Source organism: Lissotriton helveticus, chromosome 5_1, assembly GCF_964261635.1.
Source record: "Lissotriton helveticus chromosome 5_1, aLisHel1.1, whole genome shotgun sequence".
In the NCBI taxonomy this organism is placed as follows: domain Eukaryota; kingdom Metazoa; phylum Chordata; class Amphibia; order Caudata; family Salamandridae; genus Lissotriton; species Lissotriton helveticus.
This window is the reverse complement of record NC_136065.1, coordinates 1909524748-1909596836: the sequence shown is the minus strand read 5'-3', so window position 1 is coordinate 1909596836 and position 72089 is coordinate 1909524748. Positions and strand designations below refer to the sequence as shown.

The 72089-nt window shown below is 45.1% G+C and overlaps 1 protein-coding gene across 1 annotated transcript; it reads right to left on the bottom strand.

The window, feature by feature from the left end:
• Window positions 1-29027: 29027 nt before the first annotated feature.
• LOC144755985 (keratin, type I cytoskeletal 19-like) lies at window positions 29028-60834 on the bottom strand. Its single transcript, XM_078645455.1, has 8 exons — window positions 60288-60834; window positions 57390-57472; window positions 54257-54413; window positions 53349-53510; window positions 53090-53215; window positions 49417-49637; window positions 32704-32729; window positions 29028-29622 (listed from the first exon to the last, which is right to left on the bottom strand). Exons 1-8 carry the CDS (start codon window positions 60756-60758, stop codon window positions 29525-29527), a joined length of 1344 nt encoding a protein of 447 aa, XP_078501581.1. The 5' UTR covers window positions 60759-60834; the 3' UTR covers window positions 29028-29524.
• Window positions 60835-72089: the final 11255 nt, after the last annotated feature.

Genomic DNA, 72089 nt, shown 5'->3' with positions numbered 1-72089 from the left:
CTGCCTTCCGGACTAAGTTCGGCCTGTATGAGTATTGTGTTATGCCCTTCGGGCTCTGTAATGCTCCGGCTGCTTTCCAGTTTTTTATCAATGAGGTATTAAGGGAATACTTGGATTTGAGTGTCATCGTTTATATTGACGATATATTGATTTTCTCCAATACTGTGGCAGAACATGAAACACACGTTTGCCAAGTCTTACAGAAGTTGAAAGATCATCAGTTATATGTAAGACTGGAGAAATGTAATTTCCATACAGACAGCGTGGAATTTTTGGGATTCCTTGTTTCTGCTGAAGGTATTAGAATGGATCCTCATAAAATCGAGGCTATCACATCATGGCCAGCACCCAAATGTGTAAAGGAGGTGCAGGTGTTACTTGGGTTCGCCAATTTCTATCGGCGGTTTATCTCACATTTTTCGGACATAGTCACTCCAATGACTGTGTTATTGAGAAAGAGAGTTCCTTTTGTGTGGCCAGATCTGGCTTAAATGGCTTTGAAAAAATTGATAGAGAGGTTCACCTCGGCCCCTGTACTAGTCCATCCTGACCCAGCATTACCATTCTTTGTTGAAGCTGATGCTTCTTTGGGAGCTGTAGGGGGAGTGTTGTCCCAGAGAGACGAGGAAACAGGGTTTATGCATCCTATAGCTTTCTTTTCTAAAACTTTACTACCTGCTGAAAGAAACTATACAGTTGCTGAACGAGAATTGCTGGCTATTAAATTATCATTTGAAGAGTGGCGACATCATTTGTGGGGAGCCCGCCATTCCATTACCATCTTCACGGATCATAAAAATCTTGAGTTCTTTCGATCCGCTCGTGCCCTAACCCCTAGGCAGATGAGATGGGTGTCCTTCTTCAGTATGATTTCATAATCACTTATAGACCTGCTGCACAGCAATTGAAGTCAGATGCTTTGTCCCGCATACATGTGATTCCGGCAGAGTGGGGGTCGGAGAAGGACCTGGGTTCCTTTATCGCGCCAGAAAAGAATGTCGGTAGTATTACTATGGATGATTTTCTGGCAGAAGTGAAAGAAAGGTTGAGGGACATAGATCTTACACCATGGGTTTCCCAGCCTTTGTTCTTTGTCAAAGACGGGTTATTGTATCATGAAACACAATTGTTTATTCCTCCTGCTTTAAGAGAATCGGTGTTGAGATGGTGTCATTCATCAGCCTTAATGGGTCACCCAGGAATGAATAAGACCAGGGAATTTTGTTTACGTTGGTTTTGGTGGAAAACTCTGGCCCATGATGTGCAACAGTTCGTGGCTTCCTGTCCAGTATGTGCTGTGAGTAAACCAACTCACTCCAGTCCGTCTGGTCTATTGCAGCCTCTACCGATACCACCTGCTCCTTGGCACACAATCAGCATGGATTTTGTTACTGATTTACCGGTAGAGTCCGGCTGTACGGTGATTCTGGTGGTGGTCGATTTGTTTACGAAAATGGCCCACTTCATTCCCTTAGCTAAACTGCCGACTGCTAAGGAAATGGCCTTGATTTTTGTAACATCTATAGTGAGACTTCATGGTTTGCCATCTGCCATTATTACTGATAGGGGGGCCCAGTTTGTTTCGCATTTTTGGACTGAGTTGTGTGGTGCCTTGCAAATGAAAATATGCTTGTCTTCTGCGTATCATCCTCAGTCTGATGGTCAAACTGAGCGGACAAACCAAATGATGGAGCAATATTTGCGGTGTTTATTGACCTCTTTGACCTGTAGTTGGGTGTTGGCTCTTCCTCTAGCTGAATTTGCATATAACAACAGCATTCATTCAGCTGTTGGAATGTCACCCTTCTATTGTTCCATGGGATTTCACCCGAAGGCCATTCCTATCCAACCCTCGGGGCATGTACCAGCGGTAGACACATTGGGAGTTACTGTGGGACGGATTTGGGGTATAGCTCAGGAACATCTAGTGAAGGCTAAAGAAGACATGAAAAAACAGGCGGATAGACATAGGGTTCCGGCTCCACTCTATGGTGTCGGAGACCGGGTCTGGTTATCCACAAAGAATCTAAAAATGGAAGGATCTAGGAAATTAAGACCGAGATATGTGGGTCCTTTTTCTATTATCAAAGTGATAAATCCTGTGGCGATGAAGTTGGGGTTGCCTGATGAATACCGAATCCATCCGGTGTTTCATACGTCATTATTGAAGCCTTACACTGATACTGCCCAGACCTTGCCCCCACCTCCTTCTTTGTTGGTAGATGGTGATGAAGAATTCGAGGTTAATGCCGTCCTTGATTCCAAAAGGAGGGGAAGTCGATTGTTGTATTTAATCGATTGGAAGGGGTATCCTCCTGAAGAACGTACGTGGGAACCTGCTAGTGGGGTGCATGCTCCCCGCTTAGTTAGAATGTTTCATCTACGTCATCCTACAAAACCTCGTCTGGTAGGGAGGCCTTTGAGGGGAGGTACTGTTGGGAATTAGTGGGGTTAGCTGCCTTTATTGTGACTTTTCTTCTCTTCCTTTTCCTTGGTTAGGCGTTGTCTTCTCTCTGTTTCAGCTATGGTGGTAACCTCCTCCCCTTTTGTTGCCCCTCCTTCTTTTTTTTCGCCTTATCAGAAGGTTAGCACCTTGAAACAGTGCTTGGGTTCTTACCTAGTCGAGTTTCTGCCAGGTTGTGGTGCTTTGGATTACGGGTGTGTTCACATTGAATGGAGTACGGGTGAAATTGACTTTATGACCTGAACGAGGCTTCGTTCTGTTTGTCTGGGATTCGGGATCCGTACTCCAGCAAGACGAAAATTGGAGAGCTTTACGGAGCCTGGGGAATCGTTGTGGGCTTTGGGAGACCACGGAATTTGGATTTCTGAACTTTTTAGTTTCTGCACTCGGCTGAGTACAGACCTCCGTGTGTCGTTATCGAGAATTCGGAAGTGTTTGTTTTCCGGATCGTATGTAACCTATTCTCCTCGTTGTGTGCTACTGGGACGTTTTCCACGAAGCTCCGTCCTTCACGGGCGCTGAAAAGCAGCGCTATTTAGTTGTGGCCACAGGTAGGAATGTCGTTATGATTTAATAGCGATATCAATTTTTACAAATCCACTAAGAGGGTTTTTTTTTGGTCATTGGACTTTTTTCCCCTATACCAAAACGTGTTATTGGAGAGGGTGCCTTTTTCGTATATATTCATAAACCGAAGGTATTCTGTTTATGCTACTGGATTTCCATCAAGACTCTCTACAGGCGATTGAGCTGAGCTATGCAAGTAAGGAGGGGAACAGGGTTGTGTTGGGCAATATTTGGTACGCTGTGGTTGTTGCAGGTGAGAGGACATTGATTCAGGTTGTTAAGTCCTTTCTCTTTGTCTCTTTGCCTTTTCTTCCCCTCTGCAGGTTTTGAGGACCTATATTTCCACAGAATGGGGTCTGCATAGCTGAGCACAAGAAGAGTCCTGGGAACTCTTTTTCTTTGGTTTATTCCCACCCTCTTTCTTTGTTTGGTCCATGGTTACGCTGTGATATATATGGGCGTATTGCGGACCGGATAGGGGCAGAGGATTGGGTCCATCCTCGCTTCCGTGGTGTGGGTTCTGTTGGGTGAAATCCGACATTTGCACGCAGCATCCCTGCAAATTTAAGCACGAGTGCTCCAAGTGTGGCGGACGCCATCCTCTCACACAATGTTTCACATTGGCCACGCCCTCAGAGCAATGGTGAGTTACCAAGGGGCGGGGACAAGCTGGGCCTAAGGGCTCCTACGCCAGTAAAGGTTGAGGCCATGGGTCCGTGGCTCTCACAATATCATGACAGAGAGGCCGTGCTGAGGATCTATTGGGGTTTCACTGAGGGTTTTCGGGTGGGTTACCAGGGCCCCCGGGAAGAGAGATGGGCGGAGAATTTGAGGTCTGCAAAGGAATTGCCAAGTGTGGTTGCAGCTAAATTGCAAAAAGAGGTGGCAGAAGGCAGGAATGTTGGCCCTTTTGACAAATTTACTTCGTCTGTGCAGTTGGCCTTCTTTAACGGCATGAGTGCTATTTCCCACTGGATGAAGAGCAATTTCCTCCAGTGCAATGTGGGAAAAACAGAGATTATGCTCTTCGGAGAACCCCCTTCCCTATTGACACCAGAATGGTGGCCGATTGATCTGGGCCCCCATCCTGCTCCCAAGCTCACAGTTAAAACTTGGGTATCCGTCTGGATTAAGCCCTCACCCTAAATGAGCATGCTGCTTAGACAGCCGGTTCCTGTTTCCATACAATAGGCCGGCTCTGTCGAGTCTCTCCTTTGCTCCCTGACTCAACCCGGACAACATTAGTCCAAGCTCTTGTATTAAGCCGTCTGGACTACTGTAACGGCCTGCTGATCTTCGCCAATGATGCCCCGCTCAGCAGACTGCAAGTAGTTCAGAATACGGCGACGCAATTGGTCCTCAATGCCCCTTCTAGTACCCCTTCTCGCCCTCTTCTTATAAAGCTGCATTGGCTTCCTCTCCACCAGCGGGTCAGATGTAAAATCTGCTGCATTATTTATAAGTCATTGTTTAACTTAGGCCCCTCTTACCTCTCTGAGAAATTCACGCCATATGTATCTTCCAGATCTCTTTGCTCGGGTTCCAAACGTCATCTTGTGGTGCCTCGAGTAAGAAAGGCTAGATTAGGAGGAAGAGCCCTTTCCCATTTTGGCCCTCGATATTGGAATGAGCTCCCTATGTTTTTGCGACAATGCAATGATCACCTAAAATTCAGGAAGCTACTCAAGACCACTCTTTTCCGCGCCTGATTCTGCTGTAGTTGCAATACACCCTCACGGCCCGTCCTAAGCGCAGAGATACCCCTTTGGGGGTCTATTCAAGCACTATATAAACAAATAAATAAATAAATAAACTGGCCTGCTCCTGACCTGATTATATCACCCTTGGGAGTGGTGCCCATGAAGGAGCCAGGGGAGTTCAGGCTGATCCATCATCTGTCCTGGCCGGAGTGGAGGTCTGTGAATGATTTTATTGCCAAGGAGGATTCCAGGGTGTTATATGCTTCTGTTGACGATGCCATCACTTTGGTGCAGGTGTGCAGGCAGGGCATAGAATTGTCAAAGTGTGACATAAAGTCAGCCTTTCGCCTCCTTCCCATACACCCTGCGGATTTTTCCTTGCTGGGGATGCAGTTTGAGGTGCCATCTTTGCTGACAAGGTTTTGCCCATGGGTTCCGCGATTTCCTGTGCATTTTTTGAGGCATTCAGTTCTTTCTTGCAGTGGGCATTTACGGACAGGAGTGGTCATCGTGCGGTGTTCCATTACTTGGACAATTTTCTGTTCGTCTGGAGAGCTCGGTCTGGTGAGTGCGGGAAGGCACTTAGTCAGTTTGAAGTCCTGGTGCAGGAATTCGGGGTCCCATTGGCTCCTGAAAAAACAGCTGGGGCCAGCTGCAGTTTGACATTCCTGGGTATTGAGTCGGACTCGGTCGCTTGGGTGGCTAGGTTACCTGAACAGAAGGTGTCGGACATGCAGGCTTTCCTGTTGCACGTGACTTGGGAGAAAGAGATCGATCTACGGTCGGTGCAGCGCCTCCTGGGGTTTCTGAACTTTGCATGCCGGGTGGTTTGTGCCGGGAGGACTTATTGCAGATGCATCGGCATGGCCATGTCGGGTGCGGTGCTGCCTCATCACAGAATCAGGATATCGATGGGGGTCAGGGCAGACCTTCGGGTGAGGCAGAGTTTTTTGTGTTACTTCAACGGGGCGTCTCTGGATTTTGTGGATGACAAGATGGTTTGGCAGGTCCAACTTTTCTCTGACACTGCAGGGGCCTCTGGGTTTGGGGTCTTCTGGGATGGAAGGTGGTGCGCAGAAAAGTGGCCAGGTCACTGGTTGAAGCAGGGTAGGAGTATTGCATTCTTAGAATTCTTACCACTGCTGGTAGCGCCAGAGGTATGGGGCGTGGAGTTCCAAAACAGGCCGGTTCTCTTCAACGTGGACAACATGACGGTAGTGGACTTGCTGAATAAGCAGAAAGCAAGAGACGTGCATGTGCTGCGCTTGTTGTGAAGTTTTATGTTGCAATGCTTATGTTTGAATGTGCTGTTTCCCACGCAACATGTCCCAGGTGCAAGCAATGACATTGCGGATACATTGTCTCGTTCACAGTGGCAGTGTTTCAGATGACTGGCACCGGGAGCGGATGCTTGCAAGACCAAGTTGCTGGACGGTATCTGGGCCTGGGGGGAGTGAGAGTAGTGGGCCTGGTCGAGAAATCCATAGCTGACTCTACGAGATGCTCTTACAGGATGGCGTGGCCTGAATTTGGCGCATTTCTGGGATGGACCAGGGAGACATGGCGCATGTTGAGACAACGATGTGAACAGGGAGTCATTTGCTTTGTTTTGGATTGCATTGATAAGGGTTTGTCTCAGAATACGATTGCAGGAAAATTGGCAGGGATTTCCTTTTACAACATATTGTACTTGGGTTTTGATCCTGCGAAAAGAGATTTGTTGAGCAGGATGTTGAAAGGTTGGGGAGGGGAACGGGGTGAGGGGTGGGGGGTGGGGGAGGCTCCTCTGGAGGTAATTACGTTTGACTTGTTACAAAGCCTGTTGGCTGAGTTGTTGCATTGTTGTTATGATGTCTATGAGGTGGCAGTTTTTCATTTGTGTATGATTTGAATGTTCTTTGGGGCGTTCCGGGTGTCAGAATTTGTGGGGGCAAGGGGCAAAGCTGGTAGGTTGTATGAGGATGTGCGCCTGGATGGGACGCGGATGGGTATTTGGTTGGGTCGTTCAAAGACAGATCAGGTTGGTGGGGGCAAGTGGGCGTGGCTGGGAGAGAGACAGACACACATGGGTAATGCATATTACATGATAAAAATGAGGGACGTCATTAGTAAATTGTGCAACGAGTCCATTAGGTGCCGACGGGAGTGAGGGCGAAAGGTAGGGAAGGTAACCGCCCTTTGGGGGTTTCCTGGTTGGCAGTACTTTGGAGGGGTGTGGAGTCTATGATGGGCATACCCACCCCTCCGAGGAGGGGGATACAGGTGTATGATGGGGGTGCGGCATGCAAGAGTGCGATGGCTGGAGATGCTGGAGGAGGTTGAAAGATAACTGAGAAACTGAATGGAATAAGGGAAGAGGTCGCTGAGTGAATCGGGAGAGAGTAACTGGAGTGTGGGAATGGATGACGGATGAAAGGCCTGAGGCTGGGGGGATTGTTATGTGTTTATGATATTTTTGGTGAAATATTGTTGTCAACCTTGTCCTAACAAATGGCCTTTTACGCTAACATACAGCGTGGAGTGGTTATTGCGCGAACACCCTAACAAAACCTATATGTAAACTACATGTTAATAAGCTCCTTGTCTTCCTCTAATTATTTTTTGGGGGGATGATGCGGCGGCGCCAGAAAGAGGGAGTGGGCGGAAATTAGATGTTTAGTCTCGAACTGAGTGACATGTAGATTTGAGGGGTAGCAAAGCTTTGCTTCGGTCCTTGCAGTACAATGTCATGTGTCACGTGAGTTTCACTTTGTGCGGATCGTATGAAGGACCGGTGGTGGCAATGTACGTTGCTCTTCTTTTTCCAAGTTTGTTAGTGATGCGAAAGGCTCTTTACTCACAGCCTTCAAATGCACAGCCTCGTTTTTGATGCCTCAAATAAACGTGGACTGCATTTCCTTCAATTTGGAGACTCCTCAATTAATATATATTCAACCTGCCTGTCTCCTGGTATTTTTTAGGTCTTGCGTGGCGTACTGCACACATGCGCAGTCAAGCTCGCAAGATTTTATGTTTTTAGGAGTGCTTCACTAGCGAGGGTTAAGCCCTGCCCCTCTTCTCCATTGGCTGACCTCCTAAACGGTGGCCAGCCATTGGAGAAGAGGTCCTAGTGACGTTCTTCTTTCTCTTTTAGCCCCGTCCTTTTCAGATTGGGTTCATTGACTTCCTACTGGCGTAAAATGTTTCTTAACTTCTTTATGGGTCCAGATGGCCCCATAAAGAAGATAAGGAACCTTTTACCAGAGCAGAAAGTCGGGGCGCCCAGTCTGAAGAGGAAGGGGCTTAGAGACAAAAGGCTGTGTCATGGTGACCGCTTTTTATGATTTGCTAGCGCAGCCTGCCTCTAAACCTCTTTTTAACTGGATCATAACGCTAAAGAGAACATGCACCATCATGTCTTCGGGCCTGATGACAAAGAAAATGCAGCAAATGAGAAAAAAAATGACCAAGAGCGGTTATAGTGATACATTTAACAAAAGTCATTTCAGGTCCGGTTGGTAAATCAAAAAAAATAAACTCCTATGCACTGAAAACTCCTATGCGCTTATGTCACGAGAATCCAGCTGGAAAAGAGAACAGTTAAGACTGCAGACAGAGAAGCACATGCAGACAAACAATCAAGGTTTTCAGGCCAGACAACTGCTAACCACTCCCAGCAAGGCAAGCCAGCACAGTTGCGCCACAGCTGGCAGCATGAAGCAACCGTATGCACTTATCTGTACCTCCATTTTGTCCCCCTAAATTGTCCAAGCAAACCTCCCTTCTCGCTCAGGCCCGAGAGAGTTGTCCCATGATTGGCAGAGGAATCCTTTACACTCCTAGTAGGAAAATGTATGCGGCAAAAGAAGCCCTAACAAAAGCCAAGAGCCAGGCACACGCTGCTTCACAATAAGAGTCCCGCTCGCTTCTCGGCTTCCCCCAGCGTCTCGCATGCCCACATCCAATGAGCATGCGAAGGACAAGGCGTCCTCAACTTGGCAAGAGTCAACACCAAGGTTCAACGCGACCAGTAAGGATAGTCTTCTTTACTCCTAGACACCATTTCAGGAAGAACGGGGTGCGGCTTTTCAAGCTCTTAACACATCCAAGCTTTCAGGGACTGCAAAGCATTCTTTAATACAAGACATAATCCACAGCCTTCCCCCAAGGCTGCTGCTACGCAGTCTACGTCTACAATAAATGAACCATATTTAGTTTACAGGGTGACGTACTGTGCTGATAATGTACTATAGGATTTTTGATTGAGGTTGGTTTCTTTAAAACTCTCCTCTTGCAAATAGTCGAAGTCATTAATAAAATACATTCCACTGCAAGTTTTTCCAGTTGAACCAAAAAGCCACACAGTACACATCAGTTTTCCCTGACAAGATCAGAGCTTCGTTGACTAATTCTAACAATTTCCTTTAGGTTGCCAGAATTAGAGCCATTTTGCAAGTCATCAACAAGCATTATTATTGAAAGTTTCCTGGACAACTGGGTGGGGCAGCAAAAGTGTCTGCAGCAGCCCACAACAGACTTCAATAGGCTGCGAAAAACACGACGAGTCCACTCGCTGTTGGAATGTGACTGGATGTTTACAATCCAGAGTAGACACAGACAGCTCACACTGTGAGCTTGCCTCTTAAAGGGGGTCGGGCGGGGGAAGAGACAGGCGTTCTTTCTGTCTCTTTTTGCCAAAGCCAGTAGGGCTGGGCAGGAGTCTGTCCCATGTCAGTGAGTTCTCAATGAAAGGGCTGCAGTGCTGGGGCTGACTCAGTGCGAGAACTAGGATCAATTACACTCCTGGCTACTGTTTACAGGCGAAGTCGGTAGGGCTATGGGGAGTCACATATGCTACCTTGTTTGTGAAAGGCCGGCAGGGCTGGGGCAGAGAGAGTAAGGGAAGGGATCAGTGACCTGCTAGACCACTTTATACAGGACCGGTGGGGTAGTGGTGAAGCCGGCCGGGTCCGGTTGGGACCCGTGGTTGGGGGTGGGGCTGTTGGAGTCGGAGACAATCTCATGCCCATTGGGGTCTCTTTGTTAACCCCCTGGTTTCTGGGCGGTCGGCGGTCGGCAGTCCACGCCTTTCTTTCTTTTGTGTAGTTATTCATTAGTTTTGTTTATGTTTAATTATCCGCACTCACTGCAGCGCCCATTTCAGCAGCTCCCTGATGTTTGAAGATAGGTGGATGATTGTCAAAGGCTCCGCATTCCACCCGGCCTGTCCCTTTAAGAGGAGGCTGGGCGCCTCCCTCCTCGGTTTGCCAATGGGATCATTCTCGACTTCTGAAAGAGGTTGAGATAAGAGACCTGAGGAGATTACCGGCCTTTGAGGGGGTCACGTGAGCGCACCCCATCCAGAGGAACACTCCGGACAAACACCCGGCAGCATTCACACCAGAGCGAGCTAGAGGGGTGTCCTGCACTCACCCGGAACCCCCAACCTATCCTCCGACTGAGTGACCACCGCAGAGCCTCGCCCCGCCTGGGTGTGTGTGTTTGTGTGTGTGGCTCTGTGTGTGTGTGGCTCTGTGTGTGTGTGTGGCTCTGTGTATGTGTGTGTGTGTGTGTGTGTGTGTGAGGTTCTGTGTGTGTGTGTGGCTCTGTGTGTGTGTGTGTATGGTTCTGTGTGTGGCACTGTGTGTGTGTGTGTGTGGCTCTGTGTGTGTGTGGCTCTGTGTGTGTGTGGATCTGTGTGTGTGTGTGGCTCTGTGTGTGTGTGTGTGTGTGTGTGTGGCTCTGTGTGTGTGGGGGGCTCTTTGTGTGTGTGTGTGTGTGGCTCTGTGTGTGTGTGTGGCTCTGTGTGTGTGTGTGTTTGTGTGTGTCTGTGTGGTTCTGTGTGTGTGTGTGGCTGTGTGTGTATGGCTCTGTGTGTGTGTGTGTGTGTGTGTGTGTGTGTGTGTGGGTGCAAATGCAATAGGTCTCGCATTTGCAACCGATTAAGCTATTGACATTGTAAATGACAATGCCATTTATTTATCAGTTTTCAAAAACAACACATAAATAAAAATGTTGTCATTTACAACGCCAATAGCTCTAACTTTTGCAAAGGCGAGACTGTTGCATTGTAAATGCTTGTTGTACCTAGTGAGATAGAAAAGAACTGTTAACCCATAACCTTCATTGCAAGTGGCCAATGTCCTGCGATATTACCACATGTGGGTTGCAGTATTACCGATGAATTAAAAATGTATCCCCCGTAGATTTCTATGGAATGCGGCAGAACAGGCAGACATTGGGGCTACTGCATAGATTCCCGCATATAACCCAGAATTTTACAATTTTGTCCTGGACCAAAATTCTCAAGGTTTGATCTGGAAGCTGTTTCCCATTCAATTTCCCGACAATTCAGTGGAGTATTACCGCATGTGGTTTTACCGCATGTGGTCATACTGTTATGGCCAGACACCTATGGTTTTTGGGCACTATCATGACCCTCCCCCACCCCATCTCATTTACGGACTGAATTGGTCATCATTCTCTTCTTGTGGGAGAAGTTGTTCTTGCTCACAAGAGTCAGGAATTCTTAAAATTGCCGAAAAAGAATTTTGAGTGACACATGCCAATAGTGGCTGCTCGCCACTGGTGAAGAAATACTGGTATCACAATTAACCTGGCACTCGTGATTAGTCTCAAAGGCTGTGCAAAGGGTTTTCACCAGCGAAGTTTCACCTAGTCCCACATGTTTACACTTCACGGTGTTTATTACCTTTCCTGGAATCGGTTTACCTTCACCTTTGCAACTTTTCCTGCAGATTGTGAGAGCATTGTTACTACCCTGCGAGATCATTTAACTCTGAAGTAAACCAGCCTAGTTGGAAAATGAATGACAGGTTACTTTATGCATCTTAAATTTTAGGTCACGTGTTTCATGCTGTGTGTGAGGGTTTTCCATAAAATTGCCGGGCTGATATTCATTTACGATGACCCTCCCCTCCTCTCCCCAACTCATTGAGCATTGCTCCTGAAAATATAGCGTCAATACCGAGAGGCACATGTTAATTTCTCGCTCAGTCACCGAGAGAAAAGCTTGTCACTACAGCTTGCGGTGCATGAGGAGGGGAATAATAAATATGACGAAATGAAGGTCACTGGGGTTGGGCTGGGTCGGGGGTAGGAGTAAAGACTAGGGGGCAGATTTACAATAACTGGCGCATCCCCATGGATGCGCCAGTTATTGTGCGCTACAGCTCCGCCACCCATGGTGCGCTGTATTTACAATGCGGCGCACCATGGTGCAAAAACGGCACAGATGCGTGACGCATCTGTGCCGTAAAGGCGGCGCATTGCTGGAGTTGCGTCGCAAGCGCGACGCAGCTCCAGCAATGCTCTGGGTGGCCCTATCTGTCCAATGCTGCGTCAAGCCTTACGCCTGCTTCAAGCAGGCGCGGGGTTTTGACGCAGCATTGGCCTAAAAGTGCCTTCGTGAAATCTTGTAGATTTCACGCAGGCACTTTGGCGAGGCGCACGTGCCCCGGAACGCCCACCCTGCGCCGGAACGCCCACATGTGGCGCAGGGCTTTACAACGTGACGCATATGCCTAGATGCGTCACGTTATAAATGTGTCGCAGGGATGCGCCACGTTTACGCCGCTGTTGCGTCAAGTGCGACATAAATCTGCCCCTAGGAGGGGTGGAAGAAGGTCCAAGGTCGTGAAAGGAGGAGCTTTCTCTCTTTCTCTGTGACATAATCAGTGTGCATATCGGAAACACTTTACTCTGGGAACGCATAAAATGGGGATCAGGGGGGCAAACCGAAGGGATGGAGTCATAAAAAACAATCTGGCACTCAATTTATACTTTTATTTTAAACAAATTCTGCCGCAAAGACACTGGCCCCAAGGACAAATGTGACAGTAGCTGTTAGCTGTCTATGTGGCAGATCCACTAGCAGCCATGTGTAATCAGTCTCTGCAGGCGGCCTTTGTGCCAGGGAAAAGGTACTTGTGTTTCCTCTTCTGAAAAAGCCTTCCACTGATCCAGCAGTACTTAGCAATTTCAGCCCATCTTTTCCGCAGGAAAATTCTGCGAAACGTTTGTCAACAAAAAAAACTCTCCATTTTTTGGGAGAACCATGACATAGTAGATAAGGCTCGGTTTGGGTTCCGCCCTCTTCATGGACATGGAAGGAGTCTTGTTTACTGTGATGAATGATTTATGTATGGCAGCAGACGAGGATCATCAGGTAGTTCTGGTACTGCTTGACCCATCTTCTGCCTTTGGTACTGTTAATCATGACATCCTACTGACAAGGCTATCAGTCTTAGAAGTAAAAGGAGGAACTTGCAATGTCTGGCTTCCTTTTTGGACGTAAGAATGCAAGCTGTTCATCTTCCATCCTCCTTTAGTGCAGTTAAGAAGGGAGTACCATAAGGCTATTCCTTAAGCCTGACAACAATTAATGTGTATTTAAGCCCATTAGCTAAGCTTATTACATACCACAGATTAAAGTCTGTGAATTATGCTGATGATATTCAATTCATTCTGACACTAGACTGTACCTCACACTCTCCAGTGGCATCCCTCCATGACTGCATGCGAGGTATATTGCGGTGGCTTAAAGCTAAGTCCCTTAAGTTTAACGGGGCTGAGATGACGGTAATGGCCTGCTTTTCAGGTTCTCCTCTCTGACCTCTGGCAGCAGAATTTAGGCCATTGGAAAATAAGTTTGCTCTGTTTTCTGCAGGGTCCGGTTCGGAGTTTGGGAGTTTCCATGGACAACAATTTATCTCAATTCACTCATGTTAACACATTTTCTACCACTTGCCTTGGAGTAAAGAAGGTCCCTCGTAAAATATTGCCTATGTTGCCAATGCGCTTTCACCTTGTTGTGGTGTGAAGCATTATTCTAAGCATACTTGACTTTGGCAATGCCCTGTTTATAGATGGACCTAACTATCTTGTTCAGCACCTTCATAAAAACGTATGTTTTCTCTGCCTCAATACTCTTCTACCTCAATGGCCTGGACTCTCTTCACCAGCTCCCTTTGTCCAAGAGAATCAAGTTAAAATCTCTGTGCATAACAGTTTGAGCTTTCCACCATGCTGGACCTTATCCACTTGTCCATTTAGACATAAACTACAGCGATTATATTTACTTTAGATTGCTGCATTCTACAAATACTGACTAGCTGAAGGCCCTCAAATTTACAAAGGCTCAAATTGGTGGCAGAACTTTCTCTCTACAGGTGGTCAGCTTGTGGCACTCTTTATGCCATTAAGAAAACATTGAAGATCTTCTCCTATACTCTTTATGGTTTGCATATACCTGGATCAGAAATACGACAACTAGCACTGGGATGCCTTTTTTTAGGTAGCAGTTTTTCACTTTACATGTATCATTATTAATAACACCTTCGCCGCTGGGCTAATTTCCCCGCGGCGCTGGGGGAAGAGGGGGCGCGTGCAGCGCCACGGTGCTTGTGACGAGCTCGGCTCGTCACGCTGCACAGTGGCGCTGTGTTAATGACGAGCTGAGCTCGTCATGACCACGCCCATTTTTCTGAACGCTCAGCACAGCGGGGGAATTAGCCCCCCGTGTGAGCGCCGCTCGTGTCATGACGAGCTCAGCTCGTCATGAGCACAGAAGGTGTTAATAATAAGGAGAAGAAGAAGAATACACCTGCTCTGGCTTAATTGGTTGCAAAGGCTCCATTTTAAAATATTCAATGCGGTTAAAGTACCTCTGCAGAGAGCTTTGTCGGCCCTGGAAAGCTCAAGGAATAATAATAAGGGTAAGACAACTATGGTGGTTAAAGCACTTGCTGGAGAGATCTGTGCTTTGCTTAATCACAATTTTTAACTCATAAAGTAGCATGAGAGGTTAATGTGTATCCTGCAAAGCACATCCTGTAACATGCAAGTGACAGATACATTTGTTATGTAGTTAGGTAAGCAGGCCACTGCTTTAACAAAGAGGTCCATTAACCCATCTCTGTACTCCTGCTCCCCTATCCAGCCAAAAGTGATTGAGAAGGCCATTGACAAGCAACTCACAACCCACCTTGAACCTCTCCATCTTCTAGACAACTGTCAATCATGATTGAAAATGAACCGCAGCACGGAAACTGCACTCATGATGGCCACCGGCAACATTTGAATCATCCTGGACTGTGGAGAAACAATGGCACTCATCCTGCTCGACCTCTATGTGGCCTTCGATACAGTCTCCCATAACACTCGCATCAGTAGACTCCACGAGATTGGCATACAAGGATGTGCTCTCAAATTGATCTTTTCCTACCTCAAGGGAAGCACCCAAAGGGTTTAGCTGACACCCTTCACATCACAGACCAAGAGATTGATATGGGGTGTCCCATAGAGATTGTCCCTCAGGCCCCCCCTTTTCAACATATACATGACATTGCTCGCTAACATCATCTGATCAGAAGACATCACCATAATTTCCTATGCTGGTGACACCCACTTATCCTCTTGCTCAAAGCAAGACAACCACCAGCAGAACCAACTTCACCAACTGCATGAACATGTGAGCAGACTGGATATGAACCAACTGCCTACAAGTAAACTCTGACAAGACAGAAGTACTGGTCTTTGGCAGCAAGACCTCCACATGGAGCTTCACCTGGTGGCTGTTGCAGTGGTGACTCCTTTATAGGGGACAAAAGGAAGCCAACCCCTCAAACCATCATGCATCCCTCTGCATCTAATTGTTAGGATATTACAGCTTTTGCATGAACGAAACGATATTACTGATCGTTTGTTTGCTTATAAAAGCTGCAACTACCACCCTGCACCAGAAGAGGGCTACTTGGAGCCGTATTGTGCATGTGTCAGGCGTGGGCTGCTACAGCCCGTCCTTTCACAGATACAATACATATCCGACATGCTGTACTAGCCTAAGGCAGTGCAGCATGTCAGATAATGGTGAATTAGGGCCTGTCCCTCATGCACCCTTATGTCCCATCAGAAGCCACGATAATGGAGAAGGACAGCCTCCCGTCCTATCTGAGCTTCTGATTGGACATAAGGGTGTGATCCTTATTCTTGCACACTTTTTACTGGATCTAGGCAGTTGGGAATTGTGTTTCATGAAGTGCATGTTAAGGCCTGTCTCTGGTAAGTTTCACCTTATGTGTATGTCTGAGAGCATGTCAATATTGTTTGTGTGTGTCTGCGAGCCTGCACCAGTGTATGTGTATTTGAGTGGGTGTATGCTTGAGATTGTACACAATTGCATCAGCATACACTTAAAAAATGTCCTTTGTGGTAATGCTACCTGTGCTGCTTCCACTCACCCCTAAACCCTGGCAGTGTAGTCTAGGTCCAAATGATAACTTAACAGAAAGCTACGGAAAACATTCCAGTCGTCTCCCACCACCCCTGAAAAAATATTCAGCAAATGCAGGCACCACGAAGAACAGACAGTACCAGTGATAAGGGGCATAAATATCAGGTTTATAAGGAACTAGCTTACCCGTCGCACGTTGCTGCGATCTCAGAAGAAAGGAAATTTAAGGAAACTTGTCATGATAACATCCAATTTACATTGTGTCATTTTTATTGAAACTTATTCATTTTAATATGGAAAACATTTTAAAGTGTTGTTTTAATTCTGTTTATTTATTCAAGTGCTTGTGGATACACGTTATTTTTTGTTTTTCCGTCTGGTGCGTACACGAATAAATCAGAAGGTTTTCCGACGCGTGAGCTGGCCACATACAGTTGTCCATGTGAGAAGCACGGATTCTCCAAATCTAGTCCACACACTTGCAGCGATTGTCCTTGTGCTTTGTTGATGGTCATTGCAAAAGCGAGTCGCACCTTAAACTGTAAACGTTCAGTATTGGAAAGATTATGAGGGCCCTGTGTGGCCGGGGGGCCGATATTTAACATATTGTTCATTTTTTTTTTTTGCCCGAAAACTTCGCCGGAGTGTACTCAACAACTTTTAACAATTTTTATTTTTAATGTTTATTTTTAATTTTTAATTATTTTTTTTTGCCACAAACCTTCCCGGGAGTGTACTCAACAACTTCCCAAAGTTTCATGCTGATCAGATGAATGGTGTAGTAATGCATAAAGGACAAACGGACATACTTTGGTTTTTATATATAGATGCTACAGACAGATAGATATAAGACTCTGGTACCGTTACATTTCTTATGTGTAAAATTGCAATTTCAAAATGTTTGTTTTCTGTTCTATGGCGTAGCTCCATGCTAACAAGCAGCATTTGGAACAACTAAATCTGGCTGTAGTCCTCAGCAGAATCGGGGGACTCACAAATGTGATGCGTGGGGGCGTAGCAATCCAGCTCAACATAAAAACTCCATTTGCAGCCGTAACTTTATTTTAAGGTATCCGATGGGAATGGCCTTTGAGTTAGACTTAGGTGCTACACATGGTTATAAAAACAGAAGGTAACCACAGCATTGTTTTTGTATGTAAAGGTAATTTGTGCTGTGTTACTGTGAATCCTTACCTGGGACACCGACATGATAAAGCATAAATTAGGATAATAAAGGGAACTACAAGCCAGTGGAGCATGGATTAGAATGGGCCCAGACAGAAGGGCTGACAAAAAAAGCAGATCCACGATGTGGACATAGATACTGTGAAGGAGTGTAGTTACGCATTCTGAACGTGAATACGTCGCAGCATCACAGACAGCTCCCGCTCATCATCTGAAACCTTCTCTATTACACCACCCTCTTTGTCACCCCATCAATGACTTCACTTCCTCCAGCTGGCTCCTCTCATCCCGTCACACATTTTACTACACTCTGATACCAAGGTTCCCCTTCCTCTCAACTCTTTTCAATTTCCCCTCCAGTTTTAACCCTCTTGTCTTCCTGTCTCCCTCCCCCACACTCCCTAACTCCACCACCACCAATTACTATACATGTCTCCTGGCCATTTTCCACATCAAAAGTCGACATCACAACTTCCCACTCAACAAGACACCCAACACTATACCATTTCTTATAATCTCACCTCACATAACAATTGATACTTCTGCATTTGGCTAATATACTCTCCTCTACTGTGGATTCTTCTCTTTCTCCTGCTCTCTCTCCTGCCTGTCATCTCTCCTGCTCACTGTCCACACCTACTCCACACCATCACATACTCAAAAACACGCCACCACTAAAACTCAATCTCCAAATAAAACTCTCTGTCTACTTCCCCCATGGTCCCTACTTTGCCATCTCTTCTTACACTACCACAATATTCCACGGCATACAACCCAGGTTACAGCATATGACACAAACTCCACATCTAGAACACCAACTACCTTCATACTTAAGCACCTTACTCAACACACTGCACATATATGGTCAACAGCATCACTTAATACGGGAAGCATCCTTTACAATGCAACTTTTACCACGCAGTGCCTTTACGATGCAACTATTACAACGCATGTCATTACAACGCATAGCGCTGGGGGGCGCTCTAGGATAGGGAAATGATTTTATTTACTATCCGACACCTTCCCTACTATCCACGGGGACTGGAGTTGGAATAGTAAATTAAACTATTCACTATCCAGCACCCCTAAGCACTATGCGTTGTAAAGGCATGCGTTGTAAAAACTGTGTTGTAAAGGCATGCGTGGTAAAAGCATGCGTTGTAATGTCATACATCCCTTAATACATCTCACCATACACCACCAGGTCACTCTTGCCTTAACTCCCTTCAGCATACCACTAGCCCACACAACATAGACCATCTAGTCACTTGTAACTAACACATTTCAGTACACCAATCTATCACACCGCTCCCAGTGATTATAGACCAATAGATAAAAGACCTATGTAATAGCAGTTATGCAGAGAGCGAACCTTGCCTAAGGACATAAGGCCATGCTCCATTTTTTGGCACAAGAGTTGTGCTGAGATTCAAAACTGCTTCCTAGTGTTGCATGGTTAGCAGCTGTACCCACTAGGCTACATCGCCTTCAACATTCACCATCCCCATCAGACGTCAATGTGAATATTGAATTTAAAGGGAAGTCTGTTGTAATGACCACCCTACATATGGCCTATCAATTTATCTCATTGTCTTTGCTGTCTTGCTCAGTCAAAATCAAAAATGTTGTTTACACCTCACCACTTTCTAAATCCACTGGCCGCCACTGCTGGTAGTGACGTTACCATAAACTCCTCGGGTGTGCACAGTGATGGGCAGGCTGCCACCCATAACTCTGGTATACACGGTGATGAGGTGGATGATGCCATGTACGTTTTGCGAGTGCACAGTGATGTGGTACGATGATGTTCTCGGCTGTGTCCAGGTGTGGGGATACCTTTGGAGTACATTTCAGTAGGGAGGCTATCATGTATTTCTCTGGTGTGCACGATGATGGTGAGATCACCATGATCTCATTGGGTATACTCAGAAATGGCTAGATTGTTATTCACTCCTCTTGTATACATGGTGATGGATAGGTTATTGTGCTCTTTTTCGGTGTGAATGGTGATATGGAGGAAACAATGCAGTCCTCGGCTGTGTACACGTGTGGAGTGCATTTCAATGGTGAGGTTACCATGCACTCCTCAGGTATGCACGGTGGGTTGATGATGAGGTTACCATGCACTCCTCAGGCGTGCACGGTGATTAGGAGTTTACCATGCACATCTCGAATGTGCACTATGATAGGAAAGTTATTAGATACTCCCAGAGATGCACAATGATACACTCCTGAGGTATGCGGAGTGTGTGTGTGGTAGGGGGGGAGGTCACGCACTCTCTAGGTGTGCCTAACGATTGATGGGTTACCAGGCACTACTTGATGGTCCTGCCCCGTGGAGGTTAGCATACATTCTTCCGGTGTGCACAGTGACGGGCAGGGTATCTAGAACTCCTCAGCTATACATGGTGATTGGCATCTTACCATGCACTTGTCAGGCATGCATGGTGGTTGACAGGTTACCATACACTCCGCAGATTGGGACTGGTGATAAGGAGATTACCATGCACTCCTCAGGTATGCACAGTGATTGAGAGGCTACCTGGCATTCCTCAGGTATGTGCAGTGACTTTGAGGTTACCAGGCACTCCTCAGGTATGCATGGAGATGGGGAGATTACCAGGCACTCCTCAGGTATGCATGGTGATGGGGAGATAACCACGCATTCCTCAGGTATGCACAGTGATTGAGCTGTTACCTGGCACTCCTCAAGGTATGCATGGTGATTGAAGGGGCACCAGGCACTCCTCAGGTATGCATGTTGATGGGGCGATTACCACGCATTCCTCAGGTATGCATGGTGATGGGGATATTACCATACACTCCTCAGATTGGGAATGGTGATAGGGAGATTACCATGCACTCCTCAGGTATGCACAGTGATTGAGAGGCTACCAAGTGTTCCTAAGGTACGCATGGTGATGGGGAGATTACCAGACACAGTTCAGATTGGGAATCGTTTTGTGGAGATTGCCATGCACTCCTCGTGTATGCAGGGTGATTCAGAGGATACCATGCACTCCTCAGGCAGGTATGCATAGTGGGGAGATTATCAGACACTTCTCAGATATGAACAACAATAAAAGAGTGTTACTAGTATGAGAACAGAGGGGTATTCAAGCACAAAGGAAAACAACACCTATTTGGTGTGTCTAGAAAGCCCTCACTCACCGACCTGGTCGGTGACATGCTTCATCATTGGGCCCCACTGGGAGTGACCGAGTGCCACCCCAGTGTGCTTCAACGCCAGATTTACTGCGGAGCGGGTAATGTGAAGATGTGGGAGCTAGGTGACAGTGTAAGTGATTCAAAAAAGTGTAAGTGGTGAGTTTAAAAATGCCTTAATTGTATCAAAAAAAGTTTTATTAGCTGATCAATACGACATATTAAAAATGTGTTGGAAACCTAGACCAAATAGGTTGATTGGTCTGTTTCCAGTAATATTAAGTGATGGTCAACATGTTTCTGCCAATGTCGGTTTAAATTACCTGGCATTCGTCAGGACCTATAGTGAATTATACCCCGGCGGTATGGACACGCTAAGGCCCACCCTACCAAGGGACGTGAAAGTTAAAAGTCCTCTGAAAGAAGTGCAAATGAGAGGGACCACACAAAAAAAATAATTTTTGTTCCCTTTAGTGTCTCTGTATTCTAGAGACCACAAAAATTAAAATGCACCTGTGGAAGCAAACAACACGCACAAACATAAAGAGACAAACAAACAATTAGTTTCCCTGCTCAAAAGGTTGTGGGTAATATATAGTGACTTGTGCTCGAATGGCCAATACAACACACATCAACACACACACTAGCACTAGAGTTTAGTGGCTCCGCCTGGGGGTGTGTGCTGAACTGTGTCTAAGACTACAGATCGGTGCAATGACGATCAAAGTAAAGTGCCCGTGCCGGTAGGCATTGAGAAATGCCCACAGGTGCGCGTGCGTGCTTCGGTGCACAAAAGGGCCAAGATAATAGGTGTCACTATGGAGGACAGGAGGACTATAGTTGTAAGCCCTTAAGCAGCGCCTGACGCGCCGCGTGTGTGTCACAGGTGGATCAATGGGCCAAAGGCCGGTGACCCCTCACCCCCACATAATGATAAAAATTGATAAAAAAATGGCAGTGGTTCTCACTTGCGAGGTGAGAGAATATCACCACATAGACCTCGGGAGGGGGATGGCAGCGTATTTGGCACACACTGTAAACAAAAACGAAAAAGGGGAACAAACTTAAAACGAGACGCAAATATTACTTAGCTGATTGTAATACTGTGGTCTCAGATGCACTCACGACCGCGACGCCAAGCACCCGATTGTAAACCTGCACGCTCCCTCTGAACCGGGTCTCGACGATGGGAGCCCGAATCCATTGAGTGGAATAAGTAGCATGCTTAGAGCGAGGACGCTCGCATTTCCGGGGTGGGCGGGGCTGCGGAGCACCGGCGTGTTGTAAGCCAATAGCCAGTGGCGCTATAGTGAGTGTAGTGGCCTGATCCCAAGCGGAAACTAGAATGCTAACTTGCTGATGTCAGTCAAGAACGGAAAACTTTATTAGTTGTGCTGAATAGCCATACTGCTTATATGTGTCCGCACAGAAGTACAGAGGTAGTGCACAAAGGTATCGCATGTGCCCGATTGAGTACCAACACAGACCTGAAATAAAATGCACACAACTAATAATGGTGCAAATGGGAGCAATGAGAGATATTCATGTAGGTGGGCAAGCCAATTGCACGAGAATGGTTAAATGGTACCGGTAGGTTGAACCATATCTGATTACATAGTCCCAACCAGGCTATGTGATGCCATCGATAGTATTGGTTATGAGCCCTGCAAATGGGAGCGATGAGCTAGTGGGGGTATTTAAGTAGGAGGGCAAGCCATTTGCACGTGAATGGTTATTAAACCAATGGTACCAGTGGGTTGAACTATATCTAATTACATAGTCCATATCAGGTCACACTGCTGTTACTTAAGGACCGAGGCCCATGGTATGTCATCATTAAGGTAGTTTTGGTGGGTACCCAGGCGGTATACCCACCTCTGCTCTTTCTCAAAGAGTCTGTCTGCAATGTTGGAACCTTCATTTATTTGTTCTATGATCGTCCACCTTAGGTCGTTGGTGGTATGGTTGGCTTGTAGGAAGTGGTCGCTCATTTTGGTTGTGGCGTTTCAACACCTTATGTTGCTTCTATGTTCACACATGCTCTGCTTGATTTTCCTCGTTGTCATACCCACGTATCGTCGCATGCAGGGGCATGTAATCAAGTAGACGACATTGGAGGAGTTACAATTAGTGTGCGATCTCTGCAACCATGTCTTCCCTGGTTCCAGCGATAGGGTCTTAGTTGCTGTCGTCAGGTGACACACACTACAGTTGGAGCATGGGAAGTGTCCTATGACCCTGGGTAGGTTCCATGCATCAGTGATGCTGCGTGTTGGCATGACAGTGATTTCCTTAGGTCTGGTATGCACTAGGGAATCTTCCAGACTCCGCCCCTTCCTGAATGAAAAGAGTGGTTTTTGCCAAGTCTTCTTCGTACTCGTAATGATTTTCCAATTCTTGTTGATTGATTTCTTCATCAGATTGGATAGGCTGCTGTATGTAGTGACGCAGGTCAGGGGTGGTTCCTCAGGGGGTCTCTCAGATGGCTCCAGTAGGGCTTCACGAGGTTGATTGCGTGCCCGTTTCAAACCTTTATTCAGGATATGATTTGGGTAACCTCTCCTTTGTAGTTTATTTGTAAGATCTGCAGATTGTTGCTTGAAGTCGTCAATGCTGCTGCAGTTACGTCTGATCCTCAAATATTGTCCGTAGGGTAGGTTTTCCTTTAACGGTCGCGGGTGAAAGCTGGTGAATTCAAGCAAGTTATTTTTGGAGGTGGTTTTGTAGTGTGTTCTGGTGGTCAGCGAGGTTCCGGTGTTCGTGATCACTACGTCAAGGAATACCACTTCCGTGGTGCTCACTGTGTGGGTGAACCTTAGGTTCCTGTCAACAGTGTTGATCCATTCTAGGAATTCTGCCAGACGCTCCATGCTCCCTTTCCAGATTAGGAGCACGTCGTCTATGTATCGCCTCCAAAAGAAAATGTTGGGGGCGAAGTGATTGTCTGTAGGTAGGATGTATCTGGCCTCAAAATCATATACATACAGGCCCGCAACACTGGGGGCGAATGTACTGCCCATTGATGTACCAGGGCACTGAAGGTACAGTTGTCCTTTGTATGCAAAGAAGTTTTCTTTGAGCGCTATGGTTGCACAGTCTACGATGAACTCTCTTGGAGTGGTGTACTCCCAGGTTGTAGAATCCAGGGCTGAGCTCAATACTTTGATTATGTCGTCTTGCGGAATACTTGTGTATAGGCTCTCTACATCTAGAGTAGCCAGTATCACAGAGTCCGCTTCAAAGGACATGGTTTGCAAAAGATGGAGCAGGCTCTTGGTATCCTTTAGGTATGTGTTTTTTTTGTTGAATGACCGGTTTCAAAAAATGATCGCAAAAAGTCGAAAGGGGTTCCAGTATAGACCCAATGCCTGATACTATTGGGCGGCCTGGTGGTGGCAATTTGTTCTTATGGGTTTTGGGGAGAGTGTAGAAATAAGGGACAATACCTTTGCTGGTTGCTAAGAAATCCGCCTCATTTTTGGATAACTGCCCATTCTGTTCTTCTTCTTTGACCATGTTGGTAATGCGGTTTTGGAGATCTGCGGAGGGATCATGGTTGAGGGGTGTGTAGTTCCTTGTGTCATTCAGTAGGTCTTGACAGACTTTCTCATAGTCAGTGGTATTCTGAATAATAATACCCCCACCCTTGTCTGCAGGTTGGACAGTAATATTGGTGTTGTTCTTAAGAGTTTCGAGTGCTTGGTACACAGCGGTACTGAAATTGCCATACGCGGTTGGCTCTTGGCAAGTCTCCAGGTCTTGGAACACCGCCTGCTCAAAGGCTGTGATGGCTGCTGGTACTGTGTAGGGGGGTGGTGTAAACGTAGACTTTAATCTGAGACCCGTGTCGCCATTCCGAAGGTCTGCATGGGGATCTTCCTTTCCTTCAAAGAAGGCCTTCAATTTTAATTTCCTGAAGAAATCAGTGAGTTCACAGTGCAATCTGAACTTGTCTGGACGCGCTGTGGGTACAAAGCCCAGGCCTTTTTCTAGGACCTGTTCTTCAATAGCTGTCAATTGCAGGTCTGATTAGATTAGTAATGAGGCTTACTGGTTGCTTGTCCCTGGTTGCGGTGTCCTGCCCCGGGTGTGATTTCCTACAGGGTCGTCTGTTTGCCAGGACACTTGGTTGGTTGTCCCTCTGCTCTTGCCTCTTCCTCTCCGACCCCTCTCTAAAAAAGGCTGTTGGTACTGATTCTGAAAGTGTGGTTGTTGCCAGGCATGGTTCCAACCCATCATTGAGAACTGCGGATGGGGGAAGGAAAAAGATATGCACAGTGGTTGAGAGGTTACCATACACTCCTCATATTGGAAATGGTGATGGGGAGAATGTCAGGCATTCCTCAGGTATGCATGGTGATTGAGAGGCTACCAGGTACTCCTCCGGTATGCATGGTGATGGGGAGATTACCATACACTCCTCAGATTGGTAATGGTGATGGGGAGATTACCCTGCAGTCCTTAGGTATACATGGTGATTGAGATGCTACCAGACACTCCTCAAGTATGCATGGTGATGGGGAGATTACCAAGGGCTGCTGCATTATGCATGGTGATGGGGACATTACCATGCATTCCTCAAGTATACATGGTGATTGGGAGACTACCATACACTACACAGACTGGGAATGGTGATGGGGCAATTACTATGCACTCTTCAGGTTTGCATGGTAATTGAGAGGCTACCAGGCACTCCCCAGGTATGCATGGTGATGGGGAAGTTGCCAGGCACTCCTCAGGTATGCATGGTGATGGGAAAATTAGCAGCTACTTCTCAGGTGTGCATGGTGATTGGGAGATTACCAGGCACTCACCAGGTGTGCATGGTGATGGGGAGATTACCAGGCACACTCCAGGTATGCATGGTGATTGAGAGGATACCATGCACATCTCAGATGTGCACTGTGATTGAGAGGTTACCAGGCACTCCTCATGTATGCATGGTAATGGGGATATTACCAGGCACTTCCTCATGTGTGAATGGTGATGGGGACATTATCAGGCACTCCTCAGGTGTGCATGGTGATGTGGAGATTGCCAGACAACCCTCAAGTATGTATGGTGATGGGGCGATTACCATGCATTCCTCAGGTATTCATTGTGATTGAGAAGATTCCTTTCACACCTCAGGTATGCACAGTGATTGAGAGGTTACCAGGCACTCCTAGGGTATGCACAGTGGTTGAGAGGTTACCATACACTCCTCAGGTATGCATGGTGATGGGGAGATTACCAGGCACTCCTCAGGTATGCATGGTGATTGGAAGGTTACCATGCACTCATCAGGAGAACATGCAAATGGAAAGGCTACCATGAACCTCTTGGGTGCCTGTAGTGATCGGACGTTTACTGTGAATCTAGGCCATTCAAGTGGATGTGGAAGTTACCATGCATTTCCAATGTATACTGGGTGATGTGCGGTAGCCAGGCCGTTCACGAGGATACACAGTGATGTAGAGGTTAGCATGCTGTCCCCGTTGCGAACAGTCATGAACACGCTATGCCCAGTTGTCAAATACTCTGCCCCACTGTTAAGGAATCTATCCTGCCCTCTCAGCAGAGAGGCCCAGAAGCGAGTATGCACTGTCAGCTTCTGCTCTTGTCACCTGTCACAGAAGGCTGTGGGAGGGGCCATTTTAACAAGACATCAAAACAGGGCTCTGCTACTGCCTGGTGAGGACTCCTTCTGTGAAGTGACCCAAGGCTCCAGAAAATTTCACTTTTAGGGGCAGATTTATGATAACTGGCGCATCCCCAGGGATGAGCCAGTTATTTTGCGCCGCTGCTCCGCCACCCATGGTGCGCCGCATTTACAATGCGGCGCACCATGGGGCAAAAACGGCACAGATGCGTGACGCATCTGTGCCGTAAAGGTGGCGCATTGCTGGAGTTGCGTCGCAAGCGCCACGCAGCTCCAGCAAGGCTCGGGGGTGCCCCATCTTTACAATGCTGCGTCAAGACCTACGCCTGCTTCAAGCAGGCGCAGGGTTTTGACGCAGCATTGGCCTGAAAGTGACTGAGTGAATTCTTATAGATTTCACTCAGCCACTTTTGCGAGGCGCACCTGCCCCGGAACGCCCACCCTGAGCCGGAACGCCCACTAGTAGCGCAGGGCTTTACAACGTGACGCATCTGCCAAGATGCGTCACGTTGTAAATGGGTCGTTGGGATGCGCCACGCTTACGCCGCAGTTGCATGACGCAAACGTGGCGCATTCCCAACATAAATCTGCCCCTTAGTGTCTTCATCTCAGCAAGCACCAGCAGTAGACTGTTGCTAGGAACAAATATGGTCATTAATACCTTGTCTGTGAGAGGGAATACGTGGATGAATTTTATATTTATTTAACTCAAAATACAAATTGATGTGTAGAATTTTGTAAATATTTCTTGCTTATTGTGGTGGGTCAAAATGTCTGAGTGAAAAGAGACTAGGGGCCAGATGTAGGTAGCATGGATTTACCGATTCTTAATTACCGAATTTTACCGATTCGGTAATTAAGAATCGGTAAATCCGAGGGGTGGATATGTAGGTATTCCAGATGTGCTGGAATACCGAATCGGAACAAATCGGTATTTACTGATTCGGTAAATACCGAATCGGTAATGCCCATTCATTCCTATGGGCTTTGAAGCCCATAGGAATGAATGGGCATTACCGATTCGGTATTTACCGAATCGGTAAATACCGATTTTCATAAGGGTGCAGGAGGTGTCACTTTGACACCCTCTGCCCCCCCAAAACAGGCTCGTGTGCCATGTGGCAGGCATACATGCCCTAAGGACAGGCCTGCCTGTCATATGGCATAGGTGTGCATGCACACATGTGCATGCACACCGGAATCGGTATTTTACCATCAAATTGGATTTGATGGTAAAATACCGATTCGGTAAGGCTTTTGGGACTCAGAAGAGTCCCACCTACATTTCAGATTTACCGAATCGGTAAAAATACCGATTCGGTATTTTACAGAATCGGTAAATTTACCGAATCTGTAAATTTACCGATTCTGTAAAAAAGTGCCCCTACATGCCAAATCTGTAATACCGGTCGGTAACGACCGAAAATACCGATTTTCGGCTGTTACCGACCGACCTACATCTGGCCCAGAGTCTGTTAATTGGTGGTTGGGGGTGCAGAGGTGCCAGAAAGGTAGATTTTCTCCGTTTTAGATTAATTTCGAAAAACAGACGCCAATTAACCAAGCGCTGTGAGGTAAGAGATGTGTGACTGGAGGAAGGCTGTGAAGGGAGGAATGATGGGGGAATCACCATCACACAGAGGATAGGTGATATGGAGTGGTTTAAAAGAGTAGACCTAGGAAGATGAAAGGATGAATGAATGAATCTATTAATTAAATTTGTGAAGCGCACAGCTGCTCCCGGGGGTGTTCTGGTGCCATGCATCGTCACTACACCGGAACCACTAGAGCGTGGGTCAATACATCATCCAAGATAAAAAACAAGTTAAGAGGAAGAGTTAATTAGTTAAAAAGAGGGTAAAGTTAACTTCATTTTGGTATTGCTGGTGGTCTCCCCATGTACGATGAGGAGATGGCGTACGAGCACCTAGCACTGATCTCTCAGGGTGACGCGGAAGGAGACAGCAACATGAAGCCCTTTGTACTATGAATGAGCGTCCCAAAGGATAGGATGAGGAAGAGCCAGGGCTCGAGTCGGGGTACCACACGGGTGGATGGCGTCCCCCCACTTATTTTACCGGGTGGACGCCGTCCTCCCTGCCAAACAGCTGGACTTCACTCTTTGCCCTTCCTGGGACGAGATCGGAACTCACAGGATGCTGCACTCACGCTGGCTTCGCAGATGCAATCGCATCTAAAGGGTGAGCAAGGGGAGGCAATGAGCCCAATGGTGCAAGCCACCTTTCGTGATGTCACATCCTGTTGTGACGTCACTTCCGGTGACTTCTTTTTTTAGGACTTGTGCCCTGGGAGGGGCTAGCAACAGCCAGTGATGCTCAGGCAGCCAAGGTGGGGATGAGTGGAGTGTGATCCACAGTACAGAATGCTGTAGAGTGAGGGTAGATGAGCAGATGTGGTGGAAGGAGTAAATGATGTTAGCAGTAAGAGAGAGAGAGAGAGAGGGCTGCCCTATGGAGTGAGGAGCACAGGACCCCACTAGAGAGGATGAGGTAGCTTATCTGTGGTGAGAAAAAGACATATTTTCTAGCAGGTGTAGGACTTCTGCATGATTCAAATATTTTAGGAAGGGGCTTAGGTGGAGGGAGGAGATGCAGACAAGGGACTGATGGCTTGTGAAATGAAAGTGTCAGATGGACCACATAAAACATTGGAAGGCAGAGGTCTACGTTATGTGGGTTAAGAGACCAGGAAGTTGTGCCAGGAGGATTGTAGCAAGGGTGGTGCTTGTAAAACTCAAATGCCTTGGATTCTGTGATTTGCACCACCTGCGGACAAGTGAGCATCATTTTCAGTTCTCAGAAAGCAGGTTTAGGGTGCTCAGGGGTTGGGGGAAGGTGGAAGATTAAGCAAAGGTCTTTAGGCTGTAGTGAGAATCAGTCGCCTTTTATAGGGTGTAACTTTAATGGTGGCACCACATTATCATAAAGTTCAGTACATTTATTTCACAGACTAGGGACATGCAGAAATAATGCACCGTGTGAGAACAACCATGAGACGATTAACATATCTATGCAGGAGACACTTGGCGACAGAAATTGACACAAGACACTGTTGTGCAACAGTCAGATGTGATCGTTTATTAAACCGGCTGAAGATGCGGTGTAGGTCCAGGTTACATGTAGGTGGGAATCTGGATTGCGCATGACAGAGACAGACGAAGCGGTGGAGACCTATGGAAGATGGTTAGCCGCTGCCTCGTGATGGGGTCAGTCCAATGTTCAGAGGCACAAGATGAACGTCAGTGTTTGAGCTATGTCAGCTCATCCTTTTGCTTCTCTTCAATAGACAAAAAGCCAAGAATTATTAAACTGCAGAGATGCATTATGCTGTGTTTGGCTACCCCATCTTTAGACAGACAAGAAAGAAGAAGATGGAAACAACTCTCTGGGAAGGACCCATTTTAGAGGATCTCTGGTGATCTCTTACGGGGTGTGGCTGGACTATTTGTAGGGTTTGGGATTGCTCGGTGATGGACAACTGTGGTCTTCATCCAGTGATGTGCCCAGGGTTTGCCAGCTTGGGTCCTTCAAGATCTCTTCCTGTTTCCCTCAGTAGGCAGATTTGTGGAGTTTCTCGTGGGAAGAAACAACCTTCCCATCCAAGGTCTCTTCCACGATTGTGCGGACTTGTCGGGTGGTTTGGACCACTGTTGTGAAAAGAGGAAAACATGAACTATTGCTGTAGTATCAGAAACCCAAACACATAGTACATAATAAATACGCCTGAAAGTTTTACAATATTTATTCTGACATGTCAATCTGCATTTATCCTAGTTTCTTATTATTTCGGAATTTTTCGATATGTTGTTTTGACGGATGGAAAAATTAGCATTTTCAAACCTCTACAGCTATTTAAGGTTATAATTTTAACACGCTGTGCTGCTGATAAAATCCACTACTGTTTGACTTCAAGCCATGATGGACAACATAGTGACACTCAAAAATAAGCCCAGATTTCCGAATGTTCTCGTTTTATTAATGTATACAAAGGAGAAAGAATGAAACCTGCTGTTTTCTGTTTGTGTTTATACAGAAATCCATAAAAATGGATAATAGGAACTTTAGTATTAAAATTTTCCGTGTAATGAGCATTAATAATGTCAAAATACTTAAAGAAATTATGAAGAATATTCCTAAGAAAGAAGGGGCTTATTTACAAGTCCCTTGCGCCACCGGTGCATCACTTTTTGTGACGCACTGGTGGAGCAACCTGCTGCTCCTAAATTTAGGAGGACATGTAAAGCCACCCTGAATGTCCCCTTGTAATTATGTCCCCTTTACACACAACACATTTCTGCACATAAACAATCATCTCCCTCAGGGTAGACACCCTTGCACCATTGGGTGCCTGCGTCGGCGCATGGCAGCAAATTGTGCGCCTGCGCAGGGGAGAGCAAAGGGATCCGATATATTGTTGTAGATAGGATGCATTCCTGTGCTTTGGAATTAACGCAGTGCGGGACAGCCACATGAATTGTGGCACCGCACTTTATTAATTCCTTGTAAATGAGGCCCGAAGTGTGCAAAAATGATTGCCTTGGGTACAGTGGTTAATTTGTAAAATAAATAAATGCCGGGCGTTCGTCAGGAGGCCGCTAGCACCAGCCCATTTCTCCTGTTAGCTCTGCCTAAAACAGGAGCAACGACTAACCATGAAAGTTGAGACAGGATGTAGGGTAATGGCCAGAGCCGCTGACTTCAGAGCTGGGAAACCAGGTTTGAGTTTCGGTGTCGGCTCAACATCCTGTGATTCTGGGCAAATCACTTAACCTACCCTTAAATTAATGTGTCCTTAACTGGTGCTCATGAAAAGCGCCAGTGTTGATGATTACGTTCCTGTACTGAGCACCGGAAACCACAGTCTCAAATTAAGCAGTGTTTGGCTATTTACCATAATGGCCATGCTTAGATCCACTGAAGTCATTATCTGAATACCTCATGATTGTGAAGAATGGGTAATGCTCAAGGACAGCAGTGTAGCCCGGTATCTACCATGTTCTCTAAGTTATAAAATGTGTATGTGCACATGCAACAATAATATTGGAAAGAAAGAGCGACCAACATATTTTTGTATTACATAGACTCATTGCATATAGACCCTCAACCGTTATTGATTTCAGGCATGCAGCCAAAATGCCATATTTGTTACTTTCGAAAGCTTTGCAATTTGTCAAAAAGGGCTAAAAGAATCTCAGTATATTGCACCACATCATTTTGCATTGCACATGCCCCGTCCTCCTTTTAACTAGCCTGAATGACAACCTGGTGGCAATACTGCTTATCTGGTGCCCACCACAGGCACTAGAATCCTCATGGTAGATCATGATCCTGAAAAATGTAGTTCAACATTGATCTTTATGGGCCAGAATAATGGCAAACTTTCAAGCTATCAGCATTAGATAAATGTATGTACAATACATCCAAATGGGAATCATTTAAACAGTCAGTAGTCATCCTTTTCGGGGACTTATTTTTATTTACTTGGTAAACAGATCTATCCCAACATTGGGGATCTGATGCTAAGAGTAGAAAACAACATTCTCATTATGCTCTCATAGTGTGTACAAAACAACATGTTCTACAGACTTGTGGTTTCAATAGAGCAACGAGGACACAGCAGTGTTCAATGGACTGTTTATGACACCAGTTGTAACATGTATTCTTTTGTCTTGTTAGTTATTTGTTCTGTAAAATCAACATGGCAATATTGTGGGAGAAGCAACACAGCGTCTTATTCAGTGGAACAATCAATATAGAAGAACCAGTATATCATGTAGAGAACCAAAAGAATTTATATGAGATGCCAAAAACAGCCAAACATTACGACCCTTGCAAGAGAAGGCTAAAATAAACAGAAAGATATCAACTATAAGTTTAAGAGGGAAAAAATATATTTGCCATTTTAAGTCACCAACAATTCAAGGTAGAGAGGCCCAAACTGCACAAACAACAGAAAAAAGATAAACACAAATGCAGTGGTTCCTGGATACTCTTGGTAAAATCACAAAATGTGAATTTAAAGTAGGGTTACCAACCAAATCCATTCTGGGAGTCCTTAGTCCTTGTTCTCACCAATGAACGGTGTCTACTAAATGTTGAAAGGAAAGCATACACTAGAAGATGGTGTTGCCAGCGACCAGGAGTCAGCCGGTAACCTTTTAACAGGGAAAAACCAAACATACTTATCGGGAGAATAAAAGCTTTTCTCCTTCTAAAGGGGAGCTACAATCCCTCTGTATGATTGAAAACATCTGAACTTGTCCATTAAACTCAATCCAGACTATAAGAGAGCTAAATGTGTCCCATGTCAGGCGTCATCAGCTCACCCAGTCCTGTTTTTGCTTTACATTCTTATACTTGAATCTTACATTCAGCACAGGAAAAAATATTAAAGGTACCAAAATTCAATGGGAAACTAAAAACTCGGTGAACTCTTCACTCCAAAATATCCCTTTATCAATTACCTAAACAATAATTTAATAAACTCACAAAGAGATCCAAATTCTACACATAAATGAGCCAGGGAGTCTTTTTAACAGAGGAAGTATTCCATTCCCTGTGGTTAACAGGCTACAGTCTTTCAAAACCCTTTGTCCTTTGTCCTTTGGTCTGTGTGCCAAGATCGTGAAGGGAATGTTCCCTCCATAGAGAATGTTGGATCCAGTTTACATAATAATAATTATTAGGAAAAAACTATTAACGACTTAAGTATGGTGAAAATCCCTTACCATCTTTGGTAGTCCTGGACGAGAGCCTAGAAGGAGAGAGAATTTGTGAAACATTAGAAATGAGACTGTGTAGGCGAAAGACATAATAGATTCATTGTGGAAAACACAGACACTGAGATAGTACTGCAGACACAGCGGTAATTAAAGGACGTCGGTTTCCAACTGGAGTCCAACATATATTTCATAACAAGACCAAAGACCATTTTCATGTATGCAGTCGCCACGACTATGAGAGGTTTACGGCTGGAGGCCACGGTGTATTTGCAATGGCTGCTAAGAAATGGGATAACTTTTCACTCCGTATCAGAAAAATTGACCACCATTGGGCCTTGAAAGTGTTACTAACAACACACATATTCCCTGCTTTGCCTCCATTTCTAAATTTCACCAGACTGCTAAGCAAGTTGAGACATATTATGTCTGGTTAATTTGTGGGTTATACTTTCTGCTTCTGATGGGTTTCTGCAGGTAAGTGTGGGCTGCAATTTTTGGAATGTGCCCTCAAAGCAGTAGGGTGATGTTGAGTCTGAACACCTATGGTAGATGGTTGCACTCTTTGTTAGGTCTCTGCTTAGCCCAATTGCTTTTTGTTTGCCGATGGAGTGAGAAATTCCTGAAGCCTTCATACTTGTCTACCAGGATCTCACTGAATCCTATCATTTTTCCTACATTTGCCTCAGTTATGGCTAAAATATGCCAGTGTTCAGACAAAGGTCTAGCTAACTAGAAGCTATCTTTCAATTTATGTTACCTTATATACCAGTACTCAAAGATTTTAAATGTGCAAAAGTGTGTTGTTGAGAATATTTCAAGCAAAAAAGTTGTGATGGAGTCTAGGATGAATACATTATAATACATTATTTAAATCCTGTTCTGTAACCCCTCCTACCTCAGCTTTAAAAGAGACCTTAAACATCACCTTCTCAATAAATACTGGGGTCCTTAACCTCCCCTCTGACCTTACATATCACCCTGTTTACTCTCACCTTGCCCCTCTTTTTTCTCCACCCCGTCTCCTACCCTTACCTCCAGCCCTTCCTATAATCTTTCTCCTTCGATACTCTCTCCACTGCCCTAATTTGTTCTCACCCACTTATATTAACTAATTGTTCATTACCCACAAATACGCCCAATTTTTTTTGTCCCCCCCTTTTACTAAATTTGTGAGCTCTACCTGCGTTTTTTGTTAATGTGGTAAAATCACTTTTCTTGGTTGCCTCCACTTATGTAAAGTGTATTTTTGCCCCTTTTTAACTTAATATGTATTATTCTTGCCTGTTTTGTGTTTACTCGATGAACAACTATTTTTCGTGTACTGCTACTGATCATGTAAAGCGCTCTGATACCCCCGGGTCTAGCCAGCGCTATATAAGACCTTTCAAATAAATAAAAAAAATAATGAGATTGCTTTATCCTATCGTTCATGTGTGGCCAAGGCACAAATTCAGTCTATCTAGACAAAAGATTCAGCCAGACATTAAACAGGAATTTAGGCATCCTATCCATTCCCCGGCTTGTCTTGTATTTGCACGATGAAAGACATCTCTATCCGCAACTATTAACGTATCACTCATTGCTTTTGTGTTTCCCTGGCGGAGAGGCTTCATTGTAATTGTGGTTGTTTTTGGATCACTGCCATTTATTTATCTTTGTCTGCGGCATGAAAAGTCTGTTACCTCGTTGGACTGTCTGGGACAGTTTGTTCATCTGTGTGGGTGTTCCCAAAGATGGAATAGTGAGACCCAAACCAGTGTTCATGAGTCTACTCTGCCCTCCAGAGACCCATAAGAACCGGAAAATTAGTTGGGAGCCTTATGTGACAGGCACTGCGAATTGGCCTCATGTGCTAAAGAAGCATCTTGTAGTATTACACTGAAACGTCTGCTCTTTTATGGGCGGAATGCTCTACCATTGGTAGGAATATGGAGCACCGCTGGATTCAGAAACCTTTATTTGGGATTTAGGCTTTTCCCTAATGAGTGAGCCTGAATGCCTCTGAAAGCCCAGCAGAACTTTTGCAAAGATGGTCCCAATTTAGGCTACCTGTGATGGACCCTGTCCTGGTCATCCTAACCTTTAAGAGGCAACTGTAAGCCAGGATGTTCCTCAATTTAACAGAGACAGTTAGTGCCTGGGTCAAACTGGAATTCGGGCTTGGAGATGGAGATGGAAGGCTCTGGCTCTGTTTCAAGGCATCCCTTATTCAGCCTATGTTACATGGACGCCTGAGGAACACTTACTCAGGAAATTGGGTAACGTTAAAGGTAAATAATAGTTAGGTTTGATGCATGCATTGAGAAAATGCCAATGTTTTGCATATATTCAGCTAGATTTGTTTTCAGTGATGAGATAAAATAGGCTCAGGTGAAGGAGATTGGATAAGGGACCACTCACTGGGAAGTGGAGTGTTTCTCCTACCTTCCTCCACCTCCAGAGTTACCAAATGCATTCTTATATAGAAACGGATCTGCACCCAAAATAATAACTTTACACGGAGACAATCCCCTCCTGCAGCAAAGCAGAAGTAAACTGCAATGCAATGCAATGTTGGTGTCCCACTACAGCTTTTTGTCATGGCTGAGATAGGAGGTTGGAAAGAAACATCTAAGCCATGTGAGCTGAAACTAGGTACAAATATGTTGAGCATCCTGAGAAACGGAGACTTTGACCCAAAAACAGCAGAGATCTGCCTATTGTGCAGAGAGTCCAGTTTAAGGTACTCTGTATCGTTTATAGGGCAGCACATAAAATGGGGCCTAAGCTTTTACAGAGGAAATTCTTATGGTACTCTCCAGCTAGAAGCCTGCATTCCTCTTCAGCCAGTCTGATATGCAATCCCCATGTCAATAAAGCTCGACTGGGGGGCAGATCATTTTGTTTTGTAGCTTCCCGACTCTGGAATACTTTGCCAATTGAGATTAGACAAATGGACACTCTGTCACACTTCAAGAAGGAATTGAAAACTAGACTCTTTCCTAGAGATTAATCCTCAGCCCTGTTCTTCAAGCTCAGTTACATACAGTGTCTATTTTTGGTAATCCCAGTGCCAGGATACCCGTTGGGTGGCAGCCGCGCTATAAAAGTGTCCCTTACATTACAGTGGCCATTTACACTTGAGAGAGCACAAGTTTGAGAAAAAATGTATAAGTACACCATATTTACAAGCACGTAGTTAGTTTAAACATGTTTTGCACCCGAGTGTTTTATATCCAGGAGTGAAATATACAGAGTGTTTTATATTCAATGGTGAAATGTATAGAATGTTAAGTAGAGTAACTATAATTATAACGGTGTGAGATTAAAGTAGAAATGTTGGAATATATGTGAAAACCTCATGTTCTCATGTTAAAAGAGTCATGTCCGAATTTAATGTAACTTTGAAATCCAGTATAATGTGTAGGCCTTAGGGCAATTCACAGCAAACCTGAACGTGCTGCTAAAATAATGCGAGATGAGGTGACGTGGTTCTTTCAACTGTATTATTGAACTTAGGGTTAAAAGTATAGGCTTTATAGATGTGTTATTTTAGAAACGTATGCTAGTTAAGAATGTTTGCTGTTTAAATCAAGTTAACGTTTTAAGAGTGCAGGGACCTGCTGCATGTAAATCAAGTAGGCCTGAGTAGATAATGTCATGTCGTTTAAATCGTCATGTGCTCGTTAGGGAAGAGGTCGAGGGGTGTCCAGCACAGAGCTTTGAGAGTGTTTTACGACTTAAGATATGGTGGAGTCTGGAATTTGAGGCCCACTGCAGGACGAACTGTATGCAGGTGCGAGGGTCCTAATCAGCTCGAATGAAAGGGACTTTGTTCAGTGGCGCCTTGCGCAGGCATGGAGGAGTTTCCAGGAATTTCAGGGGGTATCGGCGCACTGGAGAAGAAGCCTGGGAACCAAGGCCAACTTTAACGAGGGTCTTCAAGAGTACCATCATGGAGTTTGCCGCGCACAGAGATACCACGTGAGGGGCGTCCCAAGGGGCGTTTCTGTTGAAAATGTGATTTGGTATTAGGGAAAGAGACCCGGGAGGAGAGCAGGGCAGATGATTTTGGGAGCCTAAGGAAGCGGATGGGTAGGCAGATAGGCTGATCAGGAGAGACCCATTATCAGAGAAGAGACAAAGAGAAGTGCGTGATCTTCTTAGGAAGTCACCACAGCTGACACCTAGAGGGGTAAAGATCTTGTTAAGTAGGGATGTCATTTAGTATAGTGTAGGGACAGACTAACCTTAATTTTCTTTTCTGTAATGACTTTGAGGTTGCAACTTGTATCCATTTTGACAACCCTTATGGTTTTTGAGATTGTACTTATTATTTTGTTTTTCAGACTTAGATTACTCAAGAAGTTCATGTTTATAGTGATACCAATTTACCTTTTGAATCTCATTTTGAGAAGTTTGTACCTTCAGTTATCTTTGACTTTATATTAAATCTTTAAAACTTAAATTTGGTCAGTGGTCATTTAGAGTGGTGTAAGTTCTTAAATTGATTGACTTATTGCAAGATTACCTTTTACTCAATGACAGGTACCAACGATTCAGTCGACTTAGTATGGGATTTGGTAAGGTAACTAGTAACCAGTAATCCCGCGTTAGCAGTTGGTAGCAGAGTGAGGATGGTTATCTTCTTGAGGAAGGTAATCTAGAGAGGTTAGGTTACCCCAAGGCCCCTAGACGTCGAGAGACGAGCAGCGGAAGAATCGTGTGCCGAAAGGTGCAGACGGTGCGAGAAAAGCAGCAGTATCGGAAAGTGAGTATACAAAGGGTCATGCGTGAACAGATTGCGGTGTTTTGTGTTGTATTTGTATTGTAATGTCTTGCGGAGTTGAATGCCTGTAGTGTGAATGAGAGAAGGTTGTGAGCGCGCGCAACCTGGTAAACTGGTAACCTGGTAAACGGGTGAACTGGTGAAATCTTAAGTTCAGGCCAGAGCTTAAGTGGTTTTGGGTGTATCGAACATCCAGGGTAGTTGTCGACCATAGTACGGAGGTCACGAGGTACCATTGACCGCCGTGGATCCAAGATAGGGGGAGTGTAAGAGTGAGTGTATGAGTAACGGACGCTGGTCGAAAGTTACTGTGTGTGAGTAACCTATCGGAGAAGGCGATTGTCTGGAAGTAAACGGAAAGATATTTCGCCAGGTTAAGGTGACAACTACAGAAAGACTGTGGGCGTACAGTCAAGAAAGGTGATCGCTTGGACGGAAGTAATCATTTTTCAGAGTATGAATGGGACGCGTGCATGACCGAGGAGACGAGCTGAGAAAGGAGGGGAACTGCTGCGAAGGGGGACGGGTGACGTCGGCTAGAGCCGCGCTGTAATTGAGCGGTTGGTGTGACGTTAGCTAGAGCCGCGCTCTGGTTGGGCGGCTAGAGTGACGTCGGAGGAAAGTCGCGTACGGATAGGCCAGTTAGTGAGAACGGCGCTGAGATTGGTGGAGTGTCATCAGGAAGTAAACAAACGCGGAGAAAAGAGAAACCATGAAGTGTTTTAAGTGTTTGAAAGGGATTTTTAAACGTAAACGAAGTGAACATTATTACGGGGAAGAGGCTCCGCCAGAGGGTACGCCAGCTCATTATATGGCAACGAATGTGGGGCTGCATACGATATTATGGACTGGGGCTTGGAATAAGCTTATGGAAGGGAATGAGGAAATGCAGTTCCCGAGGTATGGGACGTTTAAGTTAGAGGTGTTACATCGGCTAAAAGCAACCATGTCCTCATTGAAACCCTCGCCCAGACCAACACAGTTTGAGGCCCTTAATGCATGGATTAAGGCTGCACACGACCGAAATTTGAACAGGCGTCAACAAAGGCTGACGCGATCGGTAAGGGCAGTGCGAGATTCCAAATGGGATGAGGAGGAAAGGCGTTGGAGGGTACAGGCTATTGAGGTGGAAAAAATGTATCCGATGAGGGAGGTGGCAGGAGGAGGAGGAAACCTCATGGAAGAAGACGAGAAAAGCGAGTCGGAGGACAATCTGATAAACAGATTGTTAATGGATAGACCACCTCCGAGAGTGGGGTTGATAGAAGATAGAGGGCTCGCAAGGGAAGATGGGAATGACATAGAGGGATATACACCACTCCCTATATCGGAATGGACACCTATCAAAGGCGGAGAAACACCTCCAAACAACACTGTACAGAGTGTAGTGGGAAGGTTTGTAGTGCAGAAAACGCCAACCACCGAAAGGGCTGAGTCTGTGGGATTACCAGACGCTCTTCAAGTGCCTGTTACCATAGGACCCATAGTTTCGATCTATAACCCTGAGAGAGATAGAGGGGAACAACAAAGGCAATTGGATAGGGAAAGGATTGAGATGGAAAGGAGGAATAATGTGACAAATGCATGGAAACAATTGCCAGGATCGGTAACATGGAATACCCCATTAGACACAACTGTCGGTCCCAATTCAGAACAGGGAGGTCCGAGAGGACCAATGGATCTAAGGGGACCACGGCCAAGATCCTATTCAGAGTTAAGAGCTGATTTGAGGGAATGGGACGGGTCCATAGTATCTCCGAGTAACAGGACAAGAACGGAACCAGAGTGGGAAAGCAGGGGTAACGGGACTGTATCTCATTGTGGGGCCAGCGAAAGCAGTCAGGGACGGGAAGGCCAAAGTCAAGAGAATGGAGGGGATGCATGTCCTACAAATCAGAGAGAACAGCCGGAACAAAATACTAGGATTGTAGAATGTGAGGAAATGTCCCGTCTCTGGGGGAAAGGAGGAGATGAGGCGGTACGGGCTTTTCAGAATAGGTTTAGGTGCCTTCATCATACACTCGGGAAAGACGTTCAACATTGGAGAAAGGAGAACAGCGATAGGTCCCGCCACGCCTCGAATAATCAGGAATCACAGGGAAGTAGGGAGGAAAGAGGGAGTAATGGAACATCTTACCCTGCATCCCGTGAAACTAGCCAGGATGGGGAGAGAGGGGCTATGAGGCGTGAAGGAGTGTTTCACCACCCACCCCGAGAAGATGGAAAGGCATGGGACCTAGAGAGATGGGAACAGGGGAGGACTCCCTATAACTCACCAATACCTAAACGTAGATCTCGGAGCTGGGATGGGAGAGATGCGGATGGAGGAGCTAAATTGAGTGTCTTGAAAGCTGAAATTAAGGCAAAAAGGCTTGATGTTACCAGTTTAAAATCAGATGTTGATGAGATAATAGATGGAACATTGCCTTTGGAAAGGATAGAATTGTATGAACAGGATGAGTTATTGTTCATGGCAAAGGATATTACTAGGAAAGCTAGAGCGTTTCATGAGAAACTGACTGATTTGGCAGATAGATATGCCGTGGATTTGTCTAGGACAAGGGCATTGCAGAGTAACCACAGATTACAGTACGCAGACCAGGATCTAGATGAGAAGAGAACTACTGGATTAAAAACACACATAAGAGAGCTGGTATCAGGGATAAGAGTGTGGAGGGAACTGGATAAATGGGAAGAAAGGTGGTCGAAAAAGGGCACGGTTAGACGAAGTGCAAATGTGATGACCCCCGAGGGAAGGGTAATGCATATGGAGGCATTCCCTTTGCGAGAAACAGCAAATGGAAATTATGTACATGTGCCCTGGAGTAGAGGAGACTTAGCTGCATTTACCAACTCATTTCCGAAGTTGCGGGACAATCCAGTAGAGTGGTATAAGCAGGTAGAGAGGTTTGTTAAAATTTCGAAGGTATTGTGGATTGATTTGAACACGTTGTTTGACATCGTGGTCCCATCTGATCCGTGGACCCCTTGTAAGACTAGTGTCGAATGGCCAAATGCTGAACCATTGAGGGATGCTCGAACTAATGGACCATCCGAGATTGTCATGCGAAAGTATGAAAGGGTAATAGCATGGCTGAAAGATAAGGTACCACCACAGGACATAGATTGGGTGAAAATAGACCGAACAAGGCAGGAACCCAAGGAGACAGTTCACGAGTTTTATGAAAGATTATTGAAAACATTCAAGCAATACAGTGGACTAGATGTAATGGATCCCAAAGATATAGGGCAGTTTGTGTCAAAGTTTGTCTTGGGGTTGAGACCTGATATTTGTTTGATGATACAGCAACATTTAATCTGTTGGCAGAACAAACCACTAGATGAGATTTTACGTTATGCGAGGTACTGCAGTGACGAGATAGATTCTAAAGCCAAGAATCTAAAGGAGAAATTGATGGTGGTGCAAATGCAGTCCGCTGGGAAGGGTGGCCAGCAGAAGCAGGGAATGGGACGAAAACCAAACGGTCAGAGCAAAGATAATGAAGAAGGGCAGAGACCTAGGATAGACTTTGCCACTTTAAAGAAAACGACAAAGTGCCATCAGTGTCACCAGGTGGGGCATTGGCGACGCGAGTGTCCCTTTAACCCTGAAAATGGAGAGCTAGAAGTAGAAGAGCAGGTCCAAGAAGTCCCAGTGCAAAAGGTGACAGTCCCAAGTAGTAAGGTGGCCAAAGGGGGGACTTCGGCTCCACGGGCCCAATTCCCACAGCCACCGAAGATAGCAGCTGGGGGAAAGGTCTTTAAACAAATGCCTCTGTTTGTCGAGGAAGAAAAGTGTTATTACATTGATCCATTGACAGGACAACGGGTGAGCAATGAAGAGGATTGTACCCTCGGGGCAGTTCTAGAAGTGGATCAGAGAGGGCCATTTGTTGAGGCAGAAGTGGCAGGGTGTCCCACTACGTTCTTAGTGGACACTGGGGCTACTCGTTCGACTCTGAGATCAGCGGTGGTTCCAGACTTGCCAATGTCAGGGGAAACAATTCAGGTGGTAGGAGTCGCAAATAAAAGAATGACCAGTCCCTTGACCGAACCAGTGTCTGTGAAGATAGGAAACCATATGAACGAACATCAGTTTGTGGTTTGTGACTCGAGTCCGGTATGTCTGTTAGGAAGGGATTTGTTGTGCAAACTGAATTGCACCATATACTGCACCCCGCAAGGAGTGGAGGTACAGACTACCGACGAAGATGCTACTTTTAAGGTGGCCAATTCAAAATCTTGTGTAGAACTATATCCTACTCTGACAATAGAAGATCTTCCCCAAGACCTACGAGATGCAGTGGCGTCAGAAGTATGGGATTTCACAGGAGAGGAAATAGGATTGATTAAGGGGGTAGAGCCGGTAAAAATATTGGTAAAACCAAATGTTGAGTTTCCAAGAACGCCTCAATACAAATTGTCACAGGAAACGATTGCAGGAATAAAGCCTGTGATCGAGTCAATGATACAACAGGGAATATTGAAAGAAATCGTGGGTAGTCCTTGTAACTCCCCGATTATGGGTTTGCAGAAACCTAGTGGGAAATTCAGGATAGTACAGGATTTACGAAAGATTAACAACATAGTTGTTTCATGTTGTCCCGTGGTACCGAATCCTTCAGTGATACTGTTTCAAATACCATGTCAAGCAGAATGGTTCACAGTGATAGATCTTTGTCAGGCTTTCTTTTCAATCCCATTGGATGAAGAGAGCAGGTATCTTTTTGCTTTTAAAATGGAAGATCGCGTTTTAACATGGTGTCGAATCCCACAAGGATTCACAGACAGCCCATCCATCTTTAATCAGTTGCTGAAAAAGAATCTTGAGAATCTAGTACTGCCACAGAATTCGGTTCTGGTACAGTACATAGATGACCTACTTGTTGCGTCAGAAACAGAGGAAGCTTGTAAAGCAGACTCAATTGCCTTACTGAACCATTTAGCTGAAAATGGACATAAGGTATCTCCGAGCAAGTTGCAGTATTGTCTGACAGAAGTACAGTATCTAGGGCACAGGTTAGAAAAAGGGAAACGTAAGGTGTCCCCAGAGAGGATCGAGGCGATAATGAAAAGGAATGCGCCTACAACACAGAGAGAAGTTAGAATGTTCCTAGGAATGGTGGGTTACTGCCGACAGTGGATAGTTAACTTTTCACTGAAAGCAAAGCCCTTACAGAAACTGACGCACAAGGAGGTGAGTGATCCGGTACCATGGGATGAAGAATGTCTAGTGGCGTTTTTACAGCTGAGAGACGATTTGTGTCGTGCCCCAGCTTTGGGAATGCCCGATTACGAGAAGTCATTTTCACTCTATTGCTGTGAGAGAGAGGGATGTGCTTTGTCAGTCTTGGCACAGACCCACGGAAATGCCCGTAGACCAGTTGCATATTTTTCGGCTACATTAGATCCAGTAGCCGCAGCGTTGCCCGGATGTCTCAAATCCGTTGCTGCAACGGGTGTCAGCATTGAAAGGAGCGAAAGTATTGTGATGGGACATCCAGTAGTGGTGTATGTACCACATTCAGTTGAATTGCTAATGACCAGGACGAAGACGCAGCATCTGACCAATAGTAGGCTCACGCGCTACGAGCAAGTTATTCTTGCCGCGGAGAACGTGACCCTCAGGAGATGCTCTGTCTTGAATCCTGCTACTTTGATGCCATTACCTACTGTAATAGAAGGCGAAGGATGTGAAGACCACGATTGCCTTGATGTGACTGAACTATGCACGAAACCCAGACCAGATATTGTGGATGAGCCATTGTCTGACCCCGATGAAATTTATTTTGTTGATGGCTCATGTTTAAGAGACGATACTGGTCGGTTGAGAGCAGCTTATGCTGTTTGTACTATTACTGGAGTTGTGGAAGCCGCTTGCCTGGAAGGAGTACATTCCGCACAGGTAGCAGAAATTATTGCCCTAACTCGTGCCTGCATAGCAGGAAACGGAAAGAGAGTCACCATCTACACGGACAGCCAATATGGTTTCGGTGTGGTTCATGATTTCGGGCAGTTGTGGTCTCAGAGGGGTTACATGACCTCCTCTGGTTCGCCCATTCGAAATGAAGAATTTGTGCGGCTGTTGTTAGAAGCATTGCAAGGTCCAGTTGACATCGCAATAGTAAAATGTGTAGCTCATACTAAGAATACAGATTTTGTGTCACAAGGCAATAGATACGCTGATGAAGTCGCACGTTACTGTGCGGAACAAAATTATTCTTTCTCAAAGGTGGAAATAGAAGGTGCAGAAGAAAGGACAGAATTAAGCATGATGTTAGAGACCGTGGATTCCTGGGAAGATTTGAGGGTAATGCAGGAGAATGCACCAGAAACTGAGAAAAGGGCATGGGAAACCGCAGGTTGTGTGCGAAGTGAAATGGATTTTTGGGTTTCAGCAGATGGGAGAGCTGTGTTACCTGAAGAATTAGCTAATCCCATGGCAAGAGAAATACATGGTCCAGTACATCTAGGAAGGGATGCTATGATGAGAGTGTTTAGGCAGACCTGGTATTGCCCTAAATTTAGGATAGCAGCAGAATCAGTATGTAAGCGATGTGTTACCTGCCAACAACTGAACGTAGGCAAACGAACACCAGTCACACTGAGTCACATTGGGAGGTCTGGGGGGCCTTTCAATAGAATGCAATTAGATTTCATCGAAATGCCAAGAGTCAATCGCCTTAGGTATGTGTTGGTGATTGTATACGTATTTTCCAGATGGGTTGAAGCGTACCCTACACGTAGGTGCGATACACTCACAGTGGCTAAATTGTTGCTCAGGGAGTTGATACCGCGCTTCGGGGTGCCTGCCTCTTTGGAATCTGACAGAGGAAAACATTTTAACAGCGAAATAGTGAAGATGTTGTGCTCCACATTGAATATCGATCAAAAGCTGCATTGTAGTTATCGACCAGAAGCTTCAGGAATTGTGGAACAAGTGAACGGCACTTTGAAGAATAGATTGGCTAAAGTAGTGGCATCCACATCCTTGAGTTGGCCAGATGCTCTTCCTTTAGTGCTCATGAGCATGCGCAGCACACCTGACAGGAGGACAGGTCTCTCTCCCCACGAGATCCTGATGGGGAGGGCCATGAGACTTCCTACAGTTCCAACTACTGCCCTATTGAATATTACAGATGATCTGATCTTGGATTATTGTAAAGGACTGTCTGACGCCATCCATTCTGTGTCCCTTCAGGTGCATGCAGTTGAAGTTCCAGCATCGAGGAACCTGTGTCATGATCTGAACCCAGGGGACTGGGTCTTGGTTAAAAAACACGTCCGGAAGAACTGCCTAGATGTTCGCTGGCGTGGGCCCTTTCAGGTAATCCTGATAACGAACACCGCGGTGAAGTGCGGGGGGCTGCCAAATTGGATCCATGCATCCCATACTCGAAGAGTTCCAGCACCTCTAGAAGGAACAGCTCCCATCCCAGACGAAAGCCCGGAAGTGGAAGAAGAGTCGCAAGAAGGGATTGAGGCAGCTGAGGGGGTGTCGGAAGAAGTTGGGAACGCAACGGATTCAGAAGAAGAGCGAAGGCAGGACGGCAGTGAGACGGAAGACGCAACTGAAGGAGAGAGCAGAAGTGAATACGACTCAGACTCAGATCCGTATCAGAGCGACCAAGAACCAAGTGAGAGGACAAGGAATAGGAGAATAAGGCTTGGAGCTGCCACTTGGCCAGCGAGGAGAAGAAGGCTAAGTTTGAGGTCGGCCCAAGAAGAAACGCTTGCTCCTATATCCGAAGACTCAGATCCAGAAGAAGATATCCAGGATCTAGCCGAGGAGGGTCTTAGAAGATCAAGAAGGGTGTGAGTGCCAAGCAGAAGGTACTCTACTCCCGACTGGACCTACCTCGTTGCAGATGTCTGGGAGACACAGAACAGGGAGGATCAGGGAAGTGGAACTGATCAGAACTGACCCGATCATCACAGTGCAAATAAGGTTTCTACTGCCAGGGGCGGAGACCGAAAGGTTGCTGACACTCAACATCGTTCATCCTGCTCTCCTGAGTGGAATAAGAAAATTGATTTTAGAGACAGTTGAGTTTCCAGTTTGCTGTTCACGATATCCAATATTGGAGGGAACTCTTCTTCGTTTGGAAATGCTTGAGCGAGTAGTAGAAATGCTAGGAGCGCTTATTGTTGTGGATTAATACCATATTACGAATGTCTTCAAAGGGGCGCAGAACTGGAAAGGTGAAGAAAGTGATCTTGATTAGAACGGACCCCTTTGTAATTGTGGATGTAGAACTGATAGTACCAGGAGTAGAAATTGAAAAAACGTTAACTCTCAATTTCGTCCGTCCACTTGTCTTGAGCGAAATAAGGAGAATAATTCTAGAAAAAGTTGACTTTCCATGTTGTGGTACGAACTGCCCAGAACCTGAGGGAATGTTACTTCGGATGGACATTTATGAAGACGTAGTGTCCCTCCTTGAGTCATACATAACTTCAGATGAAAATAAGACTTTTGAAAAGAAATTGTAAAATTGTTGTAAGATAACCTAGCGCCGAGTGGAAGAAGAAAAAATGGTAGGGGTTTCCTTTTAGTGGATGGAGAAGTGCTAGGGTTGTCTATTTTCTACTGGACTTTGAACTGTTTTGCGGAAACAAATTGTTAAGCTTCCAAGTGTTCAAAAGAGAGACATTGCAAGAGGGAAAGACTTTGTTTGAAAACAAGGAAGAAGTTGATGCGGAAAGAACGTCCAAAGCGACACTGTTTGAGAACATGGAGGCTGGCAACCCGAACCGCAGGGCAAAATGTATAGCTGTTACACTTTTAGGAGTAGTGGTTTCTCTTATAATTTTAGTGGTAACTGTTTCCTTCCTAGTGGGACACGAGGGGGGTGAAACTGCAGTCAAGGAGGATAAGGGAGTGTCAACACCGAAAACTACCCTTATTAAGGAGAAGGGAAACATCAATGAGAAAGATAAAGCGTTGTTAGATGCAGAAATAAAAAGGCTTCACACAGATGAGTCACAGGGAAATTACAAGTCAAATGCTTATGCTAAATTGCTTTATGAATATGTTGATGCCATGGAAGTGAAGGATTGTTACGTTTGTATGCAATTACCAGCTTCGGTGGAGGAGGGTATCAGGTACCATCATCTTCCGTTGACATATGGAATCACATGCAGTTTGTTGTTGAGCATGTTTTATGGACGAGAAGGATTCGAGTATTACTTCTCGAATTTCGACTCGACATTGCCAGAGGTTCCGAATTTCAAGCATTTGAACAAATGGGACTATTACAAAAGCGAAGACAGATTACACAAATGGTTTATTCCATGGAGAACGTTAGATACTTCACATGCTCGAAGGAACAATCTGACTTGTCAAATATCAGAAGTTGAGAAAAAGTTTATAGGACAGGTAGATACTAGATACAGGAGGCAGAAGATTTTGAAGGCATCAGGACAATGGGAAACAGATTGGACCAAGGAGGAAAGGGCACATCAAAGAAAAGGTAGTATTGGTCCAATTGCTTTGGATAAGGAGAAACGAGGGAAACTGTGCATACACAGGAGTTACTCCTATTATGAGAACTTTTATGTAGGTCAAGTCAGTTGTGAGCATGCCTTTCAACTGGAGTATTACTCTAAGGACTTTCTGAAAGGGATGGAAGCAATTCCAAATGTATATTTTGTATGTGGAAGAAATGCCTATGTGAAGTTACCAGATAATTGGTACGGATCATGTTATCTGGCTGTTGTCTTCCCTAAAATATATCATGTTGAGAATTTAGACACGCCAAAGAAAGAAATACCAACTAGGTGGAAGAGAGGGCTGGGTGCAGCAGAAGTGGTTGGAGATGTACTAGGCGCTGCATTCCCTATCTTAGGACTGATATTGACTGACATTAAGATCAGGAGGTTAGCTACAGTCATAGATAGACTATCTGCCAGTACTGCAAGATCCTTGATGCTGATAGAAGGGGAGATGCAATCGATTAGGGCAATGGTTCTTCAGAACCGACTTGCTTTAGACGTTCTGTTAGCAAAAGAGGGAGGAGTCTGTAAGGCTTTGAAGGTCCAGGAATGCTGTACTTACATTCCAGACAATTCAAAACCTTTAGAGAAGTATATACAAAACATCACTGCCATACACTATGAAGTTGAGGACCTGGCAAAGGTAAATGTGTGGGAAAAAGTGGGTCATGGAATGGGTAAAGTTGGAAGTTGGTTTGCCAACTTAGGAAAGGGTATCGTTTGGTACATACTGAAACCCATCATCATAATTGTGATTTGCGTAATCACTTTGTGGGGATTGGTGCGTTTGTATCAATGTTATAGAGCAAATAGGTTGCAGAGAACTATGAGGAAACAGGAGGAAGAGTTGACAGAGATGCAGGACACTCAATACAAGAGTCTGAAAGCATTGGAGAGTATGAAAAGAGGTGGCACAACCATGACTTCACTTTGAAGGGTTCTACATTTTTAGTGTCTTGGTGATGATGACCCCTGAAGGTCATCAAAGGGGGGACTGAGAGAGCACAAGTTTGAGAAAAAATGTATAAGTACACCATATTTACAAGCACGTAGTTAGTTTAAACATGTTTTGCACCCGAGTGTTTTATATCCAGGAGTGAAATATACAGAGTGTTTTATATTCAATGGTGAAATGTATAGAATGTTAAGTAGAGTAACTATAATTATAACGGTGTGAGATTAAAGTAGAAATGTTGGAATATATGTGAAAACCTCATGTTCTCATGTTAAAAGAGTCATGTCCGAATTTAATGTAACTTTGAAATCCAGTATAATGTGTAGGCCTTAGGGCAATTCACAGCAAACCTGATGAGGTGACGTGGTTCTTTCAACTGTATTATTGAACTTAGGGTTAAAAGTATAGGCTTTATAGATGTGTTATTTTAGAAACGTATGCTAGTTAAGAATGTTTGCTGTTTAAATCAAGTTAACGTTTTAAGAGTGCAGGGACCTGCTGCATGTAAATCAAGTAGGCCTGAGCAGATAATGTCATGTCGTTTAAATCGTCATGTGCTCGTTAGGGAAGAGGTCGAGGGGTGTCCAGCACAGAGCTTTGAGAGTGTTTTACGACTTAAGATATGGTGGAGTCTGGAATTTGAGGCCCACTGCAGGACGAACTGTATGCAGGTGCGAGGGTCCTAATCAGCTCGAATGAAAGGGACTTTGTTCAGTGGCGCCTTGCGCAGGCATGGAGGAGTTTCCAGGAATTTCAGGGGGTATCGGCGCACTGGAGAAGAAGCCTGGGAACCAAGGCCAACTTTAACGAGGGTCTTCAAGAGTACCATCATGGAGTTTGCCGCGCACAGAGATACCACGTGAGGGGCGTCCCAAGGGGCGTTTCTGTTGAAAATGTGATTTGGTATTAGGGAAAGAGACCCGGGAGGAGAGCAGGGCAGATGATTTTGGGAGCCTAAGGAAGCGGATGGGTAGGCAGATAGGCTGATCAGGAGAGACCCATTATCAGAGAAGAGACAAAGAGAAGTGCGTGATCTTCTTAGGAAGTCACCACAGCTGACACCTAGAGGGGTAAAGATCTTGTTAAGTAGGGATGTCATTTAGTATAGTGTAGGGACAGACTAACCTTAATTTTCTTTTCTGTAATGACTTTGAGGTTGCAACTTGTATCCATTTTGACAACCCTTATGGTTTTTGAGATTGTACTTATTATTTTGTTTTTCAGACTTAGATTACTCAAGAAGTTCATGTTTATAGTGACACCAATTTACCTTTTGAATCTCATTTTGAGAAGTTTGTACCTTCAGTTATCTTTGACTTTATATTAAATCTTTAAAACTTAAATTTGGTCAGTGGTCATTTAGAGTGGTGTAAGTTCTTAAATTGATTGACTTATTGCAAGATTACCTTTTACTCAATGACAGGTACCAACGATTCAGTCGACTTAGTATGGGATTTGGTAAGGTAACTAGTAACCAGTAATCCCGCGTTAGCACACTTACTGGGCATCCTCTCCCTCCAGCAGGCGGCGGTAGGTGGCGATCTCCATTTCCAGGCGCGTCTTCACGTCCATGAGGATCTTGTACTCTTGGCTTTGCCTTTCCATGTCGTTTCTGAGGTCGGCCAGCTGCGCTTCAACGTTGGAAACCATGGCCTGGATCTGGTTGAGTTGCATGCAGTACCTGCCCTCGGTCTCCGCAAGGGTACCTTCCAGGGCCGATTTCTAAAAGGAAGGAGGGGTGTAAACAGAAGTTATAAGAGAAATACTTTTACAGCCATGCATATATAATAGTTGAGATTCCACCACATTTGTACAGTCCACAATGATCTGGTTGAAATCAAGGTTCTATTTATTATTGGCAACTGTATCATTTTACACAGCCAACACATGTTTCGCTCATCGGCTAAAAGTACAGAGGGTACACTTTTTCAAAGCTGCAATCAAATCAAAAATAGAAGCAAAAAAACAAAAGAGCTTTAAGAAAACAATATTATTTTAAGTGACTAAATAAGAAACCACCACCATTTCACCAGAAGAATGTGTATGTCCAACAATAAGACGTGCTGCTTTCATTCAAGTGCAGCCATTTTGTGCTAAGTCATCAGCAGGATTCTCAAAACGGTTGCACTCCTGAACTAATATGTTGGTGGTGTCACACTACAGCTTTGTGTCGTGGCTGAGATAGAAGGTTAGAAAGAAACCTCGAAGCCATGTGAGATGACACTAGGGACAAATATGTTTCGTTTCCTAAGAAACTGAGACTATGACCCAAAAATAGCAGAGATCTGTGAAAAATAAGACAAGAACTTGTTCTGGTCCAGTCAGATGATGTTACAGGAAACGGATAACAAAAAACTGAAAACATCACCCGCGCTCTTTGCTGGGAGTGTTCCATAATCAAACCTACTTCATATTATATATCTATACCAGAGGTCCAAACCTATATATTGCAAAAAACACAGTTGATGGACAGAATGTAGAACAATGTCATACATTCACCCCAGTACAAGGATCTGGGCCTAAATCCATCGTTTTTTTGCACTCCACACCACCCTGGGTTAGACAATGGCTATATGCAAATCAGCTCTGACCCTGTGCCTCATGGGAACAGTCCAGTCCGAACTACCAAGCCATGTCTTTCCCAGACCGGAATCAAGCATCCAAGGACCGGTTTCTGGCTACCAGCCTTCATCAGCGTGGATAGCTTGACTCCAGTGGTGTGGAGAGCCTGGGACTCACGTCTGAGCATACCCAGCCCACTCGGGGTGAAAATTGCAAAAAACACAGTTGATGGACAGAATGTAGAACAATGTCATACATTCACCACAGTACAAGGATCTGGGCCTAAATCCATCGTTTATTTGCACTCCACACCACCCTGGGTTAGACAATGGCTATATGCAAATCAGCTCTGACCCTGTGCCTCATGGGAACAGTCCAGTCCGAACTACCAAGCCATGTCTTTCCCAGACCGGAATCAAGCATCCAAGGACCGGTTTCTGGCTATCAGCCTTCATCAGCCTGGATAGCTTGACTCCAGTGGTGTGGAGAGCCTGGGACTCACGTCTGAGCATACCCAGCCCACTCGGGGTGAAAATTGCAAAAAACACAGTTGATGGACAGAATGTAGAACAATGTCATACATTCACCCCAGTACAAGGATCTGGGCCTAAATCCATCTTTTTTTTTGCACTCCACACCACCCTGGGTTAGACAATGGCTATATGCAAATCAGCTCTGACCCTGTGCCTATATATTAACGTTTGTATGCAGAAGAAAAAAGTTTGAGGCTTGTGAAATCCTTAGTTCCTACTTGGACGTGACCTTCCTTCACGAGATGTGCATTAATTTAATATTATTTGTTTACTCAAGTACTAAAATTTTAAAAGAGCATAGAGAGTGATAGATGACAGTGACCCCAAGCTCTATTCCCTGATCTTCTTAGTCCTCTCCGCCCACATTTTCTTCGTCATAATCCTACACTACTATGCACCGTTTCTCCCCTGTGCCTGTCCATGACTTTTCTGCCAACAAGTTATAATTCGTTTTTCAAGCACCACACGGTATTGGTAGACTTAAATCTTTACCCTGTTGATTACCTTAATGTTTCCCTGCCACAGTATGTGCTGTAGACACTTTCTTTGCAAACAGCTTGTCGTTGGTTGAGCTTGGACAGCCGCCAGCTTTTAGGAAGTACACTTTCCTCCATTATGGAGCTGGTACTCCTCACCATGTTCATCTTTTCCCTGGTCCTATTGGAATCAGTGATCCTCACAGTGCTCTGGTTATTCAGTGATACGGTTATAAATCGTATGATGATTCACAGATAGGTAAGTGTAAATAGGAGACCTTATTTCTGTATTCAGTTTTCAAACTCAATTACTTCTGGCCGAGAGTAAATTTGGAAATTGACTGAGTTAGAGTGTCTAAGCTATGACTGTAATGTCAGGGCCAAGGCACGGAAAGGATAATGGAGCATATTACCAACAAATAGCGATATTTATCGCTAAGTAGGCTTAGCGGCAATATTTTTATCGCCACGCATCACGTTTTTTATCGCTGAGATAACTTGCTATTAGCAAGGTTTATCTCAAAAGCGATAAAAATCCAGGCAATAGCAGAGAAATGCGTGAATATTGCTGAGAATACAGCGATATTCACACATTAGCGACAAAATACTCTTAGCCATGTTATCCACCTCCCATTGGATAACATGGCTAAGAACTGGTCTGGGCAGGTGTTAGTATTTGGAGATATTCGTGCATAGCATGAATATTTCCATCGCTACGCCTGCCTTGCTAATAGGCGATAGCGTCGTTATCGACTGCTTCAGTCGCTAACAGGTTGGGTACGCTCACTTTGCATGTCATTAGCGATAAATATCGCTGACATGCAAAGCGGGCCCCAAACCGCTCGCTACCGCCTACAAGCTGTCGCTAACTGCTGTTAGCGACAGCTTGTGAATAGGGCGATAGAATTATCGCCGTTAGCGGCTGAAAACTGTGATATTCGCCTATCGCCCTCCTTGGTAATATGCCCCAATGTTTTGCACAGTATCGCAGCCCATCCGTTCCACTGAACCTAACCGTGTCCGGCTAAACACTTCCACACTGTGCAGATTTTGTGCTTGCAATACTTTTCACTCACTAGTCAGGGAACCTTCCGATGGATGTAGTCTGGAATAGCAAAATGCCAGAATATCGTAGCCAAAATATTGAAGAACAAAATGTTGAGGCAGTTGATATATGTAGCTAAGTATAGCTTTACGATTCTTAACCCTACATCTATTAACCTTGAAGAAATGTATCTCTTCAAGCAACATATATGTGGAGTTTAATATTGTGATAAATATCGCACCACTTTTAAATTCAATGCCTGCTCCACAAGATGTTTGTGCAGAGATTGCCATAAAACCACCGGCTTTTAATCAGGTCTGTGTCAATGTCAATCTGCATTGAACCTTTTGGACTCCAACGACCACGCTGCTTCGCCAGATCCACCGAAGGGAGGTTTTCAGCAATGGGACAAAGTTTAAGGTCATACAGACTCCCATGCTCTTCAAACCTTCTCAACCACCCAAAAAGTAAAGGGGGAGAAGGGCGAGAGAGACAAGGCAATACACAAAAATGCATAACACAACTCAATTCAATAAATCATGAGAATGGAATTGGTACCATGCTTAGCTGGGTCTGCAGCTCTATCTCCAACCCCTGCAGAGTGCGCCTTAAGTCTGTGATCTCGCTCTTGCTGGACTGTATCTGTTGACTGTGCGTGGCAACTTCACGATTAAGTTCCTCCGTCTGAAACGAGGTGAGAAACACACAGTTACAATGCCTGTTCACACTAGGTAAGTTTTTAAATCAACCTGCAATTATTTTGTGGAATGGGTGGAGCAATTGTAATCATTAACTTCATCCTATGGCTTTCTCTTACCTTGCTGAAGAACCAGGCCTCGGCATCTCTGCGGTTCTTTTCCGCCAGATCTTCGTATTGGGCTCTCATGTCAGACAGGACCTTGCCCAGGTCTGCACCTGGTGCCGCATCCATTTCCACGTTTACCTGCCCACCGACTTGGCCACGCAGGGCGTTCATCTCCTAAAAACATAAAGACCACCAGATCATGGGAATTTAAATGCACTTTGATCAACAGTTTATTGTGTGACATCCCTTTCCTCACCACAATCTATGATAGGGACATTTCAGTTTTTTTGTAGTCAACAGTAGCTGCAAAGTTGACAAGAAGTCTTGGCTTCTCCAAAAATAGGTTTTTCAAGCCCACCTACATAACTTACACTGCCCATCAGGTCCTAAATTGTCGAGTACTAGACCGGTTTGTTACACTAGCATGTGGTCCTTTGATAACATAACAAGAGTCCGTGTATGAGCATTCTAATTGAATGGGGTCTGTAACATTTAATGTACCCAGTTAACACTGGTGTGATAAATATTGCACCACCCGTAAATGTGCTCAATGCACAGTGAGGTATCTCTGAATGGATAATGAAGTATTTCTGTAGGTACTTGCTATCAGGCATTGGTCAAAATCAATCTGCATTCACACTGGGGATGTCTTCTTTGATACAGCAGATTGACCAATGCTGAGAGGGACTGGGGAGATGAAGGGACTGCTAAATTGGTCTAGTTCCAGTACTGACTGAAGGTAGAAACTCTCTGATGGTTTCATTCTATGTTGCCTTTTTAACCTTAGAGTCTGATTTGTTTGGTAGGAGATTGGGAGACTTCTCAACAGATGATGGCAAAAAAGTTGTGAGAAACTGGGGCAGAATCATTCACTTGTTAACACGCTTGTGTGCACGAATGTGCTCATGTATGTTGCTTACCTCCTCATGGTTCTTCTTGAGATAGGCCAGTTCCTCCTTCAAGCTTTCGATTTGGATTTCCAGGTCTGACCTGGCCAGAGTCAACTCATCCAGGACCCGGCGTAGGCCATTGATGTCGGCCTCCACACTGTTGCGGAGGGCCAGCTCACTCTCGTACCTGGAAGAAAAAACTCGGTTTAATATGAATGAGAAGCAGCCATCGGTACCTACTACCTGAACAGAAGGCTACAATCTGCAGAGTGCATGCTGATGGCTGGATCCCTTCTGATTGGCTGAACTGTTATCAGTTCTACACCAGTCTTGTTGGCTGGGAGGGGAATGATCATTTGAGAAGGGCATATAGTCCATGAGGGGCGAGAAAAGGATGAGGCTGAGACTGGAGAAGAAAGGTTGGTACGAAGGGGAGAGATACAGAAGATAAAGTGGGTGCCAATGAATGTGGTGAGAAGTTTCCTTGTAGAAGTGCATTGTGGCAAAAGTGTTTGGGGAGAGCTGGTGTTTAGGTTGGAGGACGCTGAAAGTGGTTCTTCCACCTAGCAATCGATTGGCTTACAGGACAATTTGCTTGTCTGTGACTTTGAAAAGTTTGCAGCAGAGCCAACCACACGTCAAGGATTAGCTTGACATAAGGCTGAGACACACCTACAAGCCTTTCGAAGACAATGACCAGACACAACATCTCCTGATTTGCCTCTCTTCCAATCCACTTGTTTATTCAGCGATGTGAGCCTTCACTGTTGTGCTTGTTACTATGTGAGTGTATATTCCCCTTGCACCTTCCCTAGTGGACGTGGCTTAAGGAAGCATGGCATAAAGACAGACCCATGCTCTTCCTTTCCCCGCAGCATCTCAGGTGATAGAAATGTACTCAAGAGTATCTGCTATTTGCCCACCAAATAGGGCCATAGCGTTTCTTCCTACTCGCTAAAGATAATGGCAGACACTGTTCATTCCAAGGCAATTGTTATTAAGTGATGAAGTAATTTTAGGCTTGGAGGTGCGCCCAGCCTGGTCTCCCACAGGCTGCATTGTTCTTTGTAAAGTGCGTAAGAGTATGTCACAAGGGAGGCATTGTTCTTGACTTGCGTTGTTATCCAAAAAAGCAGAGAATAGCTTCCAAAGATTGCCAACATACGACTACCTTGAAAATGAGGACAAGAGAGGTTTGCTCTCTATGGGCACTCCTCTACCATGCTACAAATCCCCAATATATAGTGCTTCTGCCTATCCAATGATGTATGGGAATCTGTGTTCCCTTTGTGGCAAAGTCAAGGTATCCGGTGCCACCATCCTCAAGGTTCAGAAATGTGGCACTGCACCCAGTCAGTGCCATAGCAAGGGTACCAAGGGCCACAATGGTAGCAGGGAAAATGCCATTTACTGTGTATTTGGTAGTATAATGCACCAATAACCAGGGCTCAGTGGGCCCCATGGGCCACTAGGTCCTGGTGCCACTGCACATACTGAACCACTGATAGCGTCTCCTCTACTCCCCGTGGCGCACCGGCTTTGCTTTTCTTATCCATCCAAGAGAGAGCTCATGGTCATTCCATGGGGAGAGGAGTTGGCCTAACAGCTAGCGCGGTCGACCTCGAATCAGGGGAACAGGGTTCGAGTCTTGGCAATGACATTGAATATCTTGTGATTCTGAGCAAATCACTTAATCCCCCCTTGCCTAACAAAAATGTATGTGTCCTCGTGTAAAGCAACTGGTGCTATGTAAAGCTCTCTGATACCCGATACCCTCAGGTCAAGTAAAACTCTGTAAAAAAAAGAAATCCCTCCCACCACAACTCGTGGAGGGTGGAGCAGGCCTTGGGTTGTTCTCCTGGCGACCACAGCAGAGCCATTCGAACCACATAATTATAGTTTACCAGACAAAGGGTGGGTCCAGGGTGTGAGACCCTGTTAAGGTCTCCTTCCTGGTAGGAGTGAGACTGTGCTTCCAGGTGAGAGTTCCTACAACTTCAAGGGTTCATGGAAGCAAACCTGGGATGAAAACTGCCCCAGCACTTGCTTCTCCTTTGGGGTGCAGGACACCACAGGGTCAGCCAGCTGTGAGGATGTGTTTCAAAGCGCATGAAGGCCGGGCATCTGAGAGCCGTGGCGTGTTGTGTTCTTTTTGTCTTACCTAATCACGTAAAGTGTTGCATGCACTGCACAAAGCGGATCCTGTATCTATCTATTGTTTACCCAGAAAGAGAACTGTGCTCAGCCTTTTGTAGAAGGACGGGTTGGTATCACTCTCTGCCGGATGTTTAAAGGGAGGGGAGGGGCTCCAAAGACGAATTGCTGCAAGAGTGAAATGTGACCTCCTGCTCGCCCCCTTGACTAGGGGTGTCTCAGAGTACAGAGTGCACAGGCCGAGAACCTTTTGCTCCAGACAAGGCCCAGTTCCTTGTGACTGAGCTAAAGTGTGAGTGTTCCAAGTTGTGAGAATGGAGTGAAACTTGCAAAGTCTTTGGAGTATGCCAGGAGGGAGACCCTGCTAAACCTGGAGCTGTTATATCAATGACTCACCATGGAAGCTGACCGGGCGAGACTCTATCCAGCATGAGACCTTCAATTGAGACTGTGCTAGGAGTGAGACGCTGCGACGTAGGTCCTATTGTTTGTGTGACCATGAAAGCTGACGGGGTGGGGGTTGCTCCTCGAGATGTGAGGTTCAGTGCCAACATGCGGAGTCTTAGACGTGTGCTGTAAAGGTGGGCATTCTGGTAATGCCAATGTGGCCAGAGAACCGGGCCACCAGAGAGCCCTGCTTGAAGGCGTGACATTCAGGTGACACTTGTGGAATCTCTGGGAGTGGTAGGAATGAGACCCTGCTGCAAGGAATGATATTACATTTGTTCACGTGTGATCACATAAACTGCCTGGGAACTAGAATGTGCTTTAAGACTTGAGGTTCACATGGAGTCTATAGTCCCACGGGAGCTGTGTAGGTGTGAGACACCCAGTTATGTCTATAGGACAAGAGATGAGACTACTCCAAAAAGTGAGACATCACCACATGAAAACATGAATTCTGTTACAGTAGAAAAGGAAACATCTAGCATTAAAATAGAGTGAATCCCAAACGTTGCCCCAAGTCAATCTTCCCACAGTCCCCCCTCCACCAAAGGGTACCACTTACTTGCTCCTGAAGTCATCAGCTGCCAGCTTGGCATTGTCGATCTGCAGCAGGGTCTTGGCATTGTCCGTAGTGGCAGCGTGGATCTGAAAGCGTAAGGTAAACGGTAAGGTTCAACAGTGAAAGCAAGTGGCAGAAACCAACTTGACAAAGCACCAGGAAGATTGGATACCCAGGGTCACCTGGCATGCTACCAACATTCTTTCTGGACGGACAAGGAGTGGGCGCAACCCAGTTTCAAAACTCATACAAGGCCCACTGGCACCAATGTGAACAACCCATTTGTTAGCATGGGTGACTGTGGGTGGACCAGCAGCACGAAAGGGACAATCCCAAAGCAGGTGTAGTAGTACAGGCCCGATAGGTCATGCTACTAAAGCATTATTGTATGCACTTTCCCCTTTGATTGGGGGTGAAGAGCGGGTGGGTTGGTTGTCACATATAGTAACAGAGCTCCCAATGAGCAGCCCTGGGGGCTTTGTTGCAGCTGGCAGACTGGGCACTTATTTAGTTAGATTAATGTTTACCATGTACCCGTGGGAGCCCGAAAAAATGAGGACATGAATCATAAGGCTAAATCAATGACTGGGGCTTCTTGGGAAGACATTGGGTGAAATCATGGCGAATACAAAACGTGCAAGAAGGGTGGATGCAGTGGGGACCAGCTATGTTTGATGATTTAAGCCCAGCTCGGGTAAACCTAGGCCACTGGACCAATCTGCTAATGAAGTGATTGGCTACAATGTTCTGGGGTTCTCACGGTGAACTTAGATATGGAGGTGATGACTGTTATGCTTCTACTACTGCTGCTGAGTTTGGTGTTGAACGCTTAGCATTGCATCTCCATTAGATGCTGAATTGTGGCATCCTGGTTCTGCCTGAATAGAGACTGTAGGACCTCTGTATGTAGCAAGCCAATCGGAGGGAGGCGCCTTTGTGCTAACCGGGGGCGTTGCCATCATACGTAAAGTATGCAGAGAAGCCTATGATCGGGGTAGCGGTGCCTACTGACCTTTTGTCCTCATTTCAATAATACCTTTTGTGTTTCGAGACTCAATTTGTTCCTCAGGTAAGTCAAGTACTTGAGAGGGAAAGACTTTTTGAGGGAAGGTGTGTTCAACTTTCGTGTACAGCTGTGGTTATATTTACGTTGAAGATAAGGTTTTCTAGGTAATGTCAGGTGAAACAGGTAACCATTTTTAAATCATCGTTTTTTCTTTAACTATATAAAGAGTTCTGGAAGTGGTAAACTTAGTTCATTTTACCGTAAACCATTGGACCAACACCCTGAAAACAATCATTTGTATGACTAAAAAGTCCACAAGAGGAACACATGTGTCTAGTCAGGTCATCTTGTAACCTGGAGTCCAGATTACACCGTTTCCCTCAATTTCCATTCCATGTGCCTCGCAGACTTGAGCGCGCGGGTTTAGCATGCCTAACCACTTGGCGCCCGAAATGTTTCATTTTAGCCAATCGCGATGGCCCATTCCCTGACTGATTGGTTAACTCCCTTCTTCCTGGAAAATCTCTTTTGTTGATTATATCAAATGAGTGTTAATTAGCTTATGATGTGAAACGAGAAGTAATGGACTCAATAACAAAGACTTTGTTTACTCTAACTTATGTTGTTTCTGGCACACGGTGGGCAGAAAAGAGGAAAATAAACAGAATGAGAACTGAACAAGCTTTGAGACGTCACAGTTTACGAGTAAACCGGAGGGACAACTCCTCTCTTTAGTGGTACACGCGAATGGAGCTATGCATTCAAAATACCTCAGAATCTCAAAGAAAATGTGACGACCTTCAAAAGCATTGAGTATATGTTTAAATAATAAAAAAAAGAGCCCAGTCTTTCTCCTTGGTATTTTAGAGGATTCGAGAATGCTATCAACACGTTCGTTGGTGCCCACGTGATGATGTCACAAGTGTCTGCAGAGGAAGCAGCAACCTTAAGCATCGAGGGGGGGGGGTTGCATTGCTCATGCACCCTGTGAGAAACAAGGCCCCTCTTAGAGGATGACTGGGGTTGGCCAAAGCGTCATCACTAATGGCTGTCCCTTTGTTTTAGTTATTATTCAGTAAACACAATGATTGTATTTAACCCCTTAAGTGCTGCCGTCGGCCAACGGTCGTCACGGGCACTACCTCCCCAGTGCTGCGTGCGACCGCTGGACGTCCAGTTCAGCACCGGATAATGGACAGCGCAGCACTGGGGAGGTTTGTTTACTAGCTCCCAAGTGGTTAAATCAAGCATCACTAGTTGTCCATTATGGTTCACAAACCAGTGAGGACCAACCAGAGATTCAGTAACATGTGCACCCCACAAACACAGATGCTACTAAAGGAAATGTCCTCCACACAACTGTCCATTCAGAACTGCAAGTCAGTCAAGTTTTTCAGATACACAGAGACTGCAAACAGTGCCACCTTGCAAAATAAAGGTATTGATCATTGACATAAGACACATGCCACACACTGAACGGTCTCAATGAAACTTTACGACTCGACTTCAAAATGATAAAACGTCTGGGTCAGCCCTGATAGGACCCACACCTGTGTCATACATGTTATATACACCCCTTTTCAATAAATCTTCAATGTTCTAATCTCTCTTACGTGGTTATATAAATACATTGTGTACATCAATCTCCTATATGTTACTGTTGGATATAAATGTTTGAAATGGTATGTATTCCTAAATGCAGCCCTTTTAAGTGCTCATAATTCTGTCAAAGATAAGGATTGATGGAAGGGGAAGTGTAAACATTAGGCTAGAATCACAAAATTTGGTCAAGTGGTGAAGCTAGGATCAGTTCTCCTGGATAACAACTAAACCACGTGAATGATCCCAGCAGACAGTGACCCGGTGACCTGTGCCATAGTTGCTGTACGCCTCACCTTGTTTCGCAGGTCTTCGATGGTCTTGTAGTAGTGGCTGTAGTCGCGGGAGGGCCCGGGGCCTTGCTTCTCGTACCACTCGCGGATCTGGTGTTCCAGCTTGGTGTTGGCCAGCTCCAAGGAGTGGACCTTGTCCAGGTAGGAGGCCAGGCGGTCATTCAGGTTTTGCATGGTGGCCTTCTCGCCACCGGACAGCAGACCATCTCCCACACCGTGGCTAATGCCAAAGCTAGATCCACCAAAGCCATAGCCGGCACCACCACCACCCATACCGCCTCCCACCCCCGAGGACACATACCTAGCCGTGGACACGGAGATATTCCTACCTCCGCTGCCTCCGTGGATGCTCGGGGGCCGGTAGCTGCCCCCCGAGTAGACGGGGGACACCCTGCTGGAGGAGCTACCCAGGCCTCCAAACCCCATCCCTGAGCCGGAAGTGGAGTAGTTCTGGCTGATGCTGTACGTGCTCATGGTGGCGCGAGAGTGCACGAGCCGGGCCCCCTTAAGTCTAGCTGTGTCGCAGTGGTGAGGACGGAGGGAGAGTGCGGATCTTCGCCTCCTCTGGGTCCCCTTATACCCACAGCCTTGGGCGTTGGCCGTTCACCCGCTTAATTCGTCAGCCTTGAAGTCGGTGCCAATTTTCAGGAACTTCGTGTCTTTTTTTTGCAGGTCTCGCAATTTTTTTTCTGCTCCTTATGAGTTTACGAGGGTGAAAAGGAATTGTCTCAACACGGTCCCCGGCCCCCACCCTGCTGTGAGCAGTCCCTTGCTCACACAAGGGGCGGGCTCACCTGCCGCTCCCCGACAAAGGCCGGGCTCTCTGATTCACGTCCCAGCCGGGCACCTCCAGGCTACACTTTTGTCTCAGCCCTCCCTGCGCATTGTTCACCCGGGACAGGCTTTCCCGTTCTTCTCTGGTTCCACCTGTGCCGTCTGGGCGGGTTGTGTACTCTCTGGTTACAACAGCAAGATGCAAACCAGGCGGAAATAAAAGAAAGGGCCCTTTCCTGCTCTCTAAAGTCGAGTATATACTTGTTTCCAAGATTGTTGACAACATTTACACATGTGCAACATTTACACATGTGCAATATTTACACATGCAAATTTGCCACCATGTAGGAACGTTTAAATGCACAACTGTGAGGCAAATGTGCATTACAGCAGGTAACCATTGTTTGTCATAGAGGGAAATATTTCCCTTACTGGCGCAACCCCAGCCCCAGAATCTCCTTATACACGAGGTGTTGTTCTTTAACCCATTTCCTCCTAGATACACACTTACTCCTGCCTTTGAGAGGAGTAATGTATGAAACTGTAGGCTATCTACCCACAAACTTATCAAGTTCTGTAGTCAACAACTTTTGAAAGGCGAGCCAACCCAGAAATGTTTAAAAACACCCTCCTAACCCTCAACTCTAAAAATGCAACATTTCTGCATTCGTAAGTATACTTTCCAAAGCAATGCAGGGAATTGAACCGGCAGCTGTTAATGAGGTGGACCCATCCGGCCCCAGTGAAATGTGCTGAATTAATTTTATTGTAATTTGCTGACACTGGGACCTTTTCAGCAGCTCCCTTATTCAGCAGCACCCACACGTCTGCTTCTGTTAGGAGAAACATCCTGCAGAGAATGGGGAAGGTTTCTTTTTTTCACTTCCAGATGAGCCCAACACAAAGGCCTCTATTGAAGGGCCATCAGTTCTTCTTTTGTGAGACTCCTCTCCTGCTGGCTGGGAGCTACCTGGAGCCTAACACTTAGATACCAATGCAATGGTTATCACTTCTCAAGTGCTTAACAGAAACTGCGATTTAGAGGCAGGTTTATGATTTGTTCAACCTCTATGTAAAAGATGTGCATGCATTGTAGGAAAGTCAGATGCATCTAACAATTTAAATAGTGCTTTTAAAGTTATTTTTTTTAAATGTAATTTCTTTTATAGCGCTACCCAGCCAACTCTAGGGTGTCTATGTCTATGTTCATGTACTGGTTCTTGTTTAGAGCATATATCACCCGAGGGTCTCATAGTGCTTTGCCGAGACTCAGGAACAGACAAGAAGGATGGCTGGAAAAGAAGTAGATTTAAAATAGCCAAGTCTCAAGAAACTTACAAAACTTCTTGTGATCTAACTTGGGGGCCTATTATGATTGCAGTTTTCCCGCATCCCCCGAGCCGGCGGAAGCCACCGCCAGCCCGGTGGATGCGGGAAAACCGCAGCGGAGCCTCGAAGGACCCACCGCCATATTAGGATGGCTGGTGGGTCTGGCATTCCGTCCGCAGCTTTTCCGCCGCGGTCGCCTTCCGACCGCGGCAGAAAAGCTTTAACATGGCTGGCGGTGTCTACCAGACACCGCCAGCCATATTAGGATGGCGTGAAAGGCATGCTTTTCCGCGGCGGCTTGTCCGCCGTGGAAAAGCATACGGACATTCACTTCGGGGGCCCGTTGCGGGCCCCCTGGGTGAAGGTGGGGTGGGGAGTGCACATGGGGGGTACCTATGGTACCCCCCTGCATTTGCGTGCACGAAGCGGCAGGCACCGCGCGGTGCCTGCCGCTTTGTGCATGCAAATGCACAGCATTCATTTTTAACATTGCGCCGGGTGCTGCTTCAAGCAGCACCCGCCGCAATGTTAAAAATACAGGATGTGACCGCCAGGGTGGCGGTCACATCCTAATTTGCACGGAGGGACCACCGCTGCCCCTGCGGACGGTCCCTCCTACTCTGGGGTGGCGGACGGACGCAGGTCCGTCCGCCATCCTTTTTAGCACCTTGGTTCGCAGGTGCAGTGGCAGTGAGTTCCAGAGAGTGGGGGCTAGTTTCGAAAATGATCTGCTGCCATACTTGACTGTTCGAACCTTTGGGATTATTTATAGATGTTTATTAGCAGAGTGGAGAGTTCATGTTGGCTGATATTTTTTCTGCTTATTTGCCAAATAATGGGGACCCGTTTAGAGTTTTGTGCACAAGACAGCAGATTTTAAAGTTTATCCGCTTCTTTATTGGCAGCCAATGGAGTGTCCTCAGGTTAGGTGCACAAGAAGAGCGAGTGGGAAGGTTCAAAACCAAGCTAGCTGCTGTATTCTGCAAAACCTAGAGCCTATTTAAGAGTTCCTCATTTATGGATGCTAATAGAGCGTTCCCATAATCCAGGCGACTGGTAATTAGACCCTGAATCAATGGCAGACGGGATGGCAGGGGAACCCATTTAAAGATTGTACGGAGGATAAGCATTAGCCCGTAGCAGGTACACGTTACTTGATTGACATGATCACACATAGAGAGTTGATTATCGATCATTACACCGAGGTTGCGGGCTGTTACTTTTAGAAGGGGGCAGGTACCTAAGGTAGGAGGCCATCAATCATTTGTCCACAGCGTCTGTGCATTGCCAAAAAGAACAACTTCTGTTTTATTTCCATTTAGCTGGAGGTTGTTGGTTGATATCCAGTTGTTTATATCCAGCATGCCTTGCCCACATCTATGTTTAGTATTGGTGACATCGGGTCCAAGAGTAATTAACAGCTGCGTATCACCGGCATACGACAGTGTGTCGAAGCCATGATCTTTGATGACTTTAGCCAGAGGGGATACATATAAATTAAAGAGCGTAGGGCTCAAGACAGATCCCTGGGGACACCCCTGTTGATGGATTGACTCTTTGAAGTAAAAGCACCGATTTGGACTCTGGATGTTCGGTCACTCAGGTAACACCTAAACCAGGCCAATGCAGAGCCTCCGACACCCGCCTCTCTCAGGCGCACCAAAATGATGGAATGGGAGATGGTGTCAAAGGCAGCCAACAGATCTAAAAGGACCAAAATAGCCGATCTTCGATTGTCCAGAGAGAGTTTAATGCTATTCACCACTTCTAGTAGGACTGTTTCGGTACTATGGATAGCTTGAAACCCCGACTGAGAAGGATCTAGCACTTTGTTTTTTTTCAGATGTTTAATTAGTTGACCATTTATCAGTGACCCCTGGATTTTTCCAAACAGGGTAAGAAGGGAGATTGGTCGATAATTCTTTGGCTGTTCAGGATCTGAGGTGGGTTTCTTTAGAATGGGTCTAACTTTGGCCTCCTTCCACCTTGTAGGTACCAAGGAGTGTAGTCATGAAAGATTTTAGAGCCTGGTTAGACTGGGAACAATAGCTGGGCTGATTTTTTATAAAACCAGGGAGGATACTGTATCGGTGGGAGAGCTTGATTTGACCCTTTTATGTGCCTGGGTGACTTCTTCCAAAGAGAATTCAGAGAATTCATAAAGGGTAGAGGCCGCCAAGGGACAGTTTTCTTGTAATCTCTTAATAGGCAGTTGAACAGTATTTTGAGGGAACTGGCTATAGATACTGTCGATTATTTCTACAAAAAAGTAGATAAAGAGTCAACCTACTACTGTGGAGCTAATTGTGAGAGCTGCATAGAAGCTGGATTTGTGAATTAATTAAGAATCTTAAACAATTCTTTCTGGGAATTGGAAGCTTTATTTACACTTTTCCCCAAATAAAACATGTTTGCCGAAGCAATATGAGCTAGATAACGCCTATGTGAAAGTTTGTAGTCATTACGATCCGTGACACTTTTTGAATGTCTACATTTACGTTCAGCTTTTCTAGCCGCTAATTTGTCAATTTTTAAGTCCGGAGTAAACCAGGGTGCAGATTTGTGAAAACGTTTAACTTTTTTCTTTGGGGCGATTTTATCAAAGACCTGACAAATAGCAGTGTCTAGCAGATTGGCTGCATCATTTGGATGGTTGGTATTAGACATCGGGGGGGTGATAAAGTCTGAGGAACAAGATTCCAGGTCTGTTTTATTCCAGGGTCTGTGCCATATTGGTTCTGATACAGAATCTGTTTGGCCGGTGGATGGAATCGGTATATTCAATTTCAGCAGATAGTGGTCAGACCACAGAATAGGCAGGGGTGGGTCAACCATTACGTTAGGGGAATTTGTAGATAAAAGATCTAGAGTGTGGCCAGCTCTGTGGGTGGGGCCATTCACTATTTGTTTGAGCCCTAGAGTACTTAAGCTGGAGATAAGATCGGTTGAGTGGGGATCGTTGAAGAGGTCAATGTGATAATTAAAATCTCCCAGCAAGAGAATTTTTTTTTTTTTTTTTGTAGTTCAAAAGAATTTATTAGAATTTGAGGCAGTAAAGAAATAATTAAACATAATAACAAGTGATACAGGTGATGAAAATCAATTAAGAATAATATATCATGGAGGCTAAGTTACAAATAATTCATTGTATAAATTGCAAATAAATATTGAAGAAAGCAAAGATTCAGTACCGGAATAATAAAAAGCATCATCAGTATCACCATGTAATAAAGAGAGAAGTAGCAAGAGAAAGGAGAAAAGGGGAAAGAGAAAAGAAAGGAAAAGAGGAAGAAAGCGGGGAAAGAAGAGAAAGGAAAGAAAGGATATAGAAACGAACTCCTGTAGGGCTCCACCAAACAAGACACACAAGACACACTAGACACACTTAATCAGGCAACACAAAGGGATATTGAGCAACCAAACCTTTAGATGCTAAGTCCACATAAGCATCCAGAGCTCTCCAAACATTACTAGAAATCGAAGGAGAGAGGTGGGCCTCATCAACCGAAGTATGTGCACTCCTCAAAAAGGAAACCCATGCCCACCAGGTGTGATATGAGACTGAGGAAAAAGACTTCCATTCCATAAGAATCACTTTGACAGCAACAGTAAGTAAAAGATCAATGAGTTGTAATTCTAGGGAATCTAAAGGCAACGGGATTGGAGAGGCCAGAGGACCCAGTATAACCATGGGAAAAGAAAGTTGGAATTGAACATCAAAAATTAACATAAGATGCTTATGTATCAAATCCCAAAAAGATTGCAGAAGAGAACACTCAAAAAAAATATGTGGAAAAGTACCAGCCGATAAACCACAACTCCAGCATAGGTCGTCTTCCTTTAGAGACAGGGAATACAATCGAACTGGAGTCCAATGAAGGAGGTTGATAGAAAAGAACTTAGACTGCATTAAAGAAGGAGCCATTTTGTTACGCAAAGACATCTTCCCCATTAGCTGCCAAGAATCTGGTGAAATATGTTCTGTAAGATCAGGAGCAAAATGACCCCACCACGAAATATGTTTCGGAGACCAGGTGTCCAGAAGACGACGCACTTTGAGTATAGTCTGGGCTTCATTACACGCTACAGTATCGTAAAGGGTACTACAAAACCAAATCCCTAAATATTTAAGCTGTTTAGATTGCCACTTAAAACCTGCAGAACCCATGTGTGCTGGGAAGCAATAAGCATTTAAGGGAAACATCTCAGTTTTGTCTCTATTAAGGGTATAACCCGAAACTTTAGAAAAAAGAGAAATGGTAGCGGTAATGGCAGGAATGGCCAATACTATGTCATTAGAAAAAATAAGAACATCGTCTGCATAGGCAGCTGTCTTCATACAATGGGAGCCGAAATTAAAGCCTTTAATGTCTGGGTGGAGATCAATCAATCTGAGGAGCGGGTCAATAGATAATAAAAACAAAAGCGGGGATAAAGGACAGCCTTGTCTGGTGCCTTGGCGAAGGTTAAAAAAAGACGATGTAGCCCCATTAACTCTAATGTTGGCTCTAGGTTGAGCATAGAGGGACATAACCATGTGGACAAAAGAATCCCCAAGGTTATGCGCGCGTAGAACTGCACGTAAAAAAGGCCAAGAGACCTTGTCAAAGGCCTTTTCGGCATCAAGGGCCAAAGCTGCAGCCGGAAGACTAGAACGTTTAGCTGAACTCAGAATATGACAGAAGGTACGAATGTTATCCCTGGCGAGTCTACCCTTGACAAATCCCGTCTGAGAAGGATGGACAAGCTTAGGAATATAAGTCTCCAAACGTCTGGCTAAAATCTTGGCAAAAATCTTAGCCTCCATATTAAGAAGGGAAATAGGACGAAAATTCTTGGGATCGGAATGGTCCTTACCCTCTTTAGGGATCACAACAATAGTGGCATCAGCTGCCGAACCCGAAACAGACCCCCCGTGAATAAAAGCATCAAAAACTGACTTAAGACGAGGAAAAACATAGGGAAGAAAGGTCTTATAAAACAAAATGAGGAAACCATCCGGACCAGGAGCTTTCCCAGACCGCGTGGCTTTGATTGCAGCAATAATTTCCTCAGAGGTAATCGAACCACCCAATTTGTTACTATCCTCCACAGACACAGATTGAATAGGAATCGTCTTCAAAAATTATTGACATTGGGAAAAAGATGCCTGATTGGTGGGAGTATAGAGCTTACTGTAAAAATCTCGAAATACATCAAGAATCTCTGTGGTCTGAAATTTTTTAATACCCGAGCTATCATTGATACAGGAAATCTGGGAGGATTGAAAAGAAGACTCCTGAAACTTCAACGTAGCCGCCAAAATTTAACCTGCTCGTTTTTTAACAGTAGCCGTTTAGATTTCTGAGCCTGTACACCTATATGAGCTCGCTTAGTAACAATGGTGTTGTAGGAATACTTTAAATTCTTAATGGACTGTAAACATTTGTTGTCTTTAGAGTTGTGATAGAGAGATTCTTGCTTTTTGATTTCATCTGCTAAATCAGCAAGTTCCTTTTTGATGGTAGCATTTCTAGTCGCCATACGCTTAATAATGTGACCACGAAGAGTGCATTTAAAAGCATCCCACAAGACTATTGGAGAAGAAACTGAGCTTTCATTGTCAGTGAAAAAGGTATCAATTTCTTTGGAAATGGCCAATATTTGAGAGTCATCATGCAAAAGCTCTGTATTTAATTTCCAAGAACGAGGACGCGATTTAGGAGCAAAGGACAAAAGTGTAAAGGAAACAGCCGCATGGTCAGAGACAAGAATAGGATGAATGTACGGGGAAGAGGAAGACTGCACAAGAAACGAATGAACCAAAAGATAGTCAATACGAGAAAAACTAGAATGGGGAGAGGAAAAAAAAGAAAAGTCACTGCCCGTAGGATTATGAAGACGCCAAATATCTTGGAGATGAGTCAAGGAACACATATTCGTCATCTGCTTATGAGCTTTAAGGGGATGGAAGTTAAATGCAGAACTTCTATCTAACAAGGGATCCATTGGTAAATTAAAATCCCCACCCACAATTAAATTACCTTTATGCGGTGTGTCAGCTAATATTTTAGTAATTGTTCGCCAAAAGGAGGGATCATCAATGTTTGAAGCATAGATATTCATAACATAAAGATCATCTGCACCATCCGATAACTTGGAGAGTAACCATCTGCCCTCCGAACCATGTTCAGTAGATATCACAGATAGACCAGAATTCTTAGAAATTAACGTTATCACCCCATTCTTTTTGCCCAAGGCCTCCGAACAGACAACGTCAAGAACCCAATCCTTCTTCAAAAACAAGGCCTCTTTGGAGGAGACTTTCGTTTCTTGTAAAAGAATCAAATCTGAAGATAAGGATTTACAGTAGTCAAGAATTTTTGATCTTTTCACCGGATGATTCAATCCTCTAACATTAAGGGACAACACATTCAAGCCCGGCATATTCATACCAGGAGAGATAAATCATAGTACGCAGATAACAGGGAGGAGAGACCAACCACAACAGAAGGCCACCAACGTATTATGACGGACAGCAGAAGAGGAGGACGCCAACAGGAAATTCGTGAAGAGAAGTAAGGAGGGAAAAAGGAGAAAAATGAAAGAACTAGAGGAAGATTGAATAAGAGAGAGATAAAGAAAGAGAAGAAAGAGAGAAGGAAAAGAGAAGGAGGAAGAGAGGCAGCAGAAAGGATTAGAGAGAAAAAAAGAAAAAGAACCAACAGGGAAGGTCTATAAAGGACCAAGCTCATATCTGGGGAGACATGGAAGCGGGAGGGAAGAGGGATGCCGGGACATAGATAATAATAAAAGTAGCAACGCTAAATCAGAGAGAAAGGAAAGAGAGAGGCGAAAAAAGGATTGAGTAACCATAGCGATGGAAGAACTCAGAGTGGGATAGAAGAAAAGAAAAGCTGTAACAAGCCTCTAAATCAAAACATATCCAGGAGTATAAGGGTGCATCCCATAATAAGCTAAAGATCTAATGAAGAATTATGAGCATCAGAAGTGCTAAGAGAATGCAAACAACAAAGTGAACAAGCAAAATATCTCGAAGGATTAAACAACCATCTCATATAGATAGCATACATACAATATATGCAAACTGGAAGTCTGAGAAATAGTAAAGGAGAAAACATCATTAATAAAGGGAAAAATATGCTGAAACTTCATATATAGGCATAAACAATTAGTAATATAAGAAACATAGCAATATGCAGAATGAATGTTGTAATAGCACAATTGTAATAGCAAAGCATCATGAATTAATATAAAACACAGTAGCAAGACATAGAGGGTCATCTGAGATAAAGAGTAAGGCATGGAGAAAAAATGCACAGTAAGGTCTAAAATAAATAATACATAAGGAATCGGAAAGAATGAGAGTATTGCAGTAAAACTAACCAAAACAACGCAATGGAGAACGAACAAAAGACAATGGAACAAACCATGCTAAGTAAAAAGAATAAAACGACCAAGAGATATACGACGAGCACAAATAAAAGACTGTTGTGGTACAAGAAACAAGCAGAATGAATGTTGTAATAGCAAAATTGTAATAGCAAAGCATCATGAATCAATATAAAACACAGTAGCAAAACATAGAGGGTCATCAGAGATAAAGAGTAAGGCATGGAGAAAAAACTCACAGTAAGGTCTAAAATAAATAATACATAAGGTATCGGAAAGAATGAGAGTAGTCCAGTAAAACTAACCAAAACAACGCAATGGAGAACGAACAAAAGACAATGTAACAAACTATACTAAGTAAAAAGAATAAAACGACCAAGAGATATACGACGAGCACCAATAAAAGACTGTTGAGGTACAAGAAACAAGAGAACTGAAATAAGCAGAAATAATGAAGACATACGGAAGGTATTTATCAGTGACAAGGGAAAAAGGAGGTGGATTAAACATTCTCAATTCGAAGAATAATAGAAAGAAAGAAAGAGAAAACAGAAAGACTAATTACACAAAGTTACAAAGGACCAATGACAAAGGTCGGATGAACGAAACGCGATCAGAATAACCAGGGAAGGAGAGCCTACCAAGGCCAATGCAGTAATATAACTCGGAGAGGAAAACCAGACAGACATAAGATACAAAATAAACAACCAAGTTCTGACCAACTACAGAGAAACTACGGGGGGAGAGCCATAGTCAACATGTAACACTAAACAGTGACACATGTGAGACGGAAAAATGTAAAACCACAGAAAAAAACCCATAAAAAGAGTCAAGAACCAGAAGGAACTGGAGCAGGCGACGAATCCATCTGCGATTCAAACTGATTATCAAGAAAAGAAGAAAGATCAGCAGGTTCATCAAAAATTCAGTAGCGGCCCTTGAAGGTGATACGAAATTTGGAAGGCCCAGCAAAAGAAAAAGGAATGTTCATGTCCAACAAACGCTTCCGCAGATTGAGGAAACCCTTCCTACGAATCACAGTATCTCTCGCAAAGTCTTGCGAAATAGAAATGCGATGGCCCTCCCAAGACACAGATTTGACCTTCCTCATGTGCGCCAAAATTTGCTCTGAGTGTTGGTGACGCAATGGCTTGAAGATTACCGCTCTTGGACTTGTAGAAGATTTAGACCTGAAGGAGGGGACACGATGAGCTCTCTCAATCTCAAAGTCTCTCAGAAATGAAATCTGCAAGGTAGAAGGAAGCCATTGGGAGATAAAATCAATCATCGAAGAAGCTGACTTCTCTGCATCTTCAGGAAGGCCAAAAATTCGCAGGTTATTTCTCCTGTTATGGTCCTCCTGTTCCGTAAGGTCTCTCCTCAAAGCCGCCATTGAACGATCCATTTGTTGAAGAGACCGTGAGTGTTGGTGCGTAGCATCTTCCACACCACTATGCGAGTTTCAGCCTAATGCCTTAAAATCATTCCTGAGAGCCGCCACCTCAGCTTGTAAAAGGTCAGTATTAGTTTTAGTAGATTGTGCGATATCATGGACTGCATTGAGACGCGACAAAATAGTATCTAATGTGGCAGCAGAGTCCTTCTGGGAAGATTCCGGAGTAGGGGAATTCTGCTTGGGCCTCTTAAGAGTCCCTTTAGAGTCCTTGGCATTAGAAGAGACACCCATGTTGTCCGCCATAAGCACAACCTACGTTGAAAAACACCAACACTATGTCTGAAGAAATATGCGCAAATAGAGGAAATCAACAAGTAGAATACAAGACTCAAGGGCTCCTTGTTAGCAGTAAATGTGTGAGCAGCACCGTTAAAAAATAGTCGTAGTAGTAGAAAACAAAATGGCGACTGAAGCACTAATGGTGGGAAAAAATACCACAAAAAAGAAGTCACCAAATATTCAAAAATATCGATTTCCAGACATCCAGTAACCTCGTAATCAGGTTGACCAGAACATCAATCCATAGTAGGCAAAAAAAAAACATATGCAAAGCATCAGGGAGTCCACTAAGATATAGATGAGGCACAACAAGCAGGGAAAATCATGAAAAATAACTGCCAGCAGGATAAAAAACCGCACAGTCAATAGTGATAATAATGGATATTGAAGATATCAGGAAATATCACCTCACTGCAGTAGAAAACAGTGGCTCCCAGAATGTTGCACTGCACCTGAGGAAGCTTGCACGAGCGACGCCACACAGGAGACAAAATGGCGGCCGCACGACAAAAGCAGTGACCGGAGCTTCAAGGAGCTGAAAGGAAGGCTCCCGCTATTTGCAGTGGCAGAAAAGT

Coding starts and splice junctions, on each gene's coding strand:
- LOC144755985 (XM_078645455.1), bottom strand. CDS start 60,758: ATGAGCACGTACAGCATCAGCCAGAACTACTCCACTTCCGGCTCAGGG. Junction 54,414..57,389: donor GCTGATGACTTCAGGAGCAA/GTAAGTGGTACC, acceptor TTTTTCTTCCAG/GTACGAGAGTGAGCTGGCCC. Junction 53,216..53,348: donor AGGCCTGGTTCTTCAGCAAG/GTAAGAGAAAGC, acceptor ACCTCGTTTCAG/ACGGAGGAACTTAATCGTGA.